Source organism: Lolium perenne, chromosome 5 (genome assembly GCF_019359855.2).
Source record: "Lolium perenne isolate Kyuss_39 chromosome 5, Kyuss_2.0, whole genome shotgun sequence".
In the NCBI taxonomy this organism is placed as follows: Eukaryota; Viridiplantae; Streptophyta; class Magnoliopsida; order Poales; family Poaceae; genus Lolium; species Lolium perenne.
The window spans coordinates 212,517,495-212,589,583 of NC_067248.2; the positions used below are offsets into that span (position 1 = coordinate 212,517,495).

General features: G+C 44.4%; 1 protein-coding gene across 1 annotated transcript; it reads left to right on the forward strand.

Annotated features, from left to right (window-relative positions):
• Positions 1-4,306: 4,306 nt before the first annotated feature.
• Positions 4,307-29,058, forward strand: LOC127301852 (3beta-hydroxysteroid-dehydrogenase/decarboxylase). The gene is made up of 8 exons (XM_051332130.2): positions 4,307-4,571; positions 25,250-25,339; positions 25,437-25,570; positions 27,335-27,493; positions 27,810-27,932; positions 28,020-28,099; positions 28,567-28,774; positions 28,869-29,058. The coding sequence occupies exons 1-8, from the start codon at positions 4,325-4,327 to the stop codon at positions 28,914-28,916; spliced, it is 1,089 nt and encodes a 362-aa protein (XP_051188090.1). The 5' UTR covers positions 4,307-4,324; the 3' UTR covers positions 28,917-29,058.
• The last annotated feature ends 43,031 nt before the right edge of the window (positions 29,059-72,089 follow it).

A 72,089-nucleotide genomic window follows, 5' to 3' on the forward strand; every position in this document is an offset into this window, starting at 1 on the left:
GATTTGCTTCGCTTAGTTTCCTGCATGGCATACACGTAAACATTAAATACGAGCCTCGATCGGCTCTCAGGTTCTCCTGCGAATCGGCTCAAGGAGCCGATCCACCCATGGTTCGTATGAGGTCTACGATCGCATGGTGGTCATGCTTGATCGATATATAGCTAAAACGACCTACGACGATTTAGGGTTTTCACCGCATAATCGGAACATCCTACGCGTGATTGAGCCTGGCAGCCACGCACGGTGATAATAAACCAACCCTAGACAAGGCCTAAAAACCAACATGAAGTTGATCCCCGGAACATCTTATCTAGGGCTAGCAAACTACACCCTACGTGCTACTGGATCCTTCAACCCGTTTGCAAGGCCTAACTATGCAGATATTAAACTAATCCTTGAAGAACAAGGAGCAATCATAACGGATCGAATCTACTAAATAATAATCAAGCAAGGTGCCGCCCTTACACCTATAGGTGTAAGGGCGGCTAGACGTCTAAGGGTTGCTTGGACGGAAGCATGTAACACGATGAAACAATGCTAACCCTAACACATCTATGATAACTACGTTGCTCGCGATCAACAAGGCTTCAGCACGAGCAACGCATGAACAACGAATAAATGTATACTGCCTAGATCGCAAGATGCGATCTAGGCAGCATGATGCTTACCCGGAAGAAACCCTCGAAACAAAGGGGTTGGCGATGCACCTAGATTGGTTTGTGATGAACGTGATTGTTATTTTTCTCGATAACCCTAGATACATATTTATAGTCCATAGACTTTCTATCGTGGGAATAATCCCAACCGTGCACGAGCCAAACTCTAACTAACCGACACGTATCCTACTATATTTACAGATACAAGGGCAAACTGCCCAAACTTCGTGTACAAGGCCGGTTCACGTATTTCTTCCATGTATATTCTTCAAGCCCAATCTTGATCGCGGCCCACCTCTGATCCGATCAAATTCTGGTGATAACACAACTATATCTGACCTCTGCAACTACATAATATCAAAGAATAGTTTATACATTACAGATAGCATTGCCAGAAAATAAAGAAAAAGTATCTAACAAAACGATCAAGGACTCATAGTAGCATCAACAAGCCGCTATCACTATGGCTCCTTGACTATGATAAAGGTTCTCCAATGAGATCTTTGAGGAGGTACTCCCTATGTTGTTATTTAGTTCCCGTTCTAGGTTTTCTTAAAGTTCGATATTATCATATTGAGCAATTTAAGAAAACTATAAACTACGATAATAGCAAATGCGTATCTTATGAAAATATAGCCTCCCTATTCTAATACTATCTATATCTAATAATATAGAGGAAATTGCACAAATCACCACCTTTTGTTGTCTTTGTTGCGCAAAACACCACCATTACATATTTGTTGCAGAGATCACCACATTTTGATGTAATGTGTAGCACAAAGGTCCAAATCTAATATTGGAGTCAGATTAAGCTAATTAACTTCAAATTTGACAGCTGGCCCCATAAAACAGAGATGATGTGGCGTCCACTATGTCATCTAGTGTGTTTTCAAACTTTTTTTTAAATACAATAATTAAATCATTTTAAAGAATAATTCTGGGAAAGTTTGAAACGAATCGAACATGCCGTTTGAAATTTGTGTCAATCTTTTTAGATTCGATTAGTGTTTGATGGAATTTTAAAAAAAAATCAAAAAAATATGAGAAAACATTCACCTGTATGTTCGAATATTCTATGTTGGCCCACTAAATTTTCGGCATGAAAGAACATTTTTTGTGACTTGGGTAAAAACGATAAAACAGTGTCTTGTCTGTAATGAAAATATAGCATCGCAATTTGTCTTTTTTACAAGGAATACAATTTTTTTCTTTCATAACGCTATGTAAATAATTAAGTTCAAACGCTATCGTCTGACCCTAGATATGTGAATATGAAAGACCTTTAACTTCATCTTCTCCCTGATTTACTTCTCTAAATTATGTCATTATTTTTCAAATTATTCAGATCATATTGTTTTAATTGCTAGAATATTTACATTGTTATTTTTTAAAAATTTCATCAAATGTTGACCGAATCTAAAAATGTGACACAAATTTCACACGGCGTGTTAGATTCGTTTCAAACTTTTCCAGAATTATTCTTTAATATTGTTTTAATTATTGGATTTTCTTTTCTCTGGCAATGGTGACATGGTGGACGCCAGATCATCTCTGTTTTATGGGGCTAGCTGTCAAATTTGAAGTTAATTAGCTTAATCTGACTCCAATATCAGATTTGGACCTCTGTGCAACATATTACATCAAAAGGTGGTGTTCTCTGAACAAACATGTAAAGGTGGTGTTTTGCGCAACGAAGACAGCAAATGGTGGTGGTTTGTGCAATTTCCTCAATAATACTTCGTATAAGTAAAAGAGCTTCTTGTTGATCTATTTTTTGTTGCCCCTATGTTTTGTCAAAATTACAGGACCTCCCACCGGCAAATCAAAAACGGTTCGCACGATCTGATTTCCCGATCCCGTTCTCCCCCAAATCCCTTCTTCTCCGTGTTTGGTTTCCTCCACTGCCTCATCACCACTCTTCGCGCCCACCACCGCCTCGAGCGTCTCATGGTCATATCCCCCATAGCCGATGACGTGGGTATCGCGACGGCGCTGGCCGGGCCCGGGTACTTGGGCCCCAGGCGGTTGAGTTTGTGTAGCCCCTGACATAAGATGTTTCCCTTCTCCCACATCAGATCCGCCGCCGTGATCCTTTCTTGGAGATGAGAGAGAGAAAGAGAGGGGGCGGAACCGGCCTGTGCGTGCCGGTGCTCTGGCTTTGTTGTTTGCCGGTGCTCTAGAATTGGTGTTGTTATTCGTGGTGGAGGAAGACCAGGCGGGGCGGCAGAGCTAAGCAGGTGGCCGGGGCAAAGCCTGGCATGTAGTGCTGCTGCTGTGTTTTGGGTTGCGAGCTGCTTCTGCGTTTTGGTTAGTGAATGGATGAACCACTGGGTGCGGTTTGGCCAGTAAGGAGATGAACCGCTGGTACGCTGATCGTAAGTGGCCCTGTGTCCTGTCCTAGAATCAGCGAAGATCCGGAAGAGGCGGCGAACGCCTCCGACCTGATCACCTGAATTTCTGGTACCGTTCACGTTCATCATTAAACTCACTAGAAGAGCACAAAGATGCAGTAGCTAACCACCAACTACTCCGTTCCACTCGTATTGGGGAAATTTTACAAGAAGAATCTTCAAATTCGGTAGTGATATTCTGTACCATCGCCCGTTCACCACAGTGCTGCTTCCGTGCTATCAAAACATTGGTTGATTCTAGAGGTGCATTGTCCATCAGCTACGGGCTGATGTAATGTTTGATCTCAATGGTGAATTTGTTTCAGATCAGAATGCAAAGAAGTATTCATATTAACCAAGAGACATTTATTTTGTTTATTATGGGTTATTTTATTGGAAATTAAGGAAACAAATGTAATGTAATTAAGTTAGCTGAATGGAACCATTTTACTGCTCCTTTGAGTGAGCAGAATAATATGCATAAAACCAAGTTTTTCTTTATGTAAAACGCGACACCAAGCTCGCCTTGCACCATGCCCTGGACGTCTATCCATGAGGCGATCACCGAGACGTACGGCGCGGAGATGGCCATGAAACCTCGTGCGCAGGTGGTGGGTGCTAACAGTGGGAGTTCCTTCCTCCTACATCCGTTGGTTTGACGATGGGACCGGGAGGAATCCAACACCTCGAATATGGCGTGAACATATTAGGTTAATTATTATTTCAAGAACCGCTATTTGTTGAATGGTGTAGGCGGCGCCACAAATAAAGCTTCTCAGATGATTCTTTTCTAATCGGTATAATAGATCTGGCAAGTTTGTGTGCTTGGGTGGTCCTTGTCGATGACACTTTGTGTTTTTGTTCTCTAGCCTTCGTTTTGTCACATCCGCGTACCATTCGATGCCCTACTAGATTTACAGACCAGTTTAATTTCATCCCTAGCCATTTCCATACTTTCATTTTATGTTTGCCGTGTGCAACACATACACCAATTAGAATATTCAATAAAAATAATGCCGTAGCAAGGCACGGATAAGTTTACTAGTAACTTTTAAATTATGAAAGTTGATATTTTATATTAAGTACTCCTATTAAGTAACCAAAATGCAAACGAATAGTGAACGAAGGGAGTAACGCACAAACAGACTGATACTAGCTGGCATCGTCGCCCAAAATAAATAAATGATCAAGTGTCAAGACTATATATATGATATGAAGCAAGCTACTAGTTGACGGTATCACTAATTGTACTGCATATACTACTAGCTAGCCAGAGAAATGGAACCATCCAGGGACAGCCTGGACGCACGGTGGTGCGCAGTGACCGGCGGACGGGGATTCATGGGGAGGCACCTGGTTATGGCGCTGCTCCGCTCCGGAGGATGGCGCGTTCGTATCACCGACATCGGCGCCGACGCCGCACTGGAACCCGTCGAGAATGAAGGACTTCTCGGCGCCGCCCTTCGCGACGGCCGTGCCGTGTACGTCTGCGCCGACGTATGCAAACTAGGCCAACTTACAGAAGGTACTGTTATCTTGTCACTCCGTCGTTTTTCTTGCATAAAGATTTTCTAACCGATCTACACATCGAGGTAACTCATCGAACAATTAATCGGCATAACTTTTTAGTTGAGGGATTTTACGATACATCTTATTACACATTAAGTGTGTAGTATATGGCATGATCTAACGGCTAAAATTGATTGGGCCTGGGGTAGCATTGTAATTTCTTTTCTTTCTCTAAGATCTGTAATTTGATTTTCTATTAGGATGGAGTTTGTGTTAATCTAAAATCAGTTCGTGCTTCTATTTGAAGGTTCTTGGATTTGGTTAGTCTCGTCTCCGTTGTGATCTAGTTTCAACCTGCGCCACCACCGCCTCCACTCCCTGCCCCCATTTATTGTGCGAAGCGGCTATCCGCACCGCATGAGATAGCGATGCACGAGGAAGTGGTGTCGCCCTCTGATTTGCGCGAGTAGTATCTAGCTTGTAACTGAACCTATTTCTCCTCTTAATTGATTTGGTAAAACACCAACCGTTTAGCCTAAAAAAACGCTCATTAGCTTTCTCACATCCAAGTTCGAACCCATTACAGTGCTACTGACGTGCGATCCAGATCGAACACACAGCACATCAGTGCTAGCTGGCTCTTGATCGTGAATTCAGGATCGAGAGTTCCAGTCAAAGCGTGACGTTGGAGGATCAGTTGCGCGACGCAGGCCAGGACAGCTCGCAGCGCGCCTTGCCGGCCCGGACACCGGCGCCGCCTCAATTGTGTAGCAGTAGCACGCAGCCGGGCTGTGCCAACGCAGCTAGGCTGCAACACGCTGGGATGGTAACGGGGTGGCCGTGTGCTCTAACCCTACTACTACGTGTGTTCTCTCCCCGACCATCTAGGAACGGATTTGATGTTAGCTAGGTAGCTCTTTTTTTTTAAGTAGCAAAAGGCTTGCCCTATTCAATTAATTTAGAAGATGAGTTTGAACAAAGAGTTCTGTTTACAACCCGATTCCAAAGCCGATTGCAAAGACCGCTACTCCCACTGCATCAAATTAATCATAAATTTGTCACCCGCAAGCACTCAAGGCCTAGCTTCAAGCTTGCTACTATGAAAAAGCTCTGGAAGCTGAAGTTCCATACTGCCTTGCAATGCGCTTTCGGAAAGTTGGATGTTCTCAATAACAGACCCTGAACTGAATCATCCGTGTGTCTCTCTCTTCTCTCTCTAACAAAACGAAGATAAGGACATTTTCACAACTTACAACATGAATAATTGGAGCTGATGCTATCCATTTGAATGTAGAAAAAGGAAAGAGCCCGATCTCAAACGAGCTGATGCTATCCACCATCGATTAAACTAACCCCGACTAGAATGCTTCGAGCTTCCAGCACTCTTCCTCCCGTGTCGCTCCCGCTTGGGGCGACACCAGAGGACCCCAAACCCTAGACCTCCTAGCCCTTTCCCTCTCCCACCCTCCTCCTCGCGGCCGCTAGAGGTGGCCGACCCGAAAACCGCACGCGGTCGCTAAGGAAGGTGGCGGTCGGGATCTCGCTGCTTTGCGGTCCTTGAGGAGAGCTCGAGCATCTGGGGCGGCGGCCTCGCTTGGGGAGGGTGGTGTCGTTCCTGCGGCAGGAGGCGCGCGCTGATGCTGGTGGTTCCTCTTCTTGGCTGTAGGGGCGGCGAGGAGAGGGTGTGGTGAGGTCGCGGTGCGGTGGCTGCCCCGTCAGCCTCCGGTCAGATCTGAAGACGGTGGCCCGTGCATGTGCTGTTTTGATCATGATGCCTCCGGATCTGGCCTCGCCGGATCTGGTGGGTAGTCGCAGTGTGCGGGGCTGGGGCTTTGGCCTGGGGAAACCTTTGGCCGACGGAGGCGGCCACGGCGTCAAGGGCGCTCCGGGCGCACTCCTTGGAGGTGATGCTGAGGTCCAACCCTATCCCCTTCCTCCCTCCCCCGGGTGAAAACCTAAATCTCTTGGATTGGGCGGCGGCATTCTGACGTCGTGTCCTCCTTGAAGGCGTCGTCTTAGGACGGTGGGAGGTGAACGGCGGTCCGTGGGCACCTGGTGGCGGCGTTCAGTGGTGTCGGTGTTCTACCATGGCCGGCTGAGGCCTACAACGGTGGTTCTGGTGCCATTATCTTGGCCATGTCTTCTTTTGGCGGCTTCGCCCTAAAGCTTGCTTCTTGATGAGTGTTCGGTGCTGAGGATGATGATGTGTGTGGACAGCTCGCATGCAGTTTTGATCCTGCTCGATGTTTGATGTCTACGCACGCTTCTATTCCTGTAGACAGTGTTGGGCCTCCAAGAGCAGAGGTTTGTAGAACAGCAGCAAGTTTCCCTTAAGTGAATCACCCAAGGTTTATCGAACTCAGTGAGGTAGAGGTCAAAGATATCCCTCTCAAGCAACCCTGCAATTGCGATACAAGAAGTCTCTTGTGTCCCCAACACACCTAATACACTTGTCAGATGTATAGGTGCACTAGTTCGGCGAAGAGATAGTGAAATACAAGTAATATGGATGAGTATAAGTAGTAATTGTAATCTGAAATAAAGATGGCAGCAAGCAAACATGTAACAGAACTTGTTGGAAACGGTGTTTCAATGCTTAGAAACAAGGCCTAGGGATCATACTTTCACTAGTGGACACTCTCAACAATGATCACATAAATAAATAACTTCTCTTCACTTGTGCTACTCTGAATTACTCTCCTATTGGAATCACTAATCATGTGGTGGCTACAAAAGCTCCGCTCAAAGTTCATCAAGTACTTGACAAACACCACTCATAGGGATATCCTCATCAAATCATAATCCAAGACAATACCGTTGCAATTTAGACCGAGTACTAACGTAGCATACACACTGTCAACAATAGCTATGAAAGGGGGAATAGATCACTTCAATACTATCATAGTAATAGTTAACTTCATAATCCACAAGAGATTACAATCATAACCTACGCCAAGTACTACATGATGCACACACTGCCAACTTTACATCATGGAGGAGGAATAGACTAATTTAATAACATCACTAGAGTAGCACATAGATTAATAGTGATACAAAGCTCATGATCACATAAATATCACACCATGGGAGAGAGAGATGAACCACATAGCTACCGGTAGAGCCCTCAGCCTCGGGGGAGAACTACTCCCTCCTCATCATGGGAGACAGCAACGGCGATGAAGATGGCGGTGGTGTCGATGGAGATGACTCCGGGGGCAATTCCCCGTCCCGGCGGTGTGCCGGAACAGAGACTTCTGTCTCCCGAAACTTGTCTTCGCGATGGCGGCGGCTACGGAACTCTTTGTGGAATATCGTCGATTGTTTTAGGGTTTTCGGAGACGGAGCTTTATATAGGCGAAAGGGCGGCGCGAGGGGGTGCCCGAGGTGGGGTCCCCACTAGGTGGCGCGGCCAAGGGGTGGCCCGCGCCCCCCTATGGTGTGGGCTCCTCGCGGCCCCCCTTCGTCTCTCCTTCGGACTCCGTGAAGCCCCTGGAAAAATAGGAACGTGGCCTTTTGTTTCGTCCAATTCCGAGAATATTTCCTGTGTAGGATTTCTGAAACCAAAAACAGCAGAAAACAGGAACTGGCGCTTCGGCATCTTGTTAATAGGTTAGTTCCGGAAAATGCATCAAAATGATATAAAGTATGGATAAAAGATGTAGGTATTGTCATAAAACTAGCTTGAAACATAAGAAATTATAGATACGTTTGAGACGTATCAAGCATCCCCAAGCTTAGTTCCTACTCGCCATCGAGTAGGTAAATGATAAAGAGAATAATTTCTGAAGTGACATGCTACCAACATAATCTTGATCAATACTATTGTAAAGCATATGAGATGAATGAAGTGATTCAAAGTAATGGTGAAGATAATGACTAAACAACTGAATCATATAGCAAAGACTTTTCATGAATAGTACTTTCAAGACAAGCATCAACAAGTCTTGCATAAGAGTTAACTCATAAAGCAATAGATTTTTAATAGAAGGTTTTGAAGCAACACAAAGGAAGATATAAGTTTCAGCAGTTGCTTTCAACTTCAACATGTTTATCTCATGGATAATTGTCAACACAAAATAATATGATGAATGCAAATAAGCAAATATGTAAGAATCAATGCACACAGTTGACACAAGTGTTTGCTTCTAAGATAGAAAGAAGTAGGTAAACTGACTCAACATAAAGTAAAAGAAAGACCCTTCGCAGAGGGAAGCAGGGATTACTCATGTTCTAGAGCTTTTATTTTGAAAACATGGAAACAATTTTGTCAACGGTAGTAATAATTCATATGTGTTATGCATAAAACCTCCTATAAGTTGCAAGCCTCATGCATCGAATACTAATAGTGCCCGCACCTTGTCCTAATTAGCTCGGATTTCCATGGATTATCATTGCTTTACATATGTTTCAACCAAGTGTCACAAAGGGGTACCTCTATGCCACCTGTACAAAGGTCCAAGGAGATAAATCGCATTTGATTTCTCGATTTTGATAGATCTCAACTTGAGGACATCCATACCGGGACAACATAGAAAACAGATAATGGACTCCTCTTTAATGCTTTAAGCATTCAACAACAGATAATATTCTCATAAGAGGTTTGAGGATTAATTGTCCAAGCTGAAACTTCTACCATGATAGATGGCTTTCGTTGGTGGCCCAATGTTCTTCTCTAACAATATGCATACTCAAACCATTTAATCATGACAAATCACCCTTACTTCAGACAAGACGAACATGCATAGCAACTCACGTGATATTCAACAAAGGTGTAACAAGTTGATGGCGTCCCCAGAAACATGGTTACCGCTCAACAAGCAACTTATAAGAAATAAGATACATAAGCAACATATTCAATACCACAATAGTTTTTAAGCTATTTTCCCATGAGCTATGTATTGCAAAGACAAGGAATGAAATTTTAAAGGTAGCACGTAAGCAATTTACTTGGAATGGAAGAGAAATACCACATAGTAGGTAGTTATGGTGGACACAAATGGCGTAAGTTTTGGCTCAAGGTTTTGGATGCACGAGAAGCATTCCCTCTCAGTACAAGGCTTTGGCTAGCAAGGTTGTTTGAAGCAAACACAAGTATGAACCGGTACAGCGAAACTTACATAAGAACATATTGCAAGCATTATAAGACTCTACATTGTCTCCTTGTTGTTCAAACACCTTTACCAGAATATATCTAGACTTTAGAGAGACCAATCATGCAAACCAAATTTCAACAAGCTCTATGGTAGTTCTCCACTAATAGGTTCAAACTACATGATGCAAGAGCTTAAACATGATCTATTTGAGAGCTCAAAACAATTGCCAAGTATCAAATTATTCAAGACCATATACCAATTACCACATGAAGCATTTTCTGTTTCCAACCAAATAGCAACATATGCAGCAGCTTTTAACTTCAGCCATGAACATTAAAAGTAAAACTAAGAACACAAGTGTTCATATGAAAAAGCGGAGTGTGTCTCTCTCACACACATGGATTGCTAGGATCCTAATTTATTCAAACACAAACAAAAATAAAAGCATACAGACGCTCCAAGTAAAGCACATAAGATGTGGCGGAATAAAAATATAGTTTCACTAGAGGTGACCTGATAAGTTGTCGATGAAGAAGGGGATGCCTTGGGCATCCCCAAGATTAGATGCTTGGGTATTCTTGAAATATGCAGGGATGAACCACGGGGTCATCCCCAAGCTTAGACTTTTCACTCTTCTTGATCATATTGTATCATCCTCCTCTTTTGACCCTTGAAAACTTCCTCCACACCAAACTCAAAACAATCTCATTAGAGGGTTAGTGCATAATCAAAAATTCACATGTTCAGCAAGGACACAATCATTTCCAACACTTCTGGACATTACCCAAGGTTACTGAAATTTAATGGAGCAAAGAAATCCATTCAACACAGTAAAAGATGCAATGTGAAATAAAAGGCAGAATCTGTCAAAACAGAACAGTCCGTAAAGAAGAATTTTTTTAGAGGCACTTAACATGCTCAGATGAAGAAGCTCAAATTGAATGAAAGTTGCGTACATATCTGAGGATCACTCATGAATTTTCGCAGAATTTTCTGAGTTTCCTACAGAGAGTTCTATTCAAATTCGTGACAGCTAGAAATTTATTTCTGCGCAGAAATCCAAATCTAGTATCAACCATTCAACCTTACTGTCAAAGACTTTACTTGGCACAACAATGCAATAAAATAAAGATAAGGAGAGGTTGCTACAGTAGTACCAACTTCCAAGACACAACAAAACAGTAGCAAAAATAAAAACATGGGTTATCTCCCAAGAAGTGCTTTCTTTATAGCCATTAAGATGGGCTCAGTAATTTTAATGATGCACTCGCAAGAAATAAGAGTTGAAGCAAAAGAGAGCATCAAAAGTAAATAAGATACACTTTTAAGTCTAATCCACTTCCTATGAAAAGGAATCTTGTAAATAAATAAGTCATGTAAGCATAATGCAATAAGCATAGAAAGGCAACACAAGCGCAACTTCAAGATTCTAAACATAAAGAGGGGAAACTTAATATTATTAAGATACATATAACCATGTTTCCCTCTCTCATAATAACTTTCAGTAGCATCATGAACAAACTCAACAATATAACTATCACATAAAGCATTCTTATTCACATGCATAAATGTATCATTACTCTCCACATAAGCATAATCAATTTTATTAGTAATAGTGGGAGTAAAACTATCACAACCATCATTGTAATCATCATAAATTGTAGGTATAGTATAATCATAATAAACTTTATCCTCCATAGTAGGTGGCACCAAAATACCACTATCATTATAATCATCATAAATGGGAGGCAAAGTATCATCAAAAAAAATTTCTCCTCAAAACTTGCGGGACTAAAAATGTCACAACCAGCTTCCCCAAGCTTAAATTCTTCCATAGCATTAGCAATAATAGTGTTCAAAGAGTTCATGCTAATAACATTGCTACAAATATTTTGCAATCAAACTTCCATGGGTTTTTTAATTCTCTCTTCAAACACATCATGTCCTAATTCAATATAAAGTTCATAAAGATCTCTAATTTTTTTGTTGTTTTCCATTAAGCCTAACTAGTGAAAATAAAAACAAGAAACAAAAAGATGCAATTGCAGGATCTAAAAGAAATAGCTTCGAGCAATCACACACCGACAACAGTGCTAGGAAATAGCTTAGTAGTCGGAGGATGTGAATACATTTTACCTTACCTCCCCGGCAACGGCGCCAGAAAATAGCTTGATGTCTACGCACGCTTCTATTCCTGTAGACAGTGTTGGGCCTCCCAGAGCAGAGGTTTGTAGAACAGCAGCAAATTTCCCTTAAGTGAATCACCCAAGGTTTATCAAACTCAGGGAGGTAGAGGTCAAAGATATCCCTCTCAAGCAACCCTGCAATTACGATACAAGAAGTCTCTTGTGTCCCCAACACACCTAATGCACTTGTCAGATGTATAGGTGCACTAGTTCGGCAAAGAGATAGTGAAATATAAGTAATATGGATGAGTATAAGTAGTAATTGCAATCTGAAATAAAGATAGCAGCAAGCAAACATGTAACAGAACTTGTTGGAAACGGTTTCAATGCTTAGAAACACGGCCTAGGGATCATACTTTCACTAGTGGACACTCTCAACAATGATCACATAAATAAATAACTTCTCTTCACTTGTGCTACTCTGAATTACTCTCCTATTGGAATCACTAATCATGTAGTGGCTACAAAAGCTCCGCTCAAAGTTCATCAAGTACTTGACAAACACCACTCATAGGGATATCCTCATCAAATCATAATCCAAGACAATACCGTTGCAATTTAGACCGAGTAGTAACATAGCATACACACTGTCAACAATAGCTATGAAAGGGGGAATAGATCACTTCAATACTATCATAGTAATAGTTAACTTCATAATCCACAAGAGATTACAATCATAACCTACGCCAAGTACTACATGATGCACACACTGTCAACTTTTCATCATGGAGGAGGAATAGACTACTTTAATAACATCACTAGAGTAGCACATACATTAATAGTGATACAAAGCACATGATCACATAAAGATCACACCATGGAAGAGAGAGATGAACCACATAGCTATCGGTAGAGCCCTCAGCCTCGGGGGAGAACTACTCCCTCCTCATCATGGGAGACAGCAACGGCGATGAAGATGGCGGTGGTGTTGATGGAGATGACTCCGGGGGCAATTCCCCGTCCCGGCGGCGTGCCGGAACAGAGACTTCTGTCCCCCGAAACTTGTCTTCGTGATGGTGGCGGCTACGAAACTCTTCGTGGAATATCGTCTATTGTTTTAGGGTTTTCGGAGACGGAGCTTTATATAGGCGAAAGGGCGGCGCGAGGGGGTGCTCGAGGTGGGGTCCCCACCAGGTGGCGCGACCAAGGGGTGGCCCGCGCCCCCCTATGGTGTGGGCTCCTCGCGGCCCCCCTTCGACTCTCCTTCGGACTCCGTGAAGCCCCTGGAAAAATAGGAACGTGGCATTTTGTTTCGTCCAATTCCGAGAATATTTCCTGTGTAGGATTTCTGAAACCAAAAACAGCAGAAAACAGGAACTGGCGCTTCGGCATCTTGTTAATAGGTTAGTTCCGGAAAATGCATCAAAATGATATAAAGTATGGATAAAACATGTAGGTATTGTCATAAAACTAGCATGGAACATAAGAAATTATAGATACGTTTGAGACGTATCAATGTTCTTCTCGCGGCAACCCTTTTTGTCAGTTCTTCTTGCGTGCTCTAGGGTGAGTTGTTCTACATTCCGATGGTTCGACGCCTTTCGATCCAAGGTGGGGAGGCAGGGGCCTTCTACGGAAGTAGAGGCAGAGTTCACGATCACTATGGTGCTGTCGAGATTTGACGAAAGACATGGCCTTTCTCAGGCGTGTCTACTCCACGACTACTTCTTCTAGGCTATGAGCGCGAGGATGGATGAAGGCCTCGACTCATGCGGTATTTCTTGATGTATTTTCTAGCTTTATGTGTGTGCATGTTAGCTGAACTGTCGGCATCTTGTATATGTTATTCAACTAGCAGCAGTTGTGGACGCATCTAGTAATGGTAACGCAGGCCGTTCCATCATCTGTCCAACCATTGAGATGGCGCTGTCGGTAGTGGAGTCTCAAGGTAGGGCGCTATGGAGGACGGCTGGGGCAGGGCAATGGTGTGGCAGCGGGGATGGCGACTGTAGATGGTGGACCGTGATGGGGGCAGGAGGAAACAGCGACGAGCTTTTTTAAAGGGAAGGAAACAGCGACGAGTTAATTGTCCCCTTCAGCTTTAGAGAAAATGGGACACGGGATAAATACTAGTGAACCGCTTGAAATACCCCTGATGACTAAATACTACACGAATTTGGTTGTAGTCTGTACTATTAAATTGCAAAGCAACCGGTGCGTCTTACGTCATCCTAGCAGTTTTGCATTATAGCCCTTCACAAATAATTTAATGAGCCCGCAGTACAATCATATCCAGACTTCCACGCACGCGAAAAAACAACGTCACAGAGGTCACGGGCTGCCCTAGCTAGCGCTCGAGCGCCAGGGAGAGAAGGAGCGATCAGTTTCCAACCAAATTTTCTTTCCATTTTTGTCAAATTTTGGACTGTAGTGGAGGCTATTGAGGAAAAGTTTTGCATGCATGTACAAACGGTCAAATTTGATGACGTAAGCGAAAATCTTTCCGAATTTGAAAATTCAAAACGTTTTATCTCACAAACGATAACTCCGATTTAAGATCTGTTTTCACCTATGAGTCGGTCTCGTCGAGATCTTCAAAACTAGCACCCATGTTAATATGTTTCGATGACTTTTTTTTCGGGCTAAAAGTTATCAACCCTCTCTATTCGAATAATCAACCCTCCGTACTTGAGTGATCAACGGTAAATGTATAAAATTATCAACCGGGTGTAGGCTATTGAGGAAAAGTTCTGCATGCATGTACAAAAAAGACGAATTTGCTGATGTCAGCGGAATCTTTTTTAAATTTGAAAATTCAAAACGTTTTAACTTTCAAACGACAACTCCAAATTAAGATTCGCTTTCACCAATAAATTCGTCTCGACGAGATCTTCAAAACTAGCACCCATGTTAATATGTTTCGACAAACTTTTTTTCTGGCTAAAAGTTATCAACCCTCTCTATTTGAATAATCAACCCCTCCGTAGTTGAGTGATCAACGGTAAATGTATAAAATTATCAACTTGGTGCAGGCTATTGAGGGAAAGTTCTGCATGCATGCACAAATAGACAAATCTGCTGATGTCAGCGAAATCTTTTCCAAATTTGAAAATTCAAAACATTTTAACTTTCAAACGACAACTCCAAATTAAGATTCGCTTTCACCAATAAATCTGTCTCGACGAGATCTTCAAAACTGACACCCAGGTTGATATGTTTCGAGAAACGTTTTTCCGGACTAAAAGTTATCAACCCTCTCTGTTTGAATAATCAACCCCTCCGTATTTAAGTGATCAACGGTGAATGTAAAAAATTATCAACCTGGTGCAGGCTACTGAGGAAAGTTTTGCATGCATGCACAAATAGACGAATCTGTTAATGTCAGCGGAATGTTTCCCAAATTTGAAAATACAAAACGTTTTAACTTTCAAATGACAACTCCAAATTAAGATTCGGTTTCACCAATAAATCCGTCTCGATGAGATCTACAAAACTAGCACCCATGTTAATATGTTTTGAGAAAGTTTTTTTCTGGCTAAAAGTTATCAACCCTCTGTATTTGAATAATCAACCTCTCCGTACTTGAGTGATCAACCGTAAATGTATAAAATTATCTACCCCAAATTTAATTTAATTTTAAATATTTAGCGAATCTTTTTTAGTTTAGAAGCTATCAACCCGGTGTCTTGTTATTTATCAACAGTAAATATAAATAACTACCAACCCTAAAAATCTAAATTCATTTCGAATATTTTTGCGACTCTTTTTAATTTACAAGTTATCTATCCGGTGCTCCGTTATTTATCAATGGTAATTATAAAAATAACTACCAACCCTAAAACGTATTTCATTTAGAATATTTTAGCGAATTTTTTTTTACAAGCTATCAACCTGGTGCCTCGTTATTTATCAACTGTAAATATAAATAAATAATAACCCTAAAAAGTATTTCATTTATAATATTTTAGCGACTCTCTTTTAATTTACAAGCTATCAACCCGGTGACCCGCTATTTATCAATGGTAAATATAAATAAATATCAACCCTAAAAATTTAATTTAATTTAAAATATGTAGCGACTCTTTTTTTGTTTACAAGTTATCAACCCGGTGCCCCGTTATTTATCAACGGTAAATATAAATACCTAGCAACCCTAAAAAGTAAATTTCATTTAGAATATTTTAGTAACTTTTGTTAGCGTACAACTTAAAACAGTACTTAATTTAAGTAGCAAGTGGTAGTTCATTTGAGTTGCAAGTGGATCTTCCCACCCGTTATTTCCCCCCTTAAAAACCACTGGCCCGAAAAAGGGAATTGCAAAAGGACCCCCGTAAATATGAATTATTGTATGAAAATAAAACCCAAAAGGGAATTGCAAAAAGAGAATTGAGAGCCTGCCACGTGCTGAAGAAAAAAGAGTGAGATGTTATGTATATACATGCAACAACTTATGAAAGTGTACTGAAAAGTTGGCTCATTAAAATACAAATCCATGAGATATTCTGTGCATGTGCATGCATGCAGTATGAACGCTCTTGGTTGCATGCAACTTGCAAAGTAGTAATACAAGCTGTTAGTGTGAACACGTGTGAACGCAATTAATATATTACATGATAAAAAGGGAATTGACTCGCTCCGCGAGCGCTTCCGCGCCACGGAAAGTGATTGCTCGAGTGATCGATTGCCAGGGAGGGGATTCGGTCACAGAGATGCGATTAATGATCCCACCGTTTTGGCTGGTTCGATCGGTGCCGGCCCGCCGCCGCTGGGCTACCTCACCGAGCTCTGGCCAGCACGTGCCTCGATGCTGCCGGTAAGATACCTCAACGAATCTCCTCGATCTCCAGAGCAACGAGCACGCCCGCCGCCAGAGATAGCCTGCCGCCGCCTTGAAATCGAGGGGGAACTCCGCCGCCACCCAAAATCTCCCCCGTTCCCAATCCGGTGGCCATCCCCGCCGCCGGAGATAGCCTACTCTCCCGCTACCTAGAAGTCGAGGGGAAATCCGCCGCCACCCAAAATCTCCCTCGTTCACACTCTGGTTAAAATAGCCGGCTATAGCCCATAGCCACGAATTTTTTTGAAGCTATGAAAGGCTATAGCGGGCTATAGCCATATAGCCGATTTGCTAAATAATGAAAAAAAAATGAGCAGCATAGAGTCATATATATATCAATAATTCATAAATTAATAACATAATAACATCTTCACATACGAGATACACATAATAGTTCACACATAGTTAAATACATAGTTTTGTCCAAATATTACAACATCATTATGTAGTTTAGGACATAGTTATGCTTGCCGCTCGGCTTTGTGGCTATTTCGCAAAGCAAATGGGCCGGTCGACTGAAATTTTTGGTCCAAAGTTTTGGGCCATTGAGCGGGAAATTTGCGGCTATGTGGCTAAATTAAGACTAAATAGCCTTAGCCGGGCTATTAGCGGCTGTTAGCAGCTATTTCTGTTTTAGCCTCTAAAGTCTCTAGCTATAGCCGCAGGCCTCGCGAAAGGCTAGAGCCGGACTATAGCCCAGCTATAGCCGACTATTTTAAAATAAACACAATTGTAACCATGAGATTTCTTGGAGCAGAGAACCGACAACAACAAATTGGTTCTGGCGATGATGAAGGAGGCTATGCACCTTGGCATCAGCCTGGATACTGAGGAGGACAAATCGTGTTCATTCTATTTTATAAATATAAAACATGTTTGTCTATATATTATTGTCCATGCATGGTAAGCAAATATCAGCAAATCTTAAGACTTCTTTAATAGAGCATTTCCGCACAAAACACAATTGACCATGTGTATTCTTAAAATATCTCCGCAATACTTTTTCAAAACCGGGTAGAAGAGAGTAATCATATCGGAGCCTAGATGCACTGGGGGTGGCCCTCGGCGTCCAAGAGTCATCGGGATTCTATATTAGTATGGAGTAAAGATTGTTATTATTATGATTCCGTAGCGAAGCACGGGTAATGTGCTAGTATTGCTAATATGGGCCGTTGGATCACGAAAACAAACACTGGTGGAAAAATGGGCTTTGGTCGCGGTTCGCAACTGCCATTAGTCGCGGTTGCGCAACCGCGACCAAAGTAGCGCGACTAAAGGCCCCCCCCCCCTTTAGTCGCGGTTCCTTACGAACCGCGACTAAAGGCCCGTCCACGTGGGCCGCAGGCGAGCGCCAGGGCGGAGGACCTTTAGTCGCGGTTCTTCTGGCCAACCGCGACTAAAGGCCTCCGCAGGGTTTAGGGTTTAGCCCCCCCTCCCCCTATATCTGGTTTCTTTTTAATTTGTATTGTTTTATTTCTTTTGGGTTTTAATTTTGAAGGAGTTTCACATATTCTACGGTACTACATACATGCATATGAATGTACAATTTCAAACAAATTTGAAATTAGAACCAAAAAGAATTCAAGAGGAATATACAATATATATTCAATATCGGATGACCATATACAATATATATTCAATATCGGATGACCATATACAATTTTGAACAAGTTTCCATCCATAATTTAGTGCATAAAAAGTTCTACGTCATCGTAATGGTGTTCTCCTCTAGGATCGATGACTTCCCTCGCCAACCATCCAGCTAGTTCCTCTTGAAGTGGTCGGAAGCGAGCTTCTGGACTAAGCGTCTTCCGGAGGTTATTCCTCAGGATGTTGTTCTCACACTTCTGGTCCCGCTCATTGCAGTATCTCTGGATCCTCTCACAAACATAGTATCCACATAGATTGGTCCCCGGTGGCTGAATATCCCCAGTCGTCCGCACTGCCATTTTAAAATGTAGCTCTTTTTTCAATTCACCGACCTTGGTATCTACGAACCGTCTCCAAACCCTACGAGGCAAAGAAAATTAAATGAACAAGAGAGTTATTAATTAGTTACTTGATATTAGGAAATGATGAACGAAATAGGCCGATCGATATAGAGCGCAAATGAATGAAAATAATTACTTTTGCATCATTTTTCTCATGTCGGCCCAAAGCGCCGGATCCATATTCAGAGAGTCGTGGACGAGAACTGAGGAGGTCTGAACTTGAATTACCATAAGAATCCAGTGGAACCTGCGGACACGATACATGCACAGTCATGCATAACTCATCGATTAGCCGCATACCATGCATGGAGTAAACAAAAGAGAATGTGCTCAAGACAGAAACACTCACCCAAAATGGTAAGGAAATAGAATATCACTTTTGAGTTTCTGTTTTCTAATAAACCGCCACAGGTCATCCTCCACGTCGGTGGGGTGGTGTTCTAACACATATGAATTAACGATTTGTGGGTCAATGAACCCAACATCATGGATGTTCCTTATTCGCATTTCCCGCTTCTTCATTCTGCATAATAGCGTACACAACAAGATAGTTAGGACAATATATATATATATATATATATATATATATATATATATATATATATATATATAGTGCGAGCAATGAACGAGATGGGGTAGAAATTAATAAATCACTTACAGAACGTAGCAACTGATGATAGATTTGTCGAGGTCGCGCAGATTGAACAGCTGGAACAATTCACTCAGATGAATTTGTACATAGTAATGTTTGAAGTGATGCTCATATCTAACTTCCGCATAGATATAGTCTTTGGCGTTTTTATGTTTTATGTAACCCTTGTACCAATTTAGCAGACCTTTCATTTGTCGATGTAGATCCTCTTCATGCGCAGGCTCGACGAGAGGGCCATTCTTCACATATGTAAATACTACGTCCTTCATTGGCGCCTCATCAAGGCCTAACAGTGCACGAAGAGTGATACCTAAGTCGGCCGCTTGTTCTCTGGCACTCGTTACAGTCAATCCATGTGCTGCCGCAGCTGCTATGATATCGGGGGCATCCGGACCGGCGGCTTGCACTATGAGCGGGGCGATCGATTGTTTACTTTGTTCCCCGAGCTGGGCAACTTCTTTCCCCCTTTCTAAGTTTTTCTCGGCCTCCTCCTCCAAGGCTTTCTTCTCCGCCAACTCTTGGTTCCTCTTGAACGCGAGTGCTTGCCTACGAAGCTCACGTAAATAGTCGTCAGGCAGATTCTTCGCGGCTTGGGACGGTGTGTTCAGAAATGACTTAGCCCAGCTCTTTTCCTTGTCAGAAAATACTTGCTTGGGCTCGGGCTCTCTTTTCTTCTTGCAGTCCGCCTTCCATTTCTCATATTCAGCAGCCGCGCGTGCGTCGACTTCCTCGGCACTACGTTCCCAAGGCCTTGTGGGGAGAGGCTTCAGTGATGGCTCTGGTATCTTTGTGGTTCTAGGTACATAAGGGTCCGGGTTAATAACCCAGGACTGCCGCTTCTTCGCCGGAGGTGGATTGGGGCGGTGTCCGATCATGACCCGCCGGACGAGGATCGGGGGCGGCGTCGCCACCCGCCGGAGGTGAATTGGGGGGCGGCGTCGGCTGACGTGAAGGAGGTGTAGGTGAAGCACCACCACCACCACCGCCACCGCCACCGTCACCGCCACCGCCACCGCCACCGCCACCACCACCACCGTACGGGGGTGGACTTGTTGGCGCCTCGCCTGGAAACTTGATAAATTTCTTCTGCCATAGAATGAACTGGCGCTTGACATCTCCAAGTCTTTTCACCCCTTCAGGTGTAGCAATGTCAATGTCCAGGTCCTCAAACCCTTGGACTATCTCCTCCACCGTGACACGAGCATAGCCATCTTGAATGGGGTTGTTGTGGTGGAGTGCTCCAGGTGGTAAAGCACTGCCGATGGCTACCTTCATGGACATGTTCCCGATAGGATAATACAGATGACATGCTTTCATCTCCTTTATATCGTCCACGGGGTAGCGAGGAGGCTCCGGTGCAGTAATTTCGATCACCAGAGGCTCCGGTGCAGTAATTTCGATCGTCGGTGCACCAGCCGGTGAGGCCTCCGTGGAAGCCACGCTGCTTCTTCTCCGCTGCTGGCTTCCGAGATCCATTGGATGATCTTCATGCTGCGCCCGAGCTGCATCTCTTTCGGCGACTAGTACACTCACGGTTTTCTTCATCACATCCATTTCCGTTACCAACTTCGCCACAACATCTGCATCCCGATCCATCTTTCTCTTACGGCTTCTGTAACCGTACGGGTCATCGTTCTGGGGGAACCCTACTTTCCACGGAATGGGCCCCATGCCTCGTACACGTCCTCCGTGTTCAGGATTCCCGAGGGCTTTTGTCAGGGCGTCGTTCTCTCTGTTGAACTTGATCCTCCCCTCTTGAGCATCCCTCATTGCCTCAATAAGCTTTTGGGTGGGTGTAATTATTTTGCCGTGATAAACACACTCCCCTGTCTCCGGGTTCAGCGATCCCCCATGCCCGTACCACCAGCTTTTGGCCCTTGGGTCCCATCCCTCCGTACCTGGACGGATTCCTCGCGCCCTCAGCTCGTTCTCCATCTTCTCCCACTTAGGCTGCCAAAAGCGATACCCTCCTGGCCCCATAATATGATTGTACTCCTTCTTGGCCGCATTCTCCTTATTTTTTTTCGATATTTCAAGGAACTGCTCCGATTTCTTTTGCTTCACAAATTCTGGCCAATCATGTTGCAGTTTCTCATATTGTCCTTTGAAATCCGGAGTCTTGCCCTGCTTGACAAAGTCATGGGCTAGATTTTGCTTGTATTTCCGGAATGCGTTGGCCATCTTAGAAAGAGCGAACTGTTTGACTAGCTTGCACCTCTCCTTGTTTTCCTGAATCTTGTTACCCGCCTCATCGTATCTGCGGTATTCCGGAGGTAGAACGAAATGTTCCATAAGCTTCTTGAAGCAATCTTTTTTTGTTCTCTTATCGACAAAAGTGAAACCAAGACGTGCCTTCTTTGGCTCATTCCACTCCTGGACGGTGATCGAGACGTTGTCTCTAACAACGGCTCCGCATTGGCTGACAAACTTGGTGGCGTTCTTGCTGGGCTCCAGCGGCCTGCCGGTTTCTTCATCGACAACCTCGATGGTGCATGTTTCGTTTGGTTTCATCGTCTTGGTTGCGCCACGCTTTGACGACGTACTCGATTTTTTCGACGATCCGGCCGAGGGCTAAAATAAGAAAGAGAGTCGCGCGCGTTACTACACACACATTTATTCAAATCAGTTAGTTTGTATCACCAGACGCTCAATATGTATATATATATACCTCGGCCGCGATCGTGCCTTTTCCACTTAGTCTCCCCTCGTGCCGCGATTGAGGAAGACCAATCGGCTTAAGGTCAGGAACAAAGTCAACACAAAACTCAATTACCTCCTCATTTCCATAGCCCTTGGCGATGCTTCCTTCTGGCCTAGCACGGTTACGAACATATTTCTTTAATATTCCCATGAACCTCTCGAAGGGGAACATATTGTGTAGAAATACAGGACCGAGAATGGAAATCTCATCGACTAGGTGAACCAGGAGGTGCGTCATAATATTGAAGAAGGATGGCGGGAACACCAACTCGAAACTGACAAGACATTGGATCACATCGTTCTGTAACCGTGGTAGAACTTCTGGACTGATTACCTTCTGAGAGATTGCATTGAGGAATGCACATAGCTTCACAATGGCTACTCGAACATTTTCCGGCAGGAGCCCCCTCAAAGCAATCGGAAGCAATTGCGTCATAATCACGTGGCAGTCGTGAGACTTCAGGTTTTGGAACTTTTTCTCCGCCATGTTTATTATTCCCTTTATATTGGACGAGAATCCTGACGGGACCTTCATACTGCTCAGGCATTCAAAAAAGATGACCTTCTCTTCTTTGGTCAGAGCGTAGCTGGCACGACCTTGAAACCGTTCCGGATGCCGGTCATCAGGGTCTTTCAAACTTTGCTGGTCCTGCCGTGCTTCCTTTGTATCATTTGACTTCCCATACACGCCCAAGAAGCTTAGGATGTTCACGCAAATATTCTTCGTAACGTGCATCACGTCGATTGCAGAGCGGACTTCTAGGACTTTCCAATATTCTAGCTCCTAGAATATAGATTTCTTCTTCCACATGGCTACGTGCCCGTCAACTCCCTTCGGAACTGATTGTCCGCCAGGACCCTTTCCAAAGATGACTTTCAAATCCTTGACCATATCAAATACCTCAGCACCAGTGTGTTCCGCAGGCTTCGGCCGGTGATCTGCCTTGCCGTTGTAATGCTTGCCTTTCTTTCTTCCTGGATGACCTTTCGGAAGAAATCGACGATGCCCAAGGTACACGTTCTTCTTACAATTTGGCAAATGTACACTTTCAGTCTCATGTAAGCAGTGCGTGCATGCATTGTATCCCTTATTTGACAGTCCCGAAAGGTTACTAAGAGCAGGCCAATCGTTGATGGTTACGAAAAGCAACGCTCGTAGGTCAAATTCCTCTTCTTTGTGCTCATCCCACACACGGACACCAGGTCTGCCCCACAGCTGTAAAAGTTCGTCAACTAATGGCCTTAGGTACACATCGATGTCGTTGCCGGGTTGCTTCGGACCTTGGATGAGCACTGGCATCATAATGAACTTCCGCTTCATGCACAACCAAGGAGGAAGGTTGTAGATGCATAGAGTCACGGGCCAGGTACTATGGCTGGAGCTCTGCTCGCCAAAAGGATTCATGCCATCCGTACTTAGACCAAATCTTATGTTCCTTGCGTCAGCTGCAAAATCTTTGAACTCTCTGTCGATCTTTCTCCATTGCGTTCCATCTGCGGGGTGTCTCAACTCCCCGTCCGACTTACGGTCCTCTTTGTGCCATCGCAACAACTTGGCATGCTCTTTGTTCCTGAACAGACGTTTCAACCGTGGTATTATAGGAGCATACCACATCACCTTGGCGGGAACCCTCTTCCTGGGTTTACGGCCCTCAACATCGTCACCAGGGTCATCGCCTCGATCTTATAACGCAATGCGGTGCATACCGGGCATTCATTCAAATTCTCGTATTCACCGCGGTAGAGGATGCGATCGTTGATGCATGCATGTATCTTCGAACCTCTAAACCTAGAGGGCAGACAACCTTCTTTGCTTCGTACGTACTGGCGGGCAACTCGTTATTCTTTGGAAACATATTCTTCAACATTTTCAGCAAGTTTTCAAATGCCGAGTCAGCTACACCTGCCTGTGCCTTCCATTTCAGCAAATCCAGTGTGCAGCCCAGCTTTTTCAGACCATCATCGCATCCGGGGTACAGCGCCTTCCTGTGATCCTCTAACATGCGATCCAAATTCTCCCTCTCTTTTTCAGTTTCGCAGCGTCTCCGTGCATCAGCAATGGTCCGACCAAGATCATCAACGGGATCATCACGTGCCTCTTCTTCACCTTCCCCTTCACCTTCCCCTTCACCTTCAGCATCCTCCATGAAAGTATCACCGAAATGAGCAAGATAGCTTTCATCGATGAAATCATCCCCTTCTTCATCTTCTTCCATTATAACCCCTCATTTTCCATGCTTGGTCCAACAATTATAGCTTGGCATGAAACCGTGCCGAAGCAGGTGCATGTGAACATCTCTTGAGGAAGAGTAACCTTTCTGATTCTTACAGTTAACACATGGACAGATAACAAAACCCCCCTGCTTGTTCGCATTAGCCACTACGAGGAAATCTTTCAAACCCGTACTGAACTCGCCGGAGAGTCGGTTACCGTACATCCATTGTCGATTCATCTGCATTATTATAATATAAAATATATAATTAACCATCATGCATTTGTTAAACTAACTAGCTACAAACAATATAAATTAAACAATGAACTACACACACATGCATATTTTATCAACGACACATCAAAGGTTCAAGTTGCTAACCGCGATCGAGGAGGAAAAAATAAATGAGAAAGCTCAAGTGTGGCTCCAACACTTCATATCATGTTTGTTTCATGCTCTTGGGGCATTTCATCAAACACCTTATGTGCATAAGAGGAACCAAAAGCAAACCTAACACCCACTTGTGAAGTTTGTGAAGAGAATGGCTCCAAATGGCTAAGTGTTGGCTGCTGGATGGGTATATATAGGGGGGGCTTTAGTCCCGGTTGGCCTGGCCAACCGCGACTAAAGGCCCTCGGGCACCTTTAGTCGCGGTTGGCCTGGCCAACCGCGACTAAAGCCCCCCACGTGCACCGGCTGGCCACCGAGCGCCCTGGGCCCAGGCCTTTGGTCGCGGTTCGCCTCCCGAACCGCGACTAAAGGTCCCATTAGTCGCGGTTCCTACAGCTTCGCGACTTATGGGGCTCACCGGAAGCCTGTTTTTCTACCAGTGAAATGAATTGAAATTATTCAATACCAACCACGTAAAAGATCCGAGTTAGTAATTTGATGAGAGCATAGTATTGATAGGATCCTGGCATATACGTATCTCCTTGCCAAAAGAAACCCATCCACCTGACCTTCGTCCCCAATACATTCGCAGCTAGCTAGCTTACCAGGTCGTCTGCAGATTCACAAGTTTATACATCATCACGGAACGTTCACACGATATTTATTTTAAGATGATGTCTTGTGCACTGCAGCTTTCGAAGGGGTAGACACTGTTTTCCACACTGCTGCGCCGGATCCTGCCAACAACAACTTCCCTCTTCATTACAAGGTCAACGTCGAGGGTTAGTATCGTGAAATCATCTTATTTTCACCTTTTTTGACAGGTCTGCAAATTAATGTACTCACGGAACTTTTTTTTTGTTGCTTGAGCGCTTACAGGGACAAAGAATGTCGTCGAGGCTTGTAACACATGCAAGGTTAAAAAGCTAATATACACTAGCTCGAGTGGGGTTGTATTCGACGGAGTTCATGGCCTCTTCAGTGTAGATGAATCAACGCCATATCCAGATAAGGTTGCCTCGCATAATGACTCAATTATTCTCGCTTCCATGTGTTAGAGCATCCCCACTCGTTGGCGCTCTCCACGCCTAAATCCGGCGAAATTTTCGTCCGGATTGGAGGAAGATTTGGCGTGGGGAGCGCCGAAGTTCCAGCCGTCCCCCCGGCAGGAAATCCTCAACCTCGACCATTTGACATATTTCAAACAAATTTAACATAAAATTTAACAAGTTCGGCGACCAAGAGTACGAAAATTGCTGAAACAAATTCGGCGATAATCAGTACAATGTTTAACAAGTGCTGAAACAAATGAAGCACACAATTTCACAATTTTTCAAACAAATTAAGACAGACTAGTTGGCGTCGGCGTTGGCGTTGCCTCGGAGCCTCCATATGTGCTCCACCAGATCATCTTGCAGCAGCTGATGCATTGTAGAGTCTCGAATCTCCTGGCGCATAGCAATGAAGGCGGCCCATGATGGAGGCACCTGGTGATTAGGCGGGGTGGTGCCGGCGGCGAGAGAGATACGAGGGGTGGGGGAGATTTTGAGCGACGTGGCGGTGGGGTTCGTGCGTCGAGTCAACGACAGATCGGGCCCTTCCCCGCTTTTCACTCGTCCGGAGTCCCCGATAGGTCCCCGGGGGGCCGGGGATGGCGTGGGCTCGCCGGATGGATGAAGGGCCAAATCCGGACGAAAACGAGGAACCGGGGGCGCGACTGGACCGAATTTCGCCGTCCGGATGGGAAAAACGTCGCTCAGGGGCCTCGTCGGGGGGACGAGTGGAGATGCTCTTACTGCTTAAGGTTCTGCACTTCCAGGATGAAACCAAATGATATATACACTTATCCTTATCTTGGTATATAAATGTGCCTAAAAGCTGAAATGCCTCATGTGTATCCAGAAAAAGCAGAGCCACTTATTTTCAAACGGAGAGAGTAGTATAGTTGTTACGTTTGCATCTTGAGCTGTTTTTATATACAAGGTGAATTAGTATTTTATGCCCAATTTTAAAAATTAACTGGACCAAAAATATCTGAGTTATATGTACATAGCTATTGTTTTTGAAATGTGAGTTCACTGGCATGCTTTTTCTGCGAAATTAAATCACATTTTGCTGGTAAATTTAATGGTTAAAGTTGGAGACAAAGATGGAATCAAAATACAAAGTAGCATTCTAAGTATGGGGATCAAGTATCCCCGGTTCGTACCACCTTCCAGGTGGACGTCCTCTACAATACTCCACCTCCGCGTGTCTAAGCAAGCGCCGCCAAGCATAGCTTCGCCTCCTCGTTCTTCCTCGCCTCCTCTGCATCACCAGAAATAAGTCGGGAGCAGCTCACGGTCAACAACAGCGGGTGATGGCTCAAAAAATAAGAGAAAAACTAATCTACGATGGAAAAGAAAACTCAAATTTAACCCTACACCACGAATGCGTGGCCCCCGACAAAGATCATGGAGATCAACCTCAGAAGCTTGTTTAGAAACTAGACTATGGTTTTGCATCTGATACCATATAGAATGAGAGAGATTAACGTAATACGGTGCATGTTTTTATTGAGCCTCTCGGGTTAGTTATATAGTACTAAAAGATTTGAAGGCTAAGAAACTCTCCTAAAGATAAGGTGGAAGATGGATTACAAATTCTACACAAATCCCGTGTAATCTACAATTACTAAATATACTCGAACACATTTACCTAACAAATCACCCTAATAAAAATAATTAAGAATAAATTAACTCATTCTACTGCTAACCACCTTGTTTTGGTATTGTTAGTTTGCAGATGCCTACACAGAAACGAAGGCAGAAGCTGAAAAGCTAGTAATGAACGCCAATGACACAGATGAGCTTCTCACTTGTTGTATACGTCCTGGAGGCATTTTTGGTCCCGGTGGTAGGCTGGTGCCAATATTAGTTTCTTGGAGAGGATTTATTGTAAGCGCTTTTATATTGGGCGACATAACTATACAAGTGATAATATAATTAAAGTTAAATAACCTAGTGTACATATATATAATTTAGTATTTTCGTTTTGTAATACCACTGGAAACATTGTGCCCCGGTCCATGGAGGCATTTTTCGGTTGGCTGGTGCCAACAAAAACGGGACCTAAGATACTAAGCTACCAACCAAAACGTTAGGAGCAGCGATGGTTTCAGCTCAGTCAATACATTTTTGTCGACTTAAATTAACTCAAAGAAAATCCTTCATGCGTAGTTTAAATTATATTACACCGTGTTTATTGTTGCAGGTTATTATGGGTGATGGAAAGAATTGTGATGATTTTGTATATGTTGATAATGTGGTGCACGGTCATTTATGTGCTGAGAAAACACTTTCTACCAGAGAAGGTGCAAGGAGAAGTGGAGGCAAAGTACGTATTTATCATATGATTCATGTTTTTTCTGTCTTGACATGCTCAGTTTTTTTTGAGAGAAGGACATGTTTAATTATTTGATAGGCCTACTTTATAACTAATATGGAGCCAATGAATTTGTGGGACTTTTTCTATATGGTTTTGGAAGACCTTGGATACAAAAGGTGATGTTTCTCTATTTCCTCCTATATCATAGTGCATCAAATTCGTAGTTAAAGTGATTATAAATTTCAAAGTTTCATTTTGTGTTGACACACATCCTCTGCCCCGACAACACATCTAAGTACAAGTACATGTGGAAACAGCGTTGTTCCGTGGCTTTTATATATATGTGCCACCTTTATCTGCACTCTATGTTATCAATAGCGAGATAATATAGCAAATGACTATCATGAAATAGTTTTTCCTAACAGAAAATTGACATATTAATCACATGGCTTTGTATTTGGAAGTAATTAGTACACTTAATATAAATAGTACATGCCTCTTTATTTACAATTTTTCGATTTTATCTATATATTAATTTGTTGTGATAAAGTAAGACACAATCTGGTAATGACAATTATGTACTTCTTACAATTGGAGCAATATGGCAAGATATGAGATACTAACTTATGACGTTTATTTGCAGCCGATTTAAATTAAGAATACCTTTGTATCTCCTCATGCCTATAATATTTCTGGTTGAGTGGAGCTACAAGAAAATATTATCTCGCTTTGGAATGCATAACCCTAGCGCAGTAACATCCACAACCATTAAGTATGCCACGGTGAATAGAACATTCACCTGCAACAACGCTGCTGAACAACTTGGTTACAAACCAATAGTGTCACTCAAGGTTTGTACTACCCACCAGTTTTCTTCCGTATTTCTAACTTAGCATCTAATATTTATTTCATTACGCTGATGCTTTTCCCCATATAAATTTTTAGGAGGGAGTAAAGATGACTACTGAATTCTACAAGCAGTTCATGGCGTGAGATACACACATTTATCTAGAAAAAAATGATACAAAATTCCATCGACATCAATTACACTTATTGCCATGAAATAGATATGAACGAAACATATAATACATGTACATGATAGACATAGTTACCTTGTCTACGATTGAATCTTGCATATTTGCAATTGTATTTGACCATAAACTTATAAAGCTTTGTAACCACTACAAGAATCCATGCAGCTTACAACATTTTCCAAACGTCAGTTGCGAAACTAGAAACGTCACTAGCAGCCATGTATGCTGAATTTTGTGAAGAAAAAATTTATCGTACACTGATCGATCGAAAAATGCCATGTACGGTCGTGGCGTGTTGGATATTCATTGCACCCAACTGGATCACCCCAGCCTAGGCTCACTCACCCGTGACATTTTTTTCATCACGAAAACGTCACGCATGGTGACACATGTCGACGGCATCACGACAGTAGTTAGTGGTGCCTACTGACATCACATGCTCCGTTAATGATGTCATCGGACTCGTGACGTTTACAAAACGTCGCATGCAAGATGTTGTTACCAATGTTTGATGACGTCATCACGTGCAGGCAAAATGGTTTCATCACCCCTAGTGGACCAATCGGAGGACACGTGACCAATCGCATGACGATACATGGACCCATCACATGGACACATGGACTAATCAGAGGACGCCACATGGTCCAATCAGAGGATGACACATGGACAAATAAAATTGTGGCACATCGACAAATGGGAGGGTGTCACATGGCTTCCATATATGACCTTCTGCCTGCGGCGATTATTTTTCATCACGGCTGTTGACCAACCACTGCGCTACACTTGTCCACCATGGACGGCCTTTTTCCCCGATGTTTATTTTTTTTTTTGTCACGGATGATGACTAAAGAATTGGCGACATGTGTTTTCTGTACATGGGTGGATCTACAGAGTGGCCAGGGTGGTTCTTGGACCGCCCTGGGATTTTGGGATTTTAATATGACCCGTATATCCCGGTTGTAGGAGGATACTTAAGGACACATGTGTCTCTCTAATCTGCCTTTTGTTCAACTAGATATTCTTCCTTTCAATATCTCTATCCGTCTTGCAATCATACATACAAACAAAAATCATTCTGTCTTTAGTCACCGGTTAATCGCCGAATTCTGCCAAAACCTCTTCTGTAAAAAGAATTCTCCTTTGCACACAGCTCAAATTTTGAGTTGACTATTGTCGAAAAGACCCATCAATGCGGAAATCCATGGTGGATCCTTAGATGACATGATAGACACCACATAACCCGTTTTGTTGCCTTAGACTCGTTAGCAACAAAAAACACCCCTTAGCCGACAAAAAATTTCCGTGGTAGATAAAAACTTGTTTTGTAGAGATTTTCTATGATTTTTTTTTACCCAAACTTTCAAATTTTACCTAACCTTCAACGGAAAACTTGTTTCAAATTTTCTTTGGCATACAAGAAATAAACCCCACCTTGATCCGAGCACCACAACGTCGAAACGATGTCGATGCCGATATCGGCATTGTAAGAATGGCAGTCACCGCCATGCTTGAATTCTTGGTCACTGCCGGCAACGCACCCCTCAGCCTCATGTCTCACCTCATTTCGCCAAACCAGAGATCGACGTTCTCTCTTTATCTCTCACTGACGAACTTGCACGCCACCATGCGTTGTGGGTATACTTCTTGACGGAGAAGTAATATTGAAATAGTTGAATGTCGGGGGTTACCCGGAGGTGGCCCTCGCGGAGCGTGACGTGGTTGCTGATGGCCAAGATGTTGTTGGGCGAGATGTTGTGCGGTTGCAGCTGATACGCCTTCAGGATTTCCGTGAAGAAATTGCTGGGCGGAAGCGAGAAGCCTCGCTCAATCAACGCCTTGGTCACCACCCATTCTCCGACTTCGGGAGCAGGAGTCAGGGCACCCGGAACCGATCGCCAGGATCCGGGTTTCAAGAATCTCTCCGCCTCGAGGTTGCGGAGCTCAGTCTCTGTAGTGGTGCAGGGCCACCATTTTCCTTTGGCTTCTCTCTTTGAGTCCTTGGAAGGATCCAATTGAACGGGGACAAAGGGCGGAGGAACGTAGGAGATTGGAGTCGCCGTGATAGGCTCGGACGTTGATGGAGGCGGAGTTGAAGAAGACAGCTACGAAAAATGCGAGATAGCTAAACTTTAGCCGGATCCGTTTTTACGCCCTAAGTCATCCCTACCAAGAACGGCGAAAAGACTGAAACTCGAAGAACTTACCGGAATGGTTTCCGCGGTGGTCAGAGTCGCCGGCGGTGAGGTTTTGCTGCGGTGGCTCGCCGAACTTAAGAACTGTACGAACTCGATGAACCCCTCACGGCGGCATTCGGACTCTGGCAATCTTCTGGCGAACTCCGGTACGACGGAGGTGGAGCTCGGAGGCGGCGCTACGCTGAGAGGTGAAAAGGGGGTGAATGGGTGATTAGGGGTGGACAATGAGATATTTATAGGCTGGGGGAAGAGATTCGTGCTCTGCATCCTGTGGTCGGAATGCAAGCGTCGCGCCGTTGGATGGTTGACACGTGTCAAAAACACTAAGCGGTAAAAATGGCTAAGGATAAGTTACCGCTCGAATCACCCGAAAATGGCACCAAGATTGGCGGAACCGTTTGAACTTTTTGAGGTTCCGGGTACCAATTTAAATACGACCAGCCGTGTTATCTCTGCATGGGAGTAACCCGGAGACACGTTGAAAAAATGATGTCGATGGATGAAGTCCCGCGGGATGGGGGTTTTTTCCGGCATGAAGGCTGGGAAATAAGAAATCATGAAGTTGGGGTTCTTCAAGTTTCCCCATTTTACCAAAGAGGATTGTCGGAAGCAAAGATGATTCAGCAAGGAGGGAACAAGAGGTGAATCTCGGAGAACTCTGGGGCTACTATTGTGGGTATACTTCATGGGTGTACCATCGACAGTGCCTAGATCCGGCATGCCCGGGTGGCCCAAAGACGGTGATGGTGGCATGAGGCCCACCGGGCGGCCCAGTTGATGTAGATCAAGATGGATGAAGTCCAGCCCTGGAACAAGGAGCCTGATCCACCGAACCGACACTGGGAGTCGGATCCGGCCTGGCCCATTAGGGGTAGTCGGATCCGGTGCGACATGTAAGAGGAGGCGGATCCTTGACGTACATGGCAAGATAATGTACCGTAGTGAGGAAACTTATATTCCGGCTAGGACTCCTCGTGTAAACCCTAGATCTGTACGCCTTTATAAGACGGATCCCGGGAGCCCTAGAGGCACAACCACAACTCATTGTAACACCGCGAAAGCGCCCATATAATTCCAGACAAGCAGCAGTAGGCTCTGTCCTCGAGAAGGTGTTCCGAAGCTGGGTAAATCGCGTACCACCGTCCCGAGGACTCTCCGCCCTATGCCCCCTACTTCTTCTCCCCCTCGTGAGGATCCCTCCTCTGAGGTACTGTCGAATAGGCAACGACACCATGGGTGTAGCATGGCACGACTCGTCTATGCTTGCCGCCACTTCTTGGTTACCATCGGCGATGCACCCTCACTCATGTTTCCTCTCTCGATCAGTGACACACCCGGAATACCACAAAGGCCAATGCCAAACGTGCACGCTGAGGCGAATGCCGAACATTCACGCTGTTGTGGCCATGGACACACCACCACGACTATATTTAATGCCACAGACCGTCGCTAGTTCTTTCCATTCTCCACCACACTCCCCTAGCACCCATCTATCCACGCTAGAAAGGACACTAGTAGGGAAAACCCTACCAGTCGCGTGCCAACCGGTACCTCTCTAGTGGTAAGGCTCTACTAGTCACGTGCTAACACTATACGTGACTAGTATGACATGTACTAGTCGCGAGCACGCTCGATCGGCTCGCTGCCAATAACATATTAGTCGCGTGCGCTTGTCTAGTCCACTGCTAGTATAAAAAGTTAGGACCTGTGCCCAGCTGTCCACATGATTTTATACAAAAACACCCTAAAAACCAAAAGAAAGCAATCAAGTCCTCCTTCTAGCGTTTACGAGAGGAGATGGCCATTAGCAGGTGGCAGGAGCAGGCATCGGTAGTGGTGTGAGCAAGGCGTTGGAGCAGGTTGTCGACGGAGGAGAGTGTCGGAGGTGGAGTAGGTCAGGCATCGAAGTGGGCAGTGGACCATGGTTGAGGTGTAGAAGGTCGGGCACCAGCGCATCGAAGGTGGTCGCCGTTGTCGAAGAGGAGGCGGTCGCCGTCGACGGAGAAGAGATTGTCATCAATGGGGAGATGGTAGAGAAGTGGAAGAGGAGGAGGGGATAAGGTAGAGAAGTGGAAGAGATGGGGTGGGGATAAGGTGGAGAAGGGGAAGAGGAGGAGGGGATAAGGTGGAGAAGGAGAAGAGAAAGATTGGATAAGATGGAGAAGGGGTAGAGGAGAAGGAGAAAGTTTGGAATGATAGAGAGGGAAGGTTTTTTTTTGAAAATTTTCAACTTTTCAGTTCTCGGATTTTTTTGCAAATTCTTCTAAAACATGAAAAAACTAAGTTTTTCTTTTCGGTTTTTTGGAATCTAAAAAAAAATCGCTAAACACCCAGAGGGTTAGATACATTTTCACATATTAAAGATTTTTATCGAAGGACATATGCGACCAGAAAAACCGTTTTACCAAGACATGATCCCATTTTTCATAATATATTAAAATTCATGTTTGTTAATTTTTCTTAAAACTAGATGACATAAAACATGGCCATCTCAAAGCATTTTATTTTTTCAATTTTCTCACATTTTCTATGATTTTTTTGAAAACTGAAAAGGCGATATCGATGTAGGGGGTACAAATCCTGAGAACTAGTAGTAGGGTGCCCAAATAGGACACTTTACTACTAAGTTGATAGTAGTAGCGTGCCCAAAATGAGGCACGCGGCTAGTATTTTGGCTGATTCGCGGCCGTCAGCCAAATATAGTGGAAGCGGGCAGGAAAAAGCACACGCGATCGGTATGGAGATAGCAGTCGCTTGCCATCGTTGGCGCGCTATGGGTACTTTCTGGACCTAAGTACAGCCGGCCCCCACATACTAGTCGCGTGCGCTACCCTCCGCTACGCTACCATTACGCGCATACCAGTTGCGTGCGCGTTTTTTGCACGCGACTACTAATATTGGTCGCGTGCGCTTAGATGGGTGCACTGCCAATGAGCGTTCTCCTATAGCGCTTGCCCTACTAGTGGGAGAGACACTAGTTCTCTCTACATTGCTCATGTTCGTGTCTGTCACTGAAAGTGTTTGAGGTTGCCGTCGATGTCCTCCATCATTTCTTCTCTTCTTGCCACCATTGAACACGTCTAGTTCCTTTCTATCTTATGCGTCTGGTCTCACTTCATGGAGTTCTTTATGGACGCCGCTCTCATCTTGGCACCGTGCAAGCCACCTCGTTTGTGCCATCGCTGCGGAGCTCCGTCTGAAAATATACTTGTACGCGTGTATTACCACTTGACTCAGCATCATTGCCCCATTTGTCATTGGATGTACCGAACCCACACGTCGATGTTTTGGTCAAGGGTAGGTCAATGCTCAGGGGGAGAGAGAGATGGCCGGTACTACGTGTCATTGCGGGAGCGGACTCTACGTGGCCCCACTAGTAAGAAGGTAGCTGCCAAAGTTGTCGACCTGACGGTAACATGTCGTTTGAGCACTTTTGAGAGTTTCACACAAGAGACATGGAAAACGTGTGCAAATGATTATAGCCTGGACAAAAGTGATTAGAAAACTAAGCAACGAGGGGCACCAAAATAGATATCTCTAGTGATTTTATCACCGTGATCGTGTTACTGATGGTCTTGAAACTGCTCTTCTTATGACAGCTCTGTGTATTATCGGATGTAATAGTAAGTAACCTCACCAAAGTTCCTATGAGATAATCAATTGCTTACAAACCATATTTTTAGGCAACCAAACAAAAAAGCAATAGTTGCCCGAAATATATAGCCAACTTCCTTGTGAACAATAAAACAAAGCGCACAACGTGGCTTTGGGCTGTTCCCCCCTGGCCATGCCGCCTAGGAACATGGGAGAGGAGGCCTAAAACTGACCCGCACAACTTATCACGCTCAAGTCTACCGCCTGTTCTCGCATGCAATCGCGGCGATGCATGCATGCACAACGGCAAACCCTATTCTCCGCTTAATGCGGAGGATACCTGGGACGCCGCTTAGAGCATCTCCACTCGTTGGCGCTCCCCACGGCGAAATCCGGACGAAACAACCGCCGGATTAGACGAAATAAAGTCGTGGGGAGTACCGTATTTCTAGTCGTCCACCCGGAGTTCGGCGGACATAGTTTAAATTCAAACAAAGCGTCGTCTCGCGCTACAAGTACGGCCAGTTGATTGGCAAAAGGAGCAAAAGGATCAGCCACAGATCGGCGATCGAAGGGAAATTACACGGAAACAGGCTCATCGGCAGTCCCGGCGGCACGGCGGTGTCCAACGGACCAGTTTCCTCACACGCCGTGGTCGAAGCGGCTGCGGCAGTCGACGACGAAGCAGCGGCAGTGGACGTCGAAGCAGCGGCAGTCGACGAGGTAGACGGTGAGGAAGACGAGGTAGGAGCCGGCGGAGACGACGAAGGACTGGCCGGAGTGGCTCGGAGGATGTCGCTGCGGTGGCACTGGTACCAATTCCTCGTCTCCTCGTCCATCAGTTCCATGTTGCCGCCGCCCATCAGGAACGCCAAGTCTGTGTTCTTCTTCTTCGCCGCCGCCGTCGTCTTCTGCAGGGCGATCCGGACGCCTTGGTTGGCGAGCATCTCCCGCCACCTGCCGTCGAACTTGTCGTTCCTCCCGTCGGCGTGCGTCCTCAAGTCGGCCCAGCACTTGTCGATCGACGCCTGCATCCTGTCGGCGGGATTGCCCGTCTTTTTGAGCTCTTTGAGCTTCTTCTGGCCGAGTTCAGGGCGCCCTTCCGCCGTGCCAGCCGCCGGAGCGTCGGGGTTGTACTGCTCGGTCTTGCTCTTCGAGAGGGTCTTGCGGGTTTCCTTCCACTTCTCGCAGTTCTCGAGGCGGGCGTAGACGTTCAGGAACTTGAACTGCATGCCGGTGTCGTCCATGTACATGTCCAAAGCACGGCGCAGCTGGGGAAAAAGAGTACGGCGATACGGGTCAGCTCACGACGATGTACACGGTGCACAGCTAACCTCGGTGATGCAGGGTCAACGGAGCATACCTTTTGCTCCAAGTCGTGGCCGTTGATCGGCCGTTCTTCGACCTCCTCCTGTATGCCGTGCCATTTGCTGCACGCCGTCTGCATGATCCCCCAATGGGTGGCCATTTCCTTGTCTCCCCGGTACACGTTCATGTTCGTCTTGTTGAAGTAGGGATCGACGAGTTTGCGTTCGTCGAACGCCTGCTTCACTCGAAGCCAATATGTGTCGAACGACTGATTGGCCCCGGTTATGCCGTTCATGGACACGGTCATCCAAGCTTCGGCGAGGCACTCCTCTTCCTTCGGCGTCCATTTGATACGCGGTTCGGCAGGCGGCGAGTCCTTCTTCCTCTTCTTCTTCCCCTTCGACAGGTTGGCGGCGGCTTGAGTTGGCTGTTCTTCTTCTTCGTCTTCTTCTTCGACGGCTTGGCTTCCGTCGGCAACATCCTCCCCATACTCGTTGTGCGCCGCGACAGCTGCCGTCGCCCTCGCCTCCTCTTACGTGAAGAACCCCGGGCTCGCAGCGGCGGTGGCCATGAAGAACCCCGGGCTCGCAGCGGCGGCCATGGAGCCGGAGGTGATCATCTCGTGGATCTCTTCGTCGTTCGGCGCCGCCATCGCACCGAACGGGAGCGGCCCTCGTCGCAGGGCCGACGAGGTGCCCTCGAACTGGCCGCCGCTGCCGACGTCAAGCTCGGGCGGCGACGGCGTGAACCTGGACGGTTGGACGTAGGCGCCCTCTTGGAACATGGCAGGCGGCGACGGCGAGTACATCGAAGGGGAGAAGGACGACGGGGAACTGCTTGTACCTTGCGTCGGCCATTGGCCGGGGAACATGGCGCCGCTGCCGCCGCCGGGAACATGGCCCATGCTCATGGCCATGCTGATCTTCCTCGCTTGTTCGTCCTGGGCCGCCGCCGCCGCCCTCTTGGTGGCGGCTTTTTTCACCCTCTCTGCCCTGCCGCTTGTTTCGACCTCGCGCCGTTTCTCGTCCGCCGCCCACTCTGCGTTCGTCATGCCCGGCGGCCGCTCCTTCTTCGCCCGCGGCTTCCTCGTCGTCGCCTTCGGCAGCATTGTGGTGGATGAGAAGACGAGGAGGAGAGCGGTGGTGGACGAGAAGATGAGGCCGGGAACTGGAACTGGAAGACGAGGAGGAGAATGGACTTCGGCGGGAGAGAATGGGGATATGCAAGCAAATTGGAGGGAAAATCAATAGGATTTGGTTTTCCTGTCGCCGACTACGTGGGTCCACACGACGTTTCACGCCAAATTCTTTCGTCCGGAGTCCCCGAGCGCGCCCCGGGGGACCGGGGATGGCGTGGGCTCGCCGGATGGATGAAGGGCCAAATCCGGACGAAAACGAGGAACCGGGGCGCGAGTGGGCCGAATTACGCCGTCCGGATGGAAAAAACGTCGCTCGGGGGCCTCGTCGGGGAGACGAGTGGAGATGCTCTTAGGGAAGCAGTTCTGTGCCAGGCCCATCTAACAAGAGGAGGGACTGTTTCGTCTGGCGAAACCTATTCGCCGCTTATAGCGGGCGTTATCCGGCGTTCCGCTCAGAACCCGATAGGTTGGGCCGGCCCATTTAGCTACAACAGCAGTACATGGTTTTCAGTTGGTTTTTTTTATTCTGCTGGTTTTTGGGAAGTTTCTGGAAACATCCGGTCCGGTTTTCCTGATTTCGTGGTTTCTTCTGGTTTCTTCTGGTTTTTTTCGGTTTTACTGGTTTTCATTTTTCTTTTTCTGTTTTTTGGTCTTCTCCCTTTTATTTTTTACATTTTCGAAATTTAAGAAAATGTTCAAATTTGAAAATGATTTTGAAATTTAAAAAATTCAAATACAAAAAATGTTCAAATATAAAAACTTTCAAATTTTAAAAATGTTCAACTTTAAAAATGTTTGAAATTAAAAAATGTTGAAATATAAAAAATGTTCAAATTTAAAAATATTTAATTAAAAATGTTCAAATCTAAAAAAGCTATTTCTAAAAAATGTTCATGTTAAAAACTCATTTTTTAAAAATGTTCAAATTCAAAAAATGTTCCAATTAAAAAATTTAAATTTCCGAAAATATTATATTTGTTTTTAGAACTTTAGATTTTAAAAATGTTTTCCAAAAGGAGAAAAGAGAAAAAGAAACATAAACATAAACATAAAGGAAAAAAGAAAAGCTGTACCTTTTTCTTGGGCCGCGTCGGTTTGGCCCATGGAGACATCGCTTCAGCGGGAGGGACCTTCGCTCCCGCTTAAAGCGGGGATTAGGCGCTCCCGTTTCGTCCCCTTATGCTTCAGGTTCGTTTTTCGTTTTTTCCCCATTCCTTACGATTTCAGTTTTCTCAACGTTTTTCTGTTCAGTTTATTGTGAACCTTTTCAATTTCAAAATTTCTTGAATTTTTTCAGATTTAAAGTTTATTCAAATTTCGAAATTTGTTCAGACTATGAAATTTGTTCTTATTCGAAATTTGTTCGGACTACGAAATTTGTTAATATCAAAATTTGTTTAGACTACGAAATTTGTTCATATATGAAAAAATTTCTAATTTCAATTTTTTGAAATTTGTTCAGATTTTAATTTTTGAACTTTCTCAACTTTGAAATTTGTTTAGATTCAAAATTTGTTCAAAATTTAAATTTGTTTACATATTGAAAATGTTCAGTTTAAAAAAATGTTCACTTTGAAATTTGTATCATTGTAAAAAAATGTTCAGTTTTAAAAATGTTTACTTTTTTAAAAAAATATTTTTGAAAAATGTTCGGTTTTCTAAAACTTTAGATTTAAAAATGAAAAAGAAAACAGAAAATAAAAGAAATAAAAAAGATAACAAAAAAAGAGCGAGTACCTTTTGTTGGGCCGCTGCCGGGAGGCCCATAAGCTAGTGCTCACGCGGAAGGGAGACTTGCTCCCGCTTAAAGCGGGCAATAGGTGCTCCCATGCACAGCAGCGGCCGGTTATTGGCTAGCATTGGAATTGGACTCGGCCTATCTATCTCATGTGGCCTCACCGGCCGCACGCATGGGGGCACATATACCCCGCTCATTAGCGGGAGCGACGAACCATCGCTCGCAAGAGGCTGCCTCCATCCCGGGCGGCCTGTTCGGCCAGCCTAATAAGGCATCATTTATTAGTTTTTTCCTATTATTTCAAAAAAGATCCATATTTGGAAGCATCATGATTTTTAGTAAAAAAATATTCAGATTCAAAAAATGTTTTAATTTTATTTATAACTTCTTTGTTCAAAAAAAATTCAGTTCAAACAAAATTGTGTTCACAAAAAAAATGAAAACGAAAAAACAGAAAAACGAAAAACCGAAATAAAAACAATCAGAAAACCATTTTAACCGAAGAACAGCATAAAACAAAAATTACCGTGCAGGAACTCCCAAAACCGGAGAAAACCAAAGCGATACGGCGCTAATGGGGCGCGGCCCAAATCGCGCCGTTAGCGGGCGTATTCCCCGCCGCTAATGGGCGATACATAGGCTTTTCCGCGCGTATGTCATTGGACGGTCAAACTGCACAATCCCGACAGGCCGGTGCACCAAAAATCGCCGGATCGGATGAGGATGCACTGCATGTGTATGCCTGCCTGGAGACTGGAGAAATAAGCGCGCGCATGGTCCGGTCCAAGTGCTACCTTCCAAATACTAGTCAAATCCCACCTCGCTCGCTCCGGCCTAGCAGCACTGCCGCCTACGTGCGCAGATGGCAGATCTCTCTGTGTCTCTCTCCTAGCTGGAGCATCTGCTGAGGGCATTGGTAGCTGGAAATTGAGAAGCATAGGCATCGATCAGTGGATTCAATTCAACTTCAACGCCATCGCATGCGGCCGTTCTAGAAAGCGTGCTGTTTCCGATGAGGTTTTGATTGCTCCGAGCTAGCGGCCCGTGCATAGATGAAGCGCGCAGCTGGAGGAGATAGATTTGCCGTTATTTACGACGAAAGCCGCGCCGAATCTCCTCTCGCCGAAGTAGCATAGGAGTAGAAGAACAGCAATTCCAAAGGGTGGTCCGTCGTAGTGAACGAGGACGCAAGGATTGGGATGGCGTTTTCCTAGGACACCCAGACTTCTCCCAGGACAGGAGACCATATGTCTGAGGCTTCACGTGGCGAAATAGTTTCCTATCCAATAACCTGCAGCTTCTTCCCCGAAAAAATAAAACAAGCACCTTGTTTTTTTTTATGAGGTCAGACGAGACGGTGAGCAGGCTAGCTAGTCCAGCTAGATGCCACTGGATCCATAGACAGGAAGGAATGCATGCTAGGGCAGGCAAAGGGTGGCAGAAATCATACAATGAGTACAAATTAATAAGTGAGAAAAAGCATATGAATAGGAAAGGTATAGGATTGGAATAACATATCTACTTGAATCCTATAAAAAGATGAACTGTGTTTGATTGTAGCAAAGAAATTTTTTCATGAGGTATGAGCTAATGCTTTTTCCCTATATAAATTACACTACAAGATTCCTATAGGAATTTTTCCTATAGGATATGTTCGTATGAATCAAACAACAGTAAATTTTCCCATAGAAACCAAATTCTACATAATTCCTATGCAAATTCTTTGAATCAAAGGAGCCCTGGAGGTAGTAACATGGACTAGTAACTTATGCATGACACCACCTTATGTTACTCCCCACCATGAGTAGCCTTAGTGATGTATCATAGGCAAAGTGATGATGTGGTACCATAATTAATGATGAAAGACGTGGTTGTTGTATCTTACTATAGCTAAGATACAACACTTGCACGCAACCATATGCAAAATACATTTCTAGGTCAATCACATGCATGCATGAGCCCAAATTTATTAAATTTAGATACAACACTAAGAAACCATGCATTGTGGTAGTTGTTTCATAACATGCATAGTTACATATGATAACGTGCTAAGAAACGATGCATTGTGAAAGGCCTTATATGTACGAAAAACCAGTTATGAACCCAAACTCATAGCAACTAAATTAAAAAAAAATCTGAAATTCTGCACAATGAACATGAACATGTGTTCTAGATGCGCACCAAAAATCACCAAGAAAATACATATGTAGTGTTCTATGCAAAAAGACAAAATGTGGTGATGTTTGAAACATCAAGATTTGTTGCTTACATCACTCCGATTTGTCTTTTTTGAACAGACCACTACATACTCATTGTACAAAAATTTCAGAAATTTGAAAGTATGTCCTTTCTTGGAGATTTTTGCTATGCAACTAGAACACTTATTCATGTTCATTGTACAAAAATTTCAGAAATTTTTCGATTTGTTTGCTATTTTTTCGATTCTCTTATTCAAACAGGAGCATATGAGCTCGGGTTCAGAAACGCCTTGTCGTTATATTGATACATACTTTGTGGGCGATACGAGAAGAAGTACCCTATGTGCCGTGTATTCTACGTATCATATGGCATGAACTCGAGAGATCATCTTCATACTTTCAAGTACTCCCTCCATTCCAATAAATAAGTCGTTCTCATTTTTCGTTTTTTTCGTTTGACTAAAAATTTCTTAAAATACATAAATATTGTTGGTACAAAATTCATCGTTACAAAGTGTTTTTAATACACATGCCAAGAGACTAATTATGTACTAGTAGAAATATTACCGTGCCCAGAATCTTACTAGTATGTAGTGTAGCCCTAGCCAGCCTACCTTGCCGACCCTCCAAGCCATACGCTACTAATAATAGTGTAGTGGTAGTGCATGCGCACATGATGTAACATCCCAAAAATTCAAAAATAAAGAAAAATGAATTTCTCTTATTCTAAATTTTTGGAGCCAATAAAAACTTGGTTTGATTTTTAAATTGTGTGCATAGTGTACATGCATAAATGTTGTGATGTTGCCATGATGTTTGTTTGAAGTGTTGGACAATGTTTATGAACCCTAACCATGCCTATTTGGATCGAAGAGAAACAAAGAAAAAGAAAATCAAATAAAAATAGAATCTTATATGAGCCTATGGACACATTTGCAAATCTAAACCTATGCCATGATTACTTTGTTTAGAGGGTTTGAAAACATTAATAAACTAAAAATAATAACATTTGAATCAAATAAAAGCAAAACCAATCAAAAGAAAAATAAAAATTCAATGCAAATATGATAATGGTCACTTGTGACAATTATATCAGGGTACCTACTTTGAGCCCCTGTAGTTAATCTTTTCTAAACTAAACTTTCTCATTTCTTTGCTCATCATCCAAGAACACATCAAGGTGATCACATTGGTGTTGGCCAACCTTGCAAACTCATTTTCAATTGCTTATAATAAGCATCCAAAGTAACAACATTGAAACAGATTCAAGATCACCTCAAATTTGATTTTCATCAAACCATCTCCATTTTTCAAACCAAGGTCATCAAGAAGTGCCAAAAATTATTTGAATCACACCCATAAAATATTTTAGCCAAATTCAAATTTAAATTTCTTGCGGCCATTAACACAAACACCTTGTGTGCATAATTCATCTATGTGCATACCCTCTAATATCCAATGGATTTTAGCCTAAACCTTGCTTCTTCTTGTCACCCACAGTGTTCTCCAACCCCCCTTGACCTCACCATGTCCTTGCAAACCTTGTGCCTTGCTCATTTTGCACCATGTCAAGCCCATGTCACTCACATGCCACTCACCATGCCACCCCTCTCTCCTCTCCCCTCTGGCTCACCTCACCTTGTCCATTAGGCTTGCCTCAGCACCCTGAACATGCCTGTACTCGCCCTGGTCGAAGAGGAGACCTGTAGCGCCCAGACCAGCCCACGCCCATGCCGGCCAGAGATGCCAGGATCGTCATGGCCACGCCCACGGGCTCTGCAGAGCACGCGCTCGCCCCGTCGCCTCCGTCCTCGCCTTGACCTCCGCTTCTGCCCCCAGGACACCTCCATTTCCCCGCCCGAGCCCTGTAGCCGTCGTCATCGTCGACGACCTCCGCCACGGTACTACAAGGACACCGACGTCACCCGCACGCTCCCGTCCACCCCCGGCTGCGCCAGGACCACCACGATGATCGCCAGATGACGCAGCACCGTCCCTTGCCCTCGCCCATGCTCCTCCCCTCTGTAGCACCATCACCACCACCCACCTGCCAGTGCCCTCCGCTCCTCTCCCGCGCCTATAAAACAAGGATGCCCCGGCCTCCATTCTTCACACCACCTTGCTCCCCTCCTTCCTCTCGCTCTCCTCGACCACTTCCCCGTCCACATTGCCCCCGGAGCCGCCCCAATTTAGCCGGAGTAGCCGCCGGAGCCTCTGAAGATCAAGACGTTGATTGCGACCACCCCTGGAGACGCCGCTGGTGCCGTTCGAGCCGCCGGAGACTCCTCGTTCGTTTGCCCGCCTCGACGAGCCTCGCCGGAGCGCCGGTAAGCCCCTAGCCACCCTCACTGTCGCTGGCTAGGTTTAGCTCGCCGGACTTTTTTGTCGATGACGACGACGAGCCTCAGCTGTCGATCTGGGTTTTAATCCAGCGGCGCAGGCAGCGTACCGTTTCGGTGTGGGTTAAATCTCGCTAACAAGTAGGACCCTCTGTTAGGCGGGCCGCATGCATCGTAAGCACAGTTGGGCCGGCCCAGTTAGTTTCCCACTGATACGTCCATTTTGCATCACTATTTTATATCATAATTTACTGTTATTCATTGATATATTTCATATTTAGAGATGATACTTGTGTTATTTCACCTATTTTGCATGTTTCATGATTATTGGAGAATCATTCACCGGAGTCAGGATTCTGCTGCAAAAAGCACCGTCAGAATGCAATATTTCTGGAGATCAACAATTGACGGAAATTACACCGAAGATCTTATTTTTCCAGAAGAATGAGCCAGCAAAAAGGAGGAGCCGAGGAGGGCCGCCATGGGCCCCCTATAGGCCGGCACGGGCCCTGCCCTGGCCGCGCCGCCTTGTGGGGAGGGGGCCCACTGCCCCCTTCGGCCGCCTCTCTTTCGCGTACTTCATCTACCCGAAAACCTAAGGTGCTGGAAATAATCGCGAGGAGACACAGCCGCTTCTGCGGGGCGGAAAACACCAGATAGAAAAAGAGCTCTCCGGCAGGCTGAAATCCACCGGGAAAATTCCCTCCCGGAGGGGGAAATCGACGCCATCGTCACCGTCATCGAGCTGGACTTCATTGGGATCATCATCACCATCATCTCCACCACCGTCACCTTCATCGCCACCACTGCACCTCGTCACCGCTGTAACATCTAGGGTTGAATCTTGATTGTTTGATAGGGGAAACTCTCCCGGTATTGATTACTCCTTGTTATTGATGCTATTGAGTGAAACTATTGAACCAAGGTTTATGTTCAGATTGTTATTCATCATCATATCACCCCTGATCATGTTCCATATGATGTCTCGTGAGTAGTTCGTTTAGTTCTTGAGGACATGGGTGAAGTCTAAATGTTAGTAGTGAATTATGTTGAGTAATATTTAATGGTTTGATATTTAAGTTGTGGTGTTATTCTTCTAGTGGTGTCATGTGAACGTCGACTACATGATACTTCACCTTTATGGGCCTAGGGGAATGCATCTTGTATTCGTTTGCTAATTGTGGGGTTGTCGGAGTGACAGCAACCTGAACCCCCGTTGGTATAACGATGCAGGAGGGATAGCAGGATCTCAGAGTTTAAGGCTGTGGTTAGATTTATCTTAATTACTTTCTTGTATTTGCGGATGCTTGCAAGGGGTATAATCACAAGTATGTATTAGTCCTAGGAAGGGCGATGCATTATCATAGGTTCACAAACACAACACTTATCAAAACAATGAAGATTAATCAACTATATGAAGCGAAAGCACTAGACTAAATTCCCGTGTGTCCTCAAGAACGTTTTGTCATTATAAGTAAACAAGCCGGCTTGTCCTTTGTGCTAAAAAGGATTGGGCCACTCGCTGCAACTATTACTCTCGCATTTTATTTACTTATACTTTATTTATCTGCTATATCAAAACCTCCTGAATACTTGTCTGTGAGCATTTACAGTGAATCGTTCATCGAAACTGCTTGTCAACACCTTCTGCTCCTCGTTGGGTTCGACACTCTTATTTATCGAAAGTACTACGATACACCCCCTATACTTGTGGGTCATCAAGACTATTTTCTGGCGCCGTTGCCGGTGAGTGAAGCGCTATTGGTAAGTGGAATTGGTAAGGGAAACTTTTACTGTACGTGCTGATTTTACTTCTGCCTGCTGCTATAATTCATTATGGAGAGGTCTTCTCTTGAATTCCTATTTGGAAAATCTACTACTACTGCAAAGGTAGTGGATGAGGCGCCATGTGAGAAAGAGGTTCCATACAAAATACCTATGAAAATTATTGAACGTGTTGTGGATAACCGCTATGAAGGGGATGGAACTGTCCATCCTGGAGATCATTTACTGTTTTTACATGAATTATGCGGGTTATTCAAGTGTGCAGGTATTGCTATGGATGAAGTTAGGAAGAAACTATTCTCTATATCACTGTCTGGTAAAGCGGCGCATTGATATAAATTGCTGAAGAATGGTGATTCTCTTGATTGGAAGGATATTGTGCCTCTATTTTATTCTAAATTCTATCCTCCAAGTGAAATTCACAAAGACCGAAACCGCATATATAATTTCTAGCCTCATGATGGAGAGAGTATTGCCCAAGCATGGGGGAGATTGAAGTCTTTAATGCTCAAATGCCCCATTCATGAGCTTCCTGGTAATATCATTATTGATAACTTCTATGCAAGACTTTCTTTTCAAGATAAAACCTTGCTGGATACTACTTGTTCTGGATCATTTACACGCAACAAAGAAGAGTTTAAATGGACCTTCTTGGTCGGATTCAGGAGAATACTGAAGGATGGGAGAACGACAAAGGTAGAGGGTCGGGTATAAATTATGATTATGAATGCATTGAAACTTTTATGGATACTGATAAATTTCGTAATATGAGTGCTGCTTATGGCCTTGACTCTCAAGTTGTTGCAAATTTTTATAAAGCTTTTGCCTCTCATTTTGAATTGCCTAGGAAGAATTTTGATAAGTATCATGAACCTTACAAAGATAAAATTGATTCACCTATAGGTAAATGTGTTGAAATTAAAACTGTTGATCATATTCTTCCTGAAGCTTATATTGAAAAAACTCCTTTTCCTGCTAAAATGAAGGAGTATTCTGTTATAACTAGTGTGGTTAATAAAAGTGCAAAGAAACCTATTGAACCTGAAGAGCAAATAAAGGTTGAACCTGCTATTGCAATAGTTAAAGATCTTGTGACTGAAAATGTAGAAGATGGTCATATCATTTTCTATGAAGATGCTTCTAATATTGTTTCGACCCCTAATAAGTCTAGGGAAGCCAGTGTTCCTATGCTCTATGTTAGAATTGGTGATCATTGTTATTATGGTTTATGCGACATTGGTGCAAGCATTAGTGCCATTCCTTATGAGCTTTACACGGAAATCATGCATGAAATTGGTTCTTCTGAACTTGAAGATATTGATGTGGTTATTCGGCTAGCTAATAGAGAAACTATCTCTCCTATTGGTATTGTTCGAGATGTGGAAGTTCTATGTGGTAAGATTAAATATCCTGCTGACTTTTTGGTGCTTGGTTCTGCTGCTAGTAAGTCTTGTCCTATTATTTTTGGTAGACCTTTTCTAAATACTTGTGGAGCTATTATAGATTGCAAGAAAGAGAAAATTGTGACTAAATTTGCTGGTGAATCTTATGAGTTTAATTTCTCTAAATTTGCCAAAACTCCTTATAAAGCTGATTTGCCTAATGATGATTTTAGAGTTGAACATTGTGCATCTATTGCTCTTGCTCCTAATAATCCTTTGCAGCAACATTTGGAGGATAGTGAGAGTGAAGTTTTTAGGGAAGAAAGGAATGACCTTGATGAAATTTTCCTTCGTCAACCTATTCTTAAACATGACTTGCCGGTTGAAGATCTAGGTACAACACCACCACCAAAGGAAGATCCTGTTTTTGATTTAAAACCGTTGCCTGATAATCTTAGGTATGCTCATATTGATGATAATAAAATATATCCTGTTATTATTAGTTCTAAGCTTTCAGATTTTGGGGAAGAAAGGCTATTGGAAATATTGAAGAAACACCGAGGAGCTATTGGCTACACTCTTGATGATTTGAAGGGGATTTCTCCCTCTATTTGCCAACATGCCATCAATATGGAAGATGATGCAAAGTCTGTTGTTGAACACCAGCGTCGTTTAATTCCTAAGATGAAGGATGTGGTAAGAAATGAGGTATTGAAACTTCTTGAAGCAGGCATTATATATCCTATTGCTGATAGTAGATGGGTTAGTCATGTGCATTGTGTTCCTAAGAAAGGAGGAATAACTGTTGTGCCTAATGATAATGATGAGCTCATCCCTCAAAGAGTATTTGTAGGGTATAGAATGTGCATTGATTTTCAAAAAGTTAATAAAGTTACTAAGAAAGATCATTACCCGTTGCCATTTATTGATCAAATGTTAGAAAGGTTATCCAAAAAATACTCATTTCTGCTTTCTTGATGGTTATTCTGGATTTTCACAAATTGCTGTTAGAGCTAAAGATCAAGAGAAAACAACTTTCACTTGTCCCTATGAAACTTATGCTTATAGGCGTATGCCTTTTGGTTTATGTAATGCTCCTGCTACTTTTCAAAGATGCATGTCTGCTATTTTTCATGGCTTTTGTGAAAAGATTGTAGGGGTATTCATGGACGATTTTTCTGTCTATGGGAATTCTTTTGATAATTGCTTGTGAAACCTTGATAAAGTTTTGCAGAGATGTGAAGAAACTAACCTTGTTCTTAATTGGGAGAAATGCCACTTTATGGTTAACGAAGGAATTGTATTGGGACATAAAATTTCTGAGAGAGGTATTGAAGTTGATAGAGCTAAAGTTGAAGCAATTGAGAAGATGCCCTATCCGAGGGATGTTAAAGGTATTCGTAGTGTTCTTGGTCATGCTGGGTTTTATAGGAGATTTATTAAAGATTTCTCTAAGATTTCAAAGCCTCGTACTAATCTTCTTCAAAAAGATGTACCTTTTGTTTTTGATGATGATTGTAAGGAAGCTTTTGAAACTCTAAAGAAAGCCTTTACAACTGCTCCTGTAGTTGAACCTCCTGATTGGAACTTACCTTTTGAAATTATGTGTGATGCTAGTGATTTTGTTGTAGGTGTTGTCCTTGGACAGCGAGTAGATAAAAAATTGAATGTTATTCATTATGCTAGTAAAACTCTTGATGCTGCTCAAAGAAATTATGCTACAACTGAAAAAGAACTATTAGCTGTAGTTTTTGCTTGTGACAAGTTTAGATCTTATATTGTTGATTCAAAAGTCACAATTCATACTGATCATGCTGCAATTAGATACCTTATGGAAAAGAAAGATGCTAAGCCAAGGCTTATTAGATGGGTGCTTCTTTTGCAAGAATTTGATTTACATATTATAGATAGGAAAGGTGCTGATAATCTTGTTGCTGATAACTTATCTAGATTGGAAAATATTGCTTATGATCCTGTTCCTGTTAATGATATTTTTCCAAATGATTAATTGGCTGTAATAAAGGTGAGCTTGCGAGATAGTCCTTGGTATGCCGATTATGCTAACTTTATTGTTTCCAAGTACTTGCCTCCGACCTTTTCAGCTCAGCAAAGGAGGAAATTCTTTTATGATTTGAGGCATTATTTTTGGGATGACCCACACTTATATAAAAAAGGAGTGGATGGTATTATGCGAAGATGTGTCCTAGAATATGAACAACAAGAGATATTGAGTAAGTGTCATGGTAGTGTTTATGGAGGACATCACGCCGGAGATAGAACCGCTCAAAAGGTTCTACAATCAGGTTTCTATTGGCCAACTCTCTTTAAAGATGCAAGGAAGTTTATCTTATCTTGTGATGAATGTCAAAGAGTTGGTAATATCTCCAGATGCAATGAAATGCCTATGAACTACACTCTTGTTATTGAACCGTTTGATTGTTGGGGATTTGACTTCATGGGTCCTTTCCCTTCTTCAGAAGGTAATACTCATATACTTGTTGCTGTTGATTATGTTACTAAATGGGTGGAAGCCATACCCACAAAAAGTGCTGATGGTGAGACCTCTTTAAGAATTCTTTTAGATATTATTTTTCCTAGGTTTGGAGTACCTAGATATATTATGACTGATGGAGGTTCTCATTTTATTCATGGTGGTTTTAGAAAAACTCTTGCTAAATATGGTATTAATCATAGGATTGCTTCCGCTTATTATCCTCACACTAGTGGGCAAGTAGAATTATCGAATAGAGAAATTAAATCTATCTTGGGAAAGACTGTTAATAAATCTAGAAAGAACTGGGCTAGTAAATTGAAGGAAGCACTATGGGCTTATAGAAATGCTTATAAAAATCCTATGGGAATGTCACCGTATAAAATGGTTTATGGAAAAGCTTGTCATTTACCTTTAGAACTAGAGCACAAAGCTTATTGGGATGTAAGAGAACTGTTGATCGCCAAAACCCACCGGCGGGCAGCGGCCTATCAACACGGTAGAGCCGGGAAGAGCCTAGAGCTGCGGCTGGCTGAGACCCCTCCGAGCGACGGCCCGCAATGCTCTTCTGGTCACACGCGGCGATGCGAAGTGCAAGGGCGTGCCACCTGACCTATACCTGGTCAGGAAGGTGATGGGGATGCCTCGCTTAGTTCCTGCATGGCATACACGTAAACATTAAATACGAGCCTCGATCGGCTCTCAGGTTATCCTGTGAATCGGCTCAAAGAGCCGATCCACCCATGATTCGTACGGGGTGCACGAATACTTGGTGATCCTGCTTGATCAAGATAAAGCTAATGAGATCTACGACGATTTAGGGTTTTCACCGCATAATCGGATCATCCTACTCCAGGTTGGGCCTCGCGGCCACGCACGGTGCTCATAAGCCGATCCTAAACAAGGCCAAAGAACCAACAGCGATGTTGATCCGCGGAACATCCTGTTTAGGACTTGCGAACGCCACCCTACGTGCCACTGGATCCTCCCCCCCTTTGTAAGGCCTAACTATTGCAGATATTAAACTAATCCTTGCATAACAAGGAGCAATCGTAACGGATCAGATCTACTAGATGATGAACAAGCAGGGTGCCGCCCCCACACCTGAGATAGGCGTGCGGGCGGCTAGACATGCAAGGGTTGCACTACGTAAGCATGTTATACGGAGAACTATGCTAACCCTAACACATCTATGATAACTACGTTGCCCGCCATCAAAGGCGCTTCAGTACGGGCAACGCATGAACAACGTGGAGCTTGTGCTGCCTAGATCGCAAGATGCGATCTAGGCAGCATGTCGCTTACCTGATTGAAACCCTCGAGACGAAGGAGTTGGCGATGCGCCGAGATTGGTTTGTTTTTGGGGTGAACGTTGTGTTGTTGTTTATTCCATAAACCCTAGATACATATTTATAGTCCAGCGGACTTTCTAATTCGGACGTGCACCTAACCGTGCACGAGTAAAACTCTAACTTTTAATCTAAAGATACGATCTACTATATTACAGATACAATGGGCAATTCAGCCCAATTTCGTGTATAAGGCCAATTCTTGTTTTTCCCTTCCATGTATATCTTCAAGTCTTTCTCAATCGTGGCCCACCTCTGACTCGGTCAAATTCTGGTGATAACACATGCCCCCCTGGTTTTGGAATTGGTAATTCCAAAATCACTCTGTTTTCCTTCGTCGGGTCATGTCGTGGCAGAACCGTTGCAGTATCATGATGCCTTGCCTTCTCAACTTCTCCGCGTGGCACCACTTCCTCGGAAACTGCTGTGGCATTGAATTTCCACTATATCCCCTTTTATTTAACCGCCACGAACAGTTCTCCTCTGCATCCCCTTCGCATTAGCACTCCAAGAGCCCTCCTGTGCCACCATGTCTTCCTCCTCCTCTGCCCCATCGGATCTTGCCAGCCAGTCCTCCACGTCCCACGAGCCGACGCCGGAGTACAACCCGGCGGAGAACCACGCGGCCAACACCCGCCGCGCCATTGCGGCCGGGGAGGAGTCTAGCCACGACTTCTCCATCTGGTCCGAGGACGACAAGTCCCTGACCGACGGGGAGAGCGACCTCCGCTTCCTCGCCGTTGGGGAAACGGAGGAGGAGAGCGATGACGACAGCTTCTCCTGCGACTTCACCTCTTCCGAGGAGGAGGAGGAGCAGGAAGAGGAGGAAGAGGACGACGACGAGAGCTCCTCCGACGAGCCGCCGGCCAGCGGTTCTGCCCTTGGCCGGGCAATCTTAGCGACCGACGGCCGACGAGGACGACGCTGACGAAGAAGATGATGACAACGAGGGCCCGGTCGGCGGCCATTGGAGCGACGACGAGCCCGCCGGGAGCAGCGCCGATAGCGGCGACGACGGCGACGACGAGAGCAGTGATGGCCCATAGATAGGACCTCTAGAATAGGGCCAGTAGTAGTAGATGGGGCAATGTATCCCCTGGTGTTCCCTTTTGAGAGCAATCAGCTCTTCATGTAAGAAATCTTGCCTATTAATGAAGATCTCTTCCCCAATTTGATTTTGTCGATTTCTTCTTAGTTCAATTTAGCCGATTCCCTCTTCTACTGACCTTGCCGATTCGCCCCCTTTGCCAATGCGTAATAAACCGATAACAACGCATCGGTCCTTCGAAATTCGTCCCTTCCTTCTTCAATCGATGATTTTTCCTAATTACGCGGATAATGCAGAATCTTCAGGAAAACCTTGGAATTCTTCCAACCAAAACCAATGGTCCTTTTTAATACTCATCATCTGTGAAGGAGGCTGCAATGAAAAATCAGCCGATGGCATCCCCATCGGCTCTTTAAACAGAGTATCCACTAGGCCTGTTGCCCCCCGAGTCTTACTCGAGCCTGCTGCCCCCCGAGCCTTACTCGGGGCGAGAATGTCAGAGAGAATGCGCCACAGCCGATCCTCTTTCTTCCTCCAACAGCCGATAATCTTCCATTTCAACTGAACTAGCCCCAAAGATTGGAAATCCTTGACAAAGAGGTTCAGGAACCCGGATCGGCTCGAAGTAGCTGAAGAAGTTTCCATTGTTTTACTCACTCGAGGCAACAGAAGGTACCACCGTTAGCTTTGGATCTGGTGGAGACTCGATAAAAAATTGCATAAATCCACTAAAGTCGATGGCTGCGCATCGGCTGCCTCTCAATTCTAAAGTCGATGCCCTTGCATCGCCATTTGTAAAATTTTTTTTCTTGGCCGATTTTCTCCTATCAGCCCCCGGTATTCATTGCACACATGTACCCTCGCATCTTGTTCATGTACCCCTGCATCTGTTCCCGTATTTAGGTGCCCCGAGCCGAATCTGTTAAAGAATGGCAGATATCGGCTCTGTAATTCTGCACGTCGGCTCTTGATAGGGTCAAAGGTGAACACAAGCAGAACATGTGGTGAGGATAATTTTGGCCGATTGCTGGGATCGGCCTCCATAATGATTGGAGCGCTGACTGAAGGTTCCGTAATGTCCCTTCATAGACCTTTGGGGCCGATCACAAGGATCAGCCTCGCCAAGTTGCACGTCGCTTTGCTTCGACTACATGGTCAGGCCAGTGGATAAAACCAGCTTAACCCTTCCCTTTGTCACATCAATACGCTCGCAATCGTCCAAGTTGATGCCTGAGAGGGGTTCTTGGCCTGCTGCTTCCCATGCGTTCATGCCAGCCGTTGAAACTTCGGCTGAGTCGTCAGCTTGGACAACCTCTACCTCATCTCCATCCCACTGTATTATGCATTGGTGCATCGTGGAGGGAATACAGCAGTTGGCGTGGATCCAATCTCTTCCCAAGAAGACAAAGATAACTGCTCGTGCTATCGACGATGAAGAACGTTGTAGGGATAGTTTTCCTTCCTACGGTCAGATCCACGTTCAGAACTCCTTGTGCCTCAGACGCTTGGCCGTTGAAATCGCTCAATGTTACGTTGGTCTTGATTAGATCCGAGCTAGAGCGTCCTAGCCGACGTAGCATAGAGTACGGCATGATGTTAACTGCCGCTCCGGTGTCCACCAGCATCTTATTCACAGGCCTCCCATCGATATATCCTCGTAAGTATAGGGCCTTCAGATGCCTGTAACTCTTATCTCGTGGCTTCTCAAAGATAACCGGCCGTGGGCCGCAGTCAAGTTGTGCCACGGATGTCTCATCTAACCCTGGGGCACTGAACTCTGAAGGGAGGATGAACACCATGTTCGTTCCAGCCGATGTTTCATCATCGGCTCTCCTTTGTTTGGGGCGCCACTCCATTTTCCGTGGACGACCCTCTTCATCCAGGGCTCGCTGAACCTTTGCGGCCAGATCAGGCCGTGCCTTCCTTAGCGTATGCAGGTATAACCTTTCGGCTTCCTCCAGGCCGCGCAACCGCTGAACCCTGCGTTTTTGTGAACGGCTGAGTCCGTCAGGGCACCACCTTGGACGGTGGCACCTGTCTTCTTCTTCTTCTAGTCCTTCGTCTTCGGAATCCTCAAGATCTGCCCAACGAAGTGACTCAGCACGTTTGCTTGGTGGTGGGAGAGGCCCTAAGCGCTCAAACACAGACACGTTGGCTGCCTCCTTCTTCTTCTTGTTGCATTCTGGGCAATTGCCGATTGTGGGCAATCGGCTCATTCCTGAATCCCAGAGTGTCCGAAGAAAGGGCAGTCCCAGTGTCTGGCGTTGTCATCTTGCTCCCTTGATGTGTCCGTGGCACGGCGCTCGTGCTCCTCCTCATCGCGATCCTGCCGACGATGTCTTCTGGCTTCTCTAGCCAGACGATCTCCTTCATCATCATAGTTGGACCGTCGGCGTTGGTCATCTTGTCTCACATATTTGTTGAGGAGGTGATCAGAGAGAGGTCGTTGATATCTTATGTTCTTCACTTCTCCTCTCGTAACGTAGCGCTTGCCATCATGATGGAGCCGATCGCGTGGAGCGGCCTCCTCGTATCCTTGCTATGAGAGCAGCTGCCCTCATCTCCATCTTTGCCGCAGTGGTTCCCAAGTCCTACCATGTTGATGCTGAACGTGGGACTGGCTGGCAACTCTCGGGGTAGATGACTTCTACCATGTTAACGGCGGGAAGGGCTGGGTGTCTACCTTCATGGCGTACTGGTTGAAAATTAAACGCCCCTTCTCTATCGCCGCTTGGATGTGCTGACGCCACACCCTGCAGTCGTTGGTGGCATGGGAAAGCGAGTTGTGGAATTTGCAGTACGGCTTTCCGTTTAGCTCTTGCGCCGTAGGGAACTTGAGACCTTCAGGAATCGTCAACTGTTTCTCCTTGAGCAGGAGGTCGAAGATTTGTTCAGTCTTGGTCACGTCAAAATCAAATCCCCTAGGCGGCCCTGGTGGCTTTACCCATTTGCGGGACACGGGGTTCCTCCCCGAGTCCATTCAGCCAACTGCTACTTCTTGGTCTCCCGCAGGCACTTCACCTTCCTCTGTATCGACCATGACTATCGCACGCTTGAACTTGTCTTGGTACAGGTCTGGGTGGCGCTGTTCATATGCTGATAGTTTACGAACCATGTGCGCCAGCGAGGGATAATCTGCTTGGGAGGCCATGTCCTTGAGCTGTGTTGCAAGGCCAGCTACTGCCAACTCGACTACTTCCTTTTCAGTTATACGAACCGAATAACATCGGTTCCTAAGATTCCTGAAGCGCTGGATGTACTCTGTCACCGTTTCTCCGCGCTTCTGACGTAGTTGTGCTAGATCGGCAATGCTAGACTCGGAAGCTTCTGAATGATATTGCATGTGGAACTGTTCTTCCAATTGCTTCCAAGACTGGATGGAGTTTGGCCGGCAAAGAGGTATACCATCCAAAAAGCCGATCCTGTGAGGGACCGTGAAAAGAGCCTCACACGTAGCTGATCCGACACTGAAGCCGGTCCTAGTTGCGCCAAATATCGGCCGATGTGCTCGATGGAGCTGGAGCCATCTGATCCACTGAATTTGGAGAAGTCAGGGAGCCGATATTTAGGTGGCAGCGGGATCATCTCGTACTCGTCGGGGTACGGCTTAGAATAGCCGATTGCCCTCCTTTTCGGCATAATGCCGAACTGGTCTCTCGCATGGTACTGATACGATCCGCCGTGCTGGCTGCAGGAGATGCACTCGAAGATTCGCCGGGGTGGCGTACTTAGCCAGCCATGTTTGCTTTTCCAGCTCGAGCCAAGCTGCAGGAGCTGGGCTCGGAGTTTCGTCGGGGTGGCGTACTTAGTTAGCCACGTCTCGCTTCTCAAGCTCTGTCGCCGACGTCCCTCCCGTCTCGCGCCGGAGTCCCCGACGTTGTGGCCTGGTTTGAGAGTGCCCAGTTGCCACAATACGGCACATACGTGCACGCGTATCCTTGAGGGATCTCCTTAGGGCGCCTCAGCCAAGAAGCTGGTAGTCACTAGGGTCACCACCGATCTTGTAGACGACGAATGCCGGTGTAGCCGGCACTTGAGTGGTGCTGCCAACGCATATGGCAGCGGTGGACGGGACCGGAGTGGCAACTCTCCTTGGTGCGTCCCGAGAGCTGGTCCCGACGGCAAATGCGGTGGCTCATGATCTCTGGATCACGCGCAGAGCGAGACGCTCCAACACGTTGACCAAGCTTTCAGAGTGGCGGTGTAGCGAGTGAGCCACCAAGTAGTTGATCTCCTGCCGCAGGGCCCTGGTGCGTTCCTCCGACGGGGTAGAGAGATCTATCCCATCGAGTGCACCTTGTGGTGAGAACCCCTTCCATCTGATGCCATGGGTACGGGTTCTCTGAAAAGAGCCGATGAGGTCGGCTTCGAGGGTGGCCTTGATCTCGTCATGTTTCTTCTTGAGCTCAGCAGCAGCTCCTCGTAGGTGGCGGCGTGCCGTCCGTCGCCATCTCAGATGTAGATGGCGATGTGGTTGATGTAGACGATTGTCCCACCGGGCGTGCCAGAATGTGTTGATCGCCAAAACCCACCGGCGGGCAGCGGCCTATCAACACGGTAGAGCCGGGAAGAGCCTAGAGCTGCGGCTGGCTGAGACCCCTCCGAGCGACGGCCCGCAATGCTCTTCTGGTCACACGCGGCGATGCGAAGTGCAAGGGCGTGCCACCTGACCTATACCTGGTCGGAAGGTGATGGGGATGCCTCGCTTAGTTCTGCATGGCATACACGTAAACATTAAATACGAGCCTCGATCGGCTCTCGGGTTATCTGTGAATCGGCTCAAAGAGCCGATCCACCCATGATTCGTACGGGGTGCACGAATACTTGGTGATCCTGCTTGATCAAGATAAAGCTAATGAGATCTACGACGATTTAGGGTTTTCACCGCATAATCGGATCATCCTACTCCAGGTTGGGCCTCGCGGCCACGCACGGTGCTCATAAGCCGATCCTAAACAAGGCCAAAGAACCAACAGCGATGTTGATCCGCGGAACATCCTGTTTAGGACTTGCGAACGCCACCCTACGTGCCACTGGATCCTCCCCCCCTTTGTAAGGCCTAACTATTGCAGATATTAAACTAATCCTTGCATAACAAGGAGCAATCGTAACGGATCAGATCTACTAGATGATGAACAAGCAGGGTGCCGCCCCCACACCTGAGATAGGCGTGAGGGCGGCTAGACATGCAAGGGTTGCACTACGTAAGCATGTTATACGGAGAACTATGCTAACCCTAACACATCTATGATAACTACGTTGCCCGCCATCAAAGGCGCTTCAGTACGGGCAACGCATGAACAACGTGGAGCTTGTGCTGCCTAGATCGCAAGATGCGATCTAGGCAGCATGTCGCTTGCCTGATTGAAACCCTCGAGACGAAGGAGTTGGCGATGCGCCGAGATTGGTTTGTTTTTGGGGTGAACGTTGTGTTGTTGTTTATTCCATAAACCCTAGATACATATTTATAGTCCAGCGGACTTTCTAATTCGGACGTGCACCTAACCGTGCACGAGTAAAACTCTAACTTTTAATCTAAAGATACGATCTACTATATTACAGATACAATGGGCAATTCAGCCCAATTTCGTGTATAAGGCCAATTCTTGTTTTTCCCTTCCATGTATATCTTCAAGTCTTTCTCAATCGTGGCCCACCTCTGACTCGGTCAAATTCTGGTGATAACAAGAACTTAATAAAGATTTAAACTTGCCGGTAAGAAAAGGTTGCTACAATTGGGTTCTTTAGATGAATGGAGAAGTGAAGCTTATGAAAATGCTAAACTTTTTAAGGAGAAAGTTAAGAAATGGCATGACAGAAGAATTATTAAAAGAGAATTTAATGTTGGAGATAAAGTCCTATTGTATCGGTCTCGTCTCAGATTTTTTGCAGGGAAATTGCTCTCAAAATGGGAAGGACCATATGTCATTGTGGAGGTGTATCGTTCAGGGGCAATTAAAATTAGTTCTCTGCAAGGTGATGCCACACAAGTAGTGAATGGACAAAGGCTCAAGCATTATATTTCTGGAGATTCTTATAATGAAGATGTTGATGTTATCCAAGTGGTGACTCCGGAAGCTTTCATCAAAGGTCAAATTGACAGTTTTGCAGAGTTCGACTTTGAATAGGTAACAGTTCTGGTAATAAAAAGTCCGCGTTTAACTTTCTGAACAATGTTTTTGCTATTTTTGGAAAATATGAAAAATTACGAGATTGAAACGGAGAGGAGGAGACGCACGAGGGCGTGCCCCCATAGGCCGGCGCGGGCCCCAGCCTGGCCGCGCCGCACTATGGTGACGGCCCCTCGGAGTCCCTCTTCCACTCGTTTTCGACCTGGTACTTTCCTTCTGTCGTGAATTTTTTTGCTATATAATCCCCCGGACCCCTGGAGGTCTGTATATCGTTTTCTCGCCGTGTTTTGTTTCGAGCTGTTTTCTGCCAGGATCTGTTTTTTATCTAGAAGCACCATGGTCTCCAACAACAAGGACAAGGGGCCTTTGGAGGAAGATATTCAAGACCCCGATTTGAAGGAAGAAGTCGAGGGCGAGGATGAAGGAGAAGTTGAGGAAGTTCCGAGAGTATACCCGCGCGCCACCGTCGCAAGCATCGGAGTGGTAGCAAATCCGTTCAACACCAAGAAAAGCGCACGGATTAGTTCTGGAGGAGGAGCCCCACGTCGCTACCTAGCTCCAAGGACATCTCCTCCAGGCATTGACAACCCCTTCCACACTCTAATTTATAATAGACAAATTGAAAGGATTCCCAGGGCAGTATTGCCTAGTTGTTGGGATATGGATTGTTCTAACACTGCAGGAAGGATGAAACTTGAAGCCGAGGAGTGAGGAAACAACTCTAAGAGTTGGGACTCACCGTCTGACATACTTCTTAACCGCGTCGAGCAAAACTCGGAGCTGATCCGCAACATCACTTACGAGATTGATGAGTTAAAGGAGCTGGTTAAGAAGCTTATCAAGGATTCACCATCACCACCGAAGGAGTCATTCATCATTGGTATTGACATCCCCTTGGTTTCTTCCAAGCTTGGGGGAGTGCCGCGGTATCACATCATCACTATCTTTTATCTTTTTACTATCAAGTAGTGTCATATCATGAGTAGGGAAGTTATCATATAAGATGGTTGCAGTATGGAAGTATCTCTCTTTAGTTGGTTATCTATGTATCCCTTGGTGTGAGTTATCATTATGGAATATTAATGAGAAGTTTTATCATTTACATATTGCACACCTTATTTTAGTTTGCAATCTCTATTATATGATTGATCTTGTTGGTAGTATTGGTATTACTCTGGGAGCATTGATTAAATCTATTTGGTTTTGGCAAACTTAGCATTGGTCAATAGCAACAACACTTTGAGTTTAAGTAGAAAAGAGGAAATACATGTAGATATGTTATTTCATTATCTTTCTTGTTAGCTATGAGCTTAGTATTCTGAAGTTAAAATTATTTGTGCTTACAAGAAAGATGCATGATTGTTTCTATCACATGTATATTTGTTTGTTTCCCTCAACTCTTATGCTTGCTAATCAACCTTGCTAGCCAAAGACCTGTACTGAGAGGGAATGCTTCTCGTGCATCCAAACTCTTAAACCAAACCTATGCCATCTGTGTCCACCATAACTACCTATTATGTGGTATTTTGCGCCACTCCAAGTAAATACTTCATGTGCTACCTTTAAACAATTCAAAAGTTACTATCTCTTATTTGTGTCAATGTTTTATAGCTCATGAGGAAGTATGTGGTGTTTCATCTTTCAATCTTGTTGGGCAACTTTCACCAATGGACTAGCGGCACATCCGCTTATCCAACAATTTTGCAAAAAGAGCTGGCAACGGGGTTCCCAGCCCCAATTAATTAACTTTCATTAATAATTCTCTTCACATGTTTTGCCCTGATCCATCAGTAAGCAACTTAATTTTGCAAATAGACACTCCTCCGTGGTATATGAAATGTTGGAAGGCACCCGAGGATTCGGTTAGCCATGGCTTGTGAAAGCAAAGGTTGGGATGAGTGTCATCCATAAATAAAACTAAAGTACATGTGTAAACAAAAGAGAAGAGGGATGATCTACCTTGCTGGTAGAGATAACTTTCCTCATGGGAGCCGCTCTTTGGAAGTCTGTTTGGCAAGGGGGTTAGAGTACCCACTACCATTCGTTGACAACAACAAACACCTCTCAAAACTTTACTTTTATGCTCTCTATATGATTTCAAAACTTAAAAAGCTCTAGCACATGATTTAATCCCTGCTTCCCTCTGCAAAGGGCCTATCTTTTACTTTCATGTTGAGTCAGTAAACCTATTTCCCTCCATCTTAAGCAAGTAATTGAGTTGTTGTGATCCAACCATCTATATTGTGATCTATTTAATCATGCCTTTTATTCTTTCTTGTTTAGTACAAGTTTTATCTGAATGAATATAGCTTTGAAAGTTATCAATGATTATGAGGAGATTATTATGATTGAGTATGCAAGTTTTGCCGTATAAGCTTTAATATAAGAGCGCTGCTCGACAGACAAGTACAATCTGATAATTGTTCTTTGACCAAGAACGAAGTTTGCTATGCACCTTTATTGTGATTTCTCTTTACTTGTTTCAAGTTGAGTTATATGAGGAAGTTGTTCACTAGAATGTCTTGTGTAAATTATTGTGATGCTTCTTGTCCATATTTTATTTATCGACTCTTCACTCCATAAACATGTGGTCTTGTTTACTGAGTTCAGTTTCGCTTGGGGACAAGCGAAGTCTAAGCTTGGGGGGGAGTTGATACGTCCATTTTGCATCACTATTTTATATCATAATTTACTGTTATTCATTGATATATTTCATATTTAGAGATGATACTTACGTTATTTCACCTATTTTGCATGTTTCATGATTATTGGAGAATCATTCACCGGAGTCAGGATTCTGCTGGAAAAAAGCACCGTCAGAATGCAATATTTCTGGAGATCAACAATTGACGGAAATTACACCGAAGATCTTATTTTTCCAGAAGAATGAGCCAGCCAAAAGGAGGAGCCGAGGAGGGCCGCCATGGGCCCCCCCATAGGCCAGCGGGGGCCCTGCCCTGGCCGCGCCGCCTTGTGGGGAGGGGGCCCACAGCCCCCTTCGGCCGCCTCTCTTTCGCGTACTTCATCTACCCGAAAACCTAAGGTGTTGGAAATAATCACGAGGAGACACAGCCGCCTCTGCGGGGCGGAAAACACCAGAGAGAAAAGAGCTCTCCGGCAGGCTGAAATCCGCCGGGGAAATTCCCTCCAGGAGGGGGAAATCGATGCCATCATCACCGTCATCGAGCTGGACTTCATTGGGATCATCATCACCATCATCTCCACCACCGTCACCGTCATCTCCACCGCTGCACCTCGTCACCGCTGTAACATCTAGGGTTGAATCTTGATTGTTTGATAGGGGAAACTCTCCCGGTATTGATTACTCCTTGTTATTGATGCTATTGAGTGAAACTATTGAACCAAGGTTTATGTTTAGATTGTTATTCATCATCATATCACCTCTGATCATGTTCCATAGGATGTCTCGTGAGTAGTTCGTTTAGTTCTTGAGGACATGGGTGAAGTCTAAATGTTAGTAGTGAACTATGTTGAGTAATATTTAATGGTTTGATATTTAAGTTGTGGTGTTATTCTTCTAGTGGTGTCATGTGAACGTCGACTACATGATACTTCACCTTTATGGGCCTAGGGGAATGCATCTTGTATTCGTTTGCTAATTGTGGGGTTGCCGGAGTGACAGCAACCTGAACCCCCGTTGGTATATCGATGCAGGAGGGATAGCAGGATCTCAGAGTTTAAGGCTGTGGTTAGATTTATCTTAATTACTTTCTTGTATTTGCGGAATCTTGCAAGGGGTATAATCACAAGTATGTATTAGTCCTAGGAAGGGAGATGCATTAGCATAGGTTCACCCACACAACACTTATCAAAACAATGAAGATTAATCAACTATATGAAGCGAAAGCACTAGACTAAATTTCCGTGTGTCCTCAAGAACGTTTGGTCATTATAAGTAAACAAATCGGCTTGTCCTTTGTGCTAAAAAGGATTGAGCCACTCGCTGCAACTATTACTGTCGCATTTTATTTACTTATACTTTATTTATCTGCTATATCAAAACCCCCTGAATACTTGTCTGTGAGCATTTACAGTGAATCCTTCATCGAAACTGCTTGTCAACACCTTCTGCTCCTCGTTGGGTTCGACACTCTTATTTATCGAAAGTACTACGATACACCCCCTATACTTGTGGGTCATCACCCGAGCGCCCATTTAATTCAAACTCGATTAAATTCTTTTTAACCAAAAATTAAATACTGATGCCCTGTTCTAAATTTAATAGAAAAATATCTACTGAGCCAAAATTTATGAAATAAATATTTCTGGAAAGCTTAGGAAATTATCTAGCCAAATAAATTGGTTGCAACCTCAGAAACATTGTAGATCACCTACAGTAAAAATAACAAGGCAGTAGGTTTTCAGAGTTCAAACATTTATTAAAAATCAACCATAATTCATTTTGAGTTGATTCCAACTCTCAAAAATCAAATTTCATATTTTCTATCTGAATATATAAAAATATGACATGGTTGTTTCCTATGATCACGGGCTAGATTCAAATAATGGATATGTAGTCATTTCTAGCTCATTTAAATCATCCAAAAATATTAGCAAAATATTATGAGAGGTAGCCTCTCATTTAAATCACCTTTCCAAGTATTTCAATGTGAGGTGATGACATTAGTTTACATGACCTCATATTTTATTACTTGAGAATATTAAATCTTTTCCAAAGTAGTATTTAAATTGTATGAGATGTAGTATCTCATTTAAATCATTTTCCCAAATGAATAAATATGAAGTGGTGACTTTGGTCACCATGATCCATACTTTATTATTTGAGGATATTAAATCTTAGTAATATTCAATGAGAGGAAATTACTTTTCAAAAGAAATAAATGGAAACCCTAGTATTAATTCTTGTGATGATAATAGATCATCTTGTGTGAGCCATTATGGCTAAATAGTCTTCTTAAGTATTGTTTGGTGATTGTATCCTCGTATCCGTTTATAGACGCTAGTACCGAAGGCGACGAGGAGGAAGAGGTCTTCTACGAAGAAGAAGAGGAAAACATTGATCACTATACCACCCAAGGCAAGATATTTACCAATACAAGATGTTACCATGAGCAAGCTATTACCAATGCAAGCTCTACTAATACAAGCTATACTATTGCAAGATATCCTTGTAATACTATTGTGTTTAAGGATTTGTCCAAGCCCAAGTTTTTATCTTACAATATTTTACTTTATTTATCAAGGCTTATTTTTATAGTTAACTTTGGTCTAGAGATAGAGTACTACAAGAGCATAAAACTTAGCCTAGAGAGCTACAATTTAGTTAGCACCCCTCATGACTAGTTGCTAGTGCTAAAACTAAAATTTACTACTCTAGATGGGAACATGTGAATCAAATGACTTTGAAAACCTTAGAATGACGAGTCATTCTATTGAAATTTTTGAAGGTGAATAAGACTTTTGAATGACAAGGTGAATTTGACAAAAACTGACGGTTGGATTCGGATGCGATACCATTCCAATTTTAAAGTACCCCCACAATACCTGATAATGGGTAGGGCTTAGCTGGAAATTTATGTGCTTTAGTGTGGGTTCCCTCCGAACAAGCGTCATAGGGTTTATGCCGATGCCGCCTCCGTGAAAAGTGAAATGACGTGAAATTGAGGTGAATATCCTACCCAAGCCCTGTGCAGTTCCCAGGATTGCAGATAGCCATAGCTGGGAGGCCAAGCTCATAGGGGAGGTGCCTATACTAGGGTATGTAAGTGAAAGGTTAATGGTTGATGTGATTATTCAGGGCTATCCCTGACGGATGTAATCAAAAGTTGTGGCACATGTGTACAACCTCTGCAGAGTGTTAAACTATTCGAATAGCCGTGTCCGCGGTCATGGACGGTTGGATGGCCATACTGTTCCGTTGTCAGATGTTTTCTAGAAATGACCGGTGACTTGAAAGGTGAACTTGATTTGACTTGATCACAACAGAGTTGTGGGAATGACACTAATGTTCCCACTTGAGTAAAATTTAGACAACTAAAAAGAGTTTTTGACTATTAAGTATTTATGAAATAAAACTAGCTTTGTGCAAATAAACCTAGAAGCTTAGAACCATGATTAGAGATATTAGTACTTCTATTAGTGGTAGTTTGCGAGTACTTTAAAAGTACTCATGGCTTTGTCCCTGGCTATTCAAATGGCCAGACTATGAAGAGGAGCACCAGTACCAGGAAGATGGACATCATGACGTCTATGATAACTAGGATCACCTCCCGACGTCAAGCGTTGCCTTTGGAACAGATGGACCGCTACTACGTTTCTTCCGCTATGTGTTTTGTATCTGATTTGTAGATCAGCTGTTGTTTTAAGATTGGGTCATGAGATCCCTTGTTGTAAGACGATGATGGTTTGTAATGAATGATGTTCTGTGATATCAACTATTATGTCTCGCAAAAACAATAATCCTGGGATTGTGATGTATGGCATAATAGGCATCTGAAATTAAAAATCCGGGTGTTGACACATTAGTACGCTACCAGTAAGTCAGGTTCACTTAACCCCCAACACGACATCGTCACAGGAAGTTCTCCATTTTCTACGATTGGCAAACCCCCTTCTCTGCCGGTCAGCCTCCGCGCGCTTTTTGCCTCTCGTGCTCAATCCGGGGAGCTTCTCTGTCGATCCGCCCTCACCGCACTCTTTGATGTACTCGTGCTCAAGCCGGGGAGCCTCCGCCTTGTCTTTGTCACTAGCGGACGATGCCTCTGCCTCGTGTTCGTCACTGGCAGACGCAACCTCTGCCTCGTCTTCGTCACCGGTGGGCGTCGCCTCTGCCTCGTCTTCGTGGCATGTCTACGACCACGGCAACCACCCAACTGTGAGAGCCTCTTCTGCCACCCGCTCTCCACCTTTGTCCTCCACTCTAGTAGTTCTAGTGTCCAAATAATGTTGTTTTAGTTCATCAATTCTACTTTGACAAGTTTCTACTTTTGGACAGAGATTTGGTGCACATGGGCCCGTGATCTCGTTTAAAAAAATCATATTTTTGAGTTTTAAAAAATTGAAAAAATGTACATATAGTGAATGATATATCCCACAAACGTGCAAAATATCAATTTAAAATATATTATATTTTGGGCTACACAAAAATGACAAAAGCGAAGATGTGAGTAGTACATTTTCAAATCTGCAAAACATATTCAATTTTTTCATTTTTCTCTAGCACAAAATAAAAAGAATTTCGGGTTGATTTTGCATGATTGTGAGGTGTATCAATGGCAATCTTCAGAATTATTTTTAGATTTTTCAATAACTTGTAAAAATGTCTTTTAGTTTTTTAAAATGGCGAGAGCACTCGAGCTCGGGAGCCAAAAGCACTTTCTGCTTTTACAATATTTCCATTTTAATTTGAGATCGTTGTTTTCCCATTATCTTCTCTCTATTAAAATCATTGTCCACTTATCTTATTTGAATTATAGTTGAACATCCATAATATGAACCCGCATAAAATTTTATCACACTTCTTTTGTTTGCCAATGATTAAAATGCATCACACCTTTCGTGAAGATAAATATCCTATCTGATCTTGTGCAGTGCACAAACACTCATGATTGTGCATAGTACTTGGTCCGATTGAAACGTCGTAAGTATGAGGTATTTGATTTGATTTCAAATTTCATTAGGTTCTTGTCACTGTTTTCATGATGTCGATGATTAGAACTATTGAGGGACTACAACTTCCTCAATCTTGGATGTGATCCCGGGATGGTGGAACCGTGGAAGCGAACCGTGTGATATGCACAAATAAAAATCTTGTGCATCTTAGTTGGTTTGCTTGCATCGTCCCTAGGATTTGTGTGTCGAACATAAGTATGACGCATGCTCTTGAATTGACCCTATTTCATGTTTATTTTGGTTTTTTTGTCATTGCAATGGCCGGTGATTAAAATGTTGGGGCATTGGTGCCTCAGTTTTGTATGCATGTGATCCTAGGATGGTGCTAGTGAGCCTTGTGATTTGCACAAATACCAATCTATGCATCCAGCTTTGCTCACTAGCTCCATCCCTAGAATTTGTGTGTCAAACGTAAGCATGACACCTATCGTTCGTGATTTGTCCCTACTTGATGTTTCTTTTGTTTATGTTTCATTGTAATGCGTTGGTTATAGTGTCCTAGAGGCAAATAATAAAGAGTGTTTATTATTATATATCAATAGTTAATAATATTTTCGTGTCATGCTATAATAATTGTATTAAGCGGAAACATTAATACACGTGTGGTATTGTAAACAAATCAGGATCCCTAGTAAGCGCACATGATCACGACTAGTTCATTGAGGTTAATCGATGATCGAGGTTTCCCGATCATGGACATGCACGTTATTGACAGTGCAGTCATATCATTAGGTGAATGATATGATGGACATTCCCACTATAAATATTGCAACACGATTAAGTCACAAAGTTCACGTTGTGGTAGTTATGAAGCGTAGTGACCTAATCCTTAGACCGTTAGATCATATCTAATCACTGTCACTGAAGGCTTCTTTGATTGCATCAACCATCACTTCATAATCTGGTGATCATAAAGGTATAATTTGGTATTCTGATGGGATGGGTACAGCTGTGTGTATCAATAGCGGGATTTTTTCATCTGCGTGATGGAAGATACTCTGGGCCCACTCGGTGAGATTACATCCAAGTTGCAAAACATGACTAGGTCATGAGAATGGAAATCACACGGGAATGAGTTCAATAGCCTTGCCGGTATCAAAGTAGCAAAGGGAATGGGACTCAATGTTTGAGGTTCATACGATGATCACGTCTGTGTAGAATACACGAAGGTCACCATTTTAGGGATTCGTAGCATAGAAAACAAAAAAATTCCTACCGCAAGAACGAATAATAAGCCAGGATCTAATCTAGTAGATGGTAGCAACGAGGTGAATATCATCATACCCTTGAAGATCGCTAAGCGTTAACGAGATAGATCTCGTGGTTGATGTAGTCGATCACTTGCCGCTTGCAAAAGCGGGTAGAAGATCTTGACGGTGCCACAATCGGGAAGCACCTCCGCACTCGGTCAAACGTTCGGTGTTGATGACGACGTCCTTCTCCCTGTTCCAGCAGGCAGCGGATGTAGTAGATCCTCCTCGGAATCCCGCCAGCATGACGGTGTGGTGGCGGTGGTGGTGGAGATCTCCACCAGCGCTTCGCCTAGCACTGCAGGAGAATAGGGAGGAGGGGAGTGGCAAGGGTTTGGGGAGAGGGGGCACTTGGGGCGCCGGCCTTAGTGTCCTTGGGTGGTGCGGCTACATATGTCGTCGGCCCCTCCCCTCTCCCTCTCTTTATATAGGTGGAACCTCCTAGGGTTGCCCCAAAACCATGTTGAAGTCCAACTCCAAAAACTGCCTTTTGGGTGAAACCTAGGGGAAGTGGGATTGCTCCCTTTCCTTCTCCCTTGGCCGGCCAAGGTGGCGGAGTCCACCATGGACTCCACCTTCCCTCTTGGTTGGCTGGTTAGGGTTGGTGGAGTCCTTTCGGGACTCCATCTTCCATAGTGATTTATTCCGGAAGGTTCTAGAACATTCTAGCGCCTTCCATAAATGCCCTGGATCATTTCCAAACTTGGAAAGTGACTTCCTATAGATGAATATAATTCTCCGGACCATTCCGGAACTCCTCGTGATGTCTTGGATCCGATCCGAGACTCCGAACAACATTCGAACTCCATTCCATATTCCATATCTACTTAAAACGACATCAAACCTTAAGTGTGTCACCATACGGTTAGTGAACTACGCGGACATGATCGAGACTCCTCTCCGATCAATAACTAATAGCGGGACCTGGAGTTCCATAATAGCTCCCACATTTTCAACGATGACTTCTTGATCGAAAGAACCATTCACATAAAATACCAATTCCCTTTGTCTCGCGATATTTTACTTATCCGAAGTTTGATCGTCGGTATCTTTATACCTAGTTCAACCTCGTTACGATAAGTACTCTTTACTCATATCGTGATATGATATCCCTTGTGAACCAGTCACATGCTTACAAGCTAATTGGATGTCATTCCACCGAGAGGGCCCAGAGTATATCTATCCGCCATTAGGATGGACAAATCCGACTATTGATCCAAGTGCCTCAACCCTATACTTTCTGAACACTTAATGCCACCTTTATAACAACCTATTTACGCAATAGTGTTTGGTGTCATCAAAGTATCCATCCGATGTAGGTGATTAACATGATCTCATGGTCGAAGGATTAAGTTACTATGCATATTTAAGCTTGAAGCATAAAGAACTAAATGACTTGATCATATGCTACGCTTACTATGGGTGTATGTCCATCACATCATTCACCTAATGATATGACCTTGTTATTAATAATATCCAATGTTCATGATCATGAAACTATGATCATCTATTAATCAACAAGCTAGTTTAACAAGAGGCTTACTAGGGACTCTTTTATGTTTACAAAATACACATGTATTAATGTTTCCGGTTAATACAATTATATCATGAGATGCAAACTATTATCATAAACACAAAGATATAATAATAACCACTTTATTATTGCCTCTTGGGCATATCTGCAACAGTCTCCCACTTGCACTAAAGTCAATAATCTAGATTACATTGTAAGGTACCTAACACCCATGGCGTTCTGGTGTAGGTCATGTTTCGCTCTAGGGAGAGCTTTAGTCAACGGATCTACCACATTCAGATCAGTGTCTACTTTGCAAATTTTTAATTCGCCGTATTCGACATACTCACGAATAGATTGAAAACGTAGCTTTATATGCTTCAGCTTCTTGTGTGACCTTGACTCCTGTGCATTTGCTATGGCACCCATGTTGTCACAATAGATGGTCATCGGGTCCAACGCACTAGGAACCACACCAAGCTCAGTAATAAAACACTTCATCCATATCGCCTCTGATGAAGCCACCGAAGCAGCTATGTATTCCGATTCAGTTGAAGATTTCGCCACAACGCTTTGCTTAGCACTCCTCCAGCTTACTGCTGCACCATTCAAAATAAATATGTATCCGGATTGAGACTTAGAGTCATCCGGATCAGTGTTCCAACTAGCATCGGTGTAACTGGTTACAACAAGCTCTTGGTCACCTCCATAACATGGAAAAAATATCCTTAGTTCTTTTCAAGTACTTCAGGATATTTTGACCGATGTCCAGTGTTCCATTCCTGGATCACTTTGATATCAGCTGGTCAAACTAATAGCTTGTGCTATATCCGGTCTTGTACACAGCATGGCATACATGATAGACCCTATGGACGAGGCATAGGGGATTTTGTTCATCTTTTCTCTTTCTTCTGCCGTAGCTGGACTTTGAGTTTTACTCAAGGTCTTACCTGGTAACATGGGCAAGAACCCTTTCTTGCTCTCATCCATTCTAAACTTCTTCATAATCTTATCCAGATATGTACTTTGTGAAAGCCCTATTAGGCGTCTTGATCTATCTCTATAAATCTTGATGCCTAAAATGTATGCTGCTTCTCCAAGGTCCTTCAATGAAAAACACTTATTCAAATAGCCTTTGACACTACTTAGAAGTTCTACATCATTTCCAATCAATAATATGTCATCTACATATAATATCAGGAATTCTATAGAGCTCCCACTCACTTTCTTGTAAATACAAGCCTCTCCATGGGTTTATATAAATCCAAAGTCTTTGATCACCTTATCAAAGCGTCGGTTCCAACTCCGGGATGATTACTCCAGTCCATAAATGGAATGCTAAAGTTTGCATACCTTGTCAGCATTTTTAAGATCGACAAAACCTTTAGGTTGTACCATATACAACTCTTCTTCAATGTCACCATTAAGGAAGGTTGTTTTAACATCTATATGCCAAATTTCATAATCGAAAAATGCAGCTACTGCTAACAATATCCTCACAGACTTTAGCTTTACTACAGGTGAGAAAGTCTCATCGTAGTCAACTCCTTAAATTTGTCGGAACCCTTTTGCGACAAGTCGAGCTTTATAGATAGTTATATTACCATCAGTGACGTGGGCATAACCCTTCGGGTACTCGACATTGCCATACCCGGTGCAAACTATGAAGGTGGACCAGCACGAGGACTCGACAAGCTGGACCAGCACGCGCCTCAACTTGGACTACAAGGAAAGAAGTCTCCAATATGAATCCTACTAGGACTCTTGTAAACCCTAGCTTGGCTGATATATAAAGCCAGGAAGGGGCACCCCTTAGGAACAAGCACAATCAGAAACATAATTTTAGAGGCAACACGCCTAGACACCGCAACCCGCGGATTAGAACTAGACTAGATCCAACAACTCCGCCCCTGTACTCATATATTCATATAGTGGATTGCTAGCAGGACGTAGCGACCCTCCACCGCGGGGGCGTGAACCTGGGTACGTCATGTACCGCCTCGCTCCCGGAACTTCCGTCGTCGCCTTTCTCTAAAACCCAAGCCCCTCATGGTGGGCATTGCCGAGGAACCACCTCGTCAATTGGCGCCGTCTGTGGGAAACGCGACGATTGGATCTCGTTATCCGGGCGGGATCTATCGACTTCATCAACATCAACAAATACGCAAGATCGGATATGGCGGCCGCTTCGCATTTTCTAGCTCCCTCGCCCATGGTCGTGGACCTTGTGTTCCCGTCATGGCCAGCCTACACACAGCGTTGAGACGCGAGGAAAAAAGGGGTTCCGGCCGAATCAATTTTTGGCAGCGCCCACCCTTACCTTGTTCAGCACAAGGCAATATGGACTGAAGGCTAAGAAGCAATTATTTGGTAAGGGATCGGCTTTCAAAGAAAAGAAGGACAAGAAGAATTCAGATCCGACAGAGAACATGGTCCCGACCGGACTACTATCCTCTGTTGACAGCAAGGCAACAAGAAAAAAAGAAGAGATCAAGCTCTACTAGCTCTATACGCATGTACGTGGAGATGAAGCCTCATCAAGCGACAAGGGGAAGATTAATTCTCGTTTGTGCAAGTATATCAGGATACAAGGAAGGACGTACAAACAACAGATTTGCCAGCGGATACTAGACATCGCGGTCGCCGTCATAAATTCACCGACCGATAAAATTAGACGACGAAATCGTATGGGTGCCGGAGTGAAGATAGCAAGTACATCACCTTCACGGGGAAGATCAAAATTATTTACTTCGTCAACCTCTTTGGTCAAACGCCACTCCACCTCGTCTGCGCCGTGCTTCGTCGCGAACTCTTCATCCGATACAAAATATCAGATGGAAAAGCTTCGACTACTCTGCTCGGACGACCGCGCCCGCCATCACGCACTCTTCTTACTCGGGGGCTCGCCTGCCGCGGACCTGACATTACGGACCCGATATATTCGGATGCCCACCCGCAGCGGATCGGCTATGTCAACCGCGTCCTCTTCATCGGCCACATCAGCTAGGCGCCGCGTGGACTCTCTTGGATGGCGGAATTATTTCGGCTGCGCCTGCCGCATGGACTATCTCTGTCCGCGGAATTATTTCGCCTGCGCCTGCCGCATGGACTATCTCTGTCCGCGGAATTATTTCGGCTGCGCCTGTCGCCTGGACTATCTCTGTCCGCGGAATTATTTTGGCTGCGCCTGCCGCATGGACTATCTCTATCCGCGGAATTATTTCGGCTGCGCCTGTCGCCTGGACTATCTCTGGCCGCGGAATTATTTCGGCTGCGCCTGCCGCATGGACTATCTCTGTCCGCGGAATTATTTCGGCTGCGCATGTCGCCTGGACTATCTCTGGCCGCGGAATTATTTCGGCTGCGCCTGCCGCATGGACTGTCTCTGTCCGCGGAATTATTTCGGCTGCACCCGCCGCACGGACTATCTTTGGCCGTGCAACTATTTCGACTGCGACTGCAGAACTAAGTGTTCCTCTTTCTTTCGCCACACCCGATGATTGGGGAGGCGCCATTACATCGTTACCTCCAGTACTCTCGATTACTCGGTGGACTTATTTTCCCCGAATCAGTGGATTTATTTTCTCCATCATCTATGATTACTCGATGGACTTATCTTCTTCGGCTCTGGATATATCTCCTCCCGATGCACTCTCGGGTTGATGGATTCATCATCTGGAATATTCAATGGATATCATCTTATTTAATATCGACGAGATGCGATCCCATCGGGAGCGCTGGAATTACTCGGGGGCTCCTGGAATATCTTCGAGCTATTGCGGTTACTCCCATCGGGAGCGCCGGTGTACTGGAATTCAAGAAGATATGAAGACTATTACTCCCATCGGGAACGCCGGTGTATTGGAATTCAAGAAGATATGAAGACTATTACTCCCATCGGGAGCGCCGGTGTGCTGGAATTATTACTCCCATCGGGAGCGCCGGTGTACTGGAATTCAAGAAGATATGAAGACTATTACTCCCATCGGGAGCGCCGGTGTGCTGGAATTATTACTCCCA

Excerpts from the sequence above, each read along its gene's own strand:
- LOC127301852 (XM_051332130.2), top strand. The coding sequence starts at position 4,325 with ATGGAACCATCCAGGGACAGCCTGGACGCACGGTGGTGCGCAGTGACC. Across the intron at positions 27,933-28,019 it reads CAAGGAGAAGTGGAGGCAAA|GCCTACTTTATAACTAATAT; the intron begins GTACGTATTTAT and ends ATTATTTGATAG. Across the intron at positions 28,775-28,868 it reads AACCAATAGTGTCACTCAAG|GAGGGAGTAAAGATGACTAC; the intron begins GTTTGTACTACC and ends ATAAATTTTTAG.